General features: G+C 40.5%; 2 non-coding genes across 2 annotated transcripts; one reads left to right on the top strand and one right to left on the bottom strand.

The window, feature by feature from the left end:
- Positions 1 to 1,947: 1,947 nt before the first annotated feature.
- On the top strand, positions 1,948 to 2,054 carry LOC141615999 (small nucleolar RNA R71). The gene has a single exon (XR_012530380.1). It is a non-coding gene; the product is annotated as a small nucleolar RNA R71 (small nucleolar RNA).
- A 54,320-nt stretch (positions 2,055 to 56,374) lies between these two features.
- Positions 56,375 to 56,481, bottom strand: LOC141616324 (small nucleolar RNA R71). The gene has a single exon (XR_012530680.1). It is a non-coding gene; the product is annotated as a small nucleolar RNA R71 (small nucleolar RNA).
- Between the last annotated feature and the right edge of the window lie 15,608 nt (positions 56,482 to 72,089).

Raw genomic sequence — 72,089 nt, 5'->3', positions numbered from 1 at the left:
TTCTTTTCAGAAACCGTATTACAAGTGACTGGCCACATGGGGTCTTTCTTCTTAGCTGTCTGGGCAAAGACAATGGAATGCTTCCCGACTTTGAAGGTCAGAGTCCCTGAACCAACATCCATAACTGCACCAGCAGTGTGTAGAAATGGTCTACCCAATATGATAGGAATGTGGGCATCCTCGGGCATATCTAGTACAACGAAGTCAACAGGGAAAAAGAACTTTCCTATTTGCACGGGAATGTCCTCTAAGACTCCTATATCTTTGGACCGCGAACGATCGACCATCCATCTTTGTCATGTTTGTAACTGCAAACCTAGTCAATTTCAACTTCCTAGCAAGACTCAAAGGCATTACACTAATACTGGCTCCTAGGTCACATAAGGTCTTCTCAATAGAAAAGGTGCCAATACTACATGGGACTGAAAAGCTACCTGGGTCTTCTAGCTTATGAGGTGCAGTATGGGTCAAATAAGAAGATGACTCCTCAGTTAGTGCGACAGATTGCACAGTTTCAAGTGACTTCTTTTTAGACAAAAGTTGCTTCATAAATTTCATGTAAGCAGGCACTTGATTAACTAAATCAAGAAAAGGAACTTGCACATTTAAGCTACGAATAACATTTTCAAATTTTTTAAACGATACCTGTTCCTTCGTCGGCACCAATCTCTCCGGATAAGGGGCTGTAAGAAGTAACTTAGCCCTCTCCTCTAGGTCTCTCATGCCGGCATCGGTGGATTTAGGCTGAAAATCAACTACCTTCTTCTTGTTGAAGCTCGAACCCTCTTCAGACCATCTCAAGAATGAGCCATTAATCGTCATCGGGTCATACTTTGGAACCGGAACTGACCCATCAACGTTTGGGTCTTGCCTCAATATTTTCGGAGTAGTCGTACCCCGAAACAAGTGGTCCCTCAAGTTATTTGGCATTGGAGGACGAAAAGATTCACCATCAGCAGCGTAGTCAGTCGATCGACCATGTATGTCAGTCGATCGACTGACTTCTACAGAATGAAGGTCGTGTCACTTCATGGATCGGTCGATCGACTGGGTATGTCAGTCGATCGATTGACATACCTGTTGATCGTCTTTTTCTTGCTATTATTCGTTACTGCCTTCTTCTTACTTGGTTCCGCCTCATCTTTTTCAGTGACATCCTCGACCATAGAGGGCCCCTCAAGGGTGGACCCACTCCTGAAAGTAATAGCATTAAGGGTCTCCTTTTGATCCGTCTGCGACGGTAAATGTCCCGGAGCTCGAGTTTCACTCTTGCTAGCTAATTGAGCGATTTGGCTCTCCAACATTTTCATCCCGGCCTCTCTAGCTTGAGACTCTTTCAGCAACAAATTTTTCAATTCGGCAAAATCGAAGCCTTGGGACTGCTGCTGCTGTTGAGGAACATACGGAGGCTTTTGATATGGCTGCTGCTGCTTATGAGGGGGCACATAATTCTGCTGCTACTGCTGCTGTGGAGGTGAAGTCGGATTTAGGACATTTTGGCTACTTCACCTCAAATTCGGATGGACATTCGGCTCAAAATAAGTGTTTGTCTGCCTATAATGTTGAAAGGCAGCACAAGACTCATAGGGAATGCTGCAGTTGTCTGAAACATGTCCTTCTCCTCCACATCTCTTGCAGATGAAAGGACCGTCTGAAACAGCATTCACATGATAGATCCCTCCTTTTGAAGCTCCTCCCAATTCGTACTTATCAAATCTCGCCGTAAGAGCCTCTAATGCAGCTACAGAAGAGGATTCAGCACTTCTCCTTTGATTTCCCCTGGAATTTCCATACTCAGCTTTATGGGTGGCCAAATCATCAATAATTTTCCACCCCTTAGTTTCTCCAACATTCTCCTGGAATCTACCATTAGCTGCCGCATCCTAGATAGCCCTCTGATCGTCATAAAGCCCATTATAAAATTGATTGCATAGGCTCCATTTCTCAAACCCATGGTGCGGAATATTTTGCACCAGCTTCTTGAAACGGACCCATGCCTCATGAAAATTCTCATCAGGACCCTGTTTAAAGCTCGTGATCTGAGCTCTAATGGCATTTGTCTTCGAGGCAGAGAAATATTTCTTGTAGAATGCTAGGGCCAGCGACTTCCAATCAGTGATCCCGGTAGCAGCTCGATCCAGGTCTCGGTACCACTCCCTTGCAGCATCACGAAGAGAGAATATGAACATAGTCTCCTTCACCTGTCTGGTCACACCGTTGGTGGGGGTATGGAATAGCGATGAGTCAATGAATGTCTCCATATGTTTAGCCGCATCTTCATATGCGCTCCCGAATGGTTTCTCTCAACCAAGTTGATATAGGACGGTTTCGGCTCGAATTTTCTGTCCGTCCTTGGTAATGCGAATCCCTTATAGAGATTCTCACCGTCGGCTCGAGTGATTTGGCTATACTTGCTTCTTCAGCCATGTCTGGAGATGTGATGGTCTCAGCTGAGGAAGTAGAAATAGGTGATGAAGGTGGATCCTCCTCAAATAGCTCGTTCTCGTAGTAACTAGACAGAGTACTCAGCTCTTCCTCTGTCGGCAATACTCTAGATGATCGTCTCAATTCACGCAAAGTCTTCTCAATCTCAGGATTGGACGGTAGTAATTCACCACCCTGTGACCTGCGCATAAGAAGAAACTACAAATAGAATATGAGAATAGTTTAAGGAACAAATGTCCCTTAAACTAAGAGAAAGACTAAAAATAGAAACAACTAAAAATTTTAAACAATTGCCTCCGCGGCAACGGCGCCAAAATTTGATACCCGTCGTAAGGTGTCAAAAATAATATTTATAATTCCAACTACAACTATAGATAGCGGTAGCAAGGTCGAACCACAGAGAGGCGAATGCAATTATTAGTTGTCTGATTTTAGTCTTTAAGTAACAGATGAATGGGGGTTTGTTTTAAGTTGGTCTATAACTAATGGGAATAAAATTAAAAGTAAACTAAAGAAATGTATGAAATCAAATATAAAAAGGGTGCTAAGATGGTCGGTTCACTATAGTTTCGGCAGCAGTATACAGGTAGGTTTAAAACAAACACGTGAGACGGGAAAATAAGAAGTCCTCTCGGTCCATTCTTAACAGGTAGCATCTTTCGATCTCGCTACAGGTCCCTAATATCACTAATGCTAACTTTCGTCCTGAAAAGTGATTTAAAAGGCTAAATTAACTCATCTTTCGATCTCATTAATCTAGTCGTCTTAATTAGGTAGGCTATCTCCCTTCCCTATCTTTTGATCTTTATTGGGTCGGTCAATTCCTAAACATTCAACTAGTCGCGTGCACTCGATTCGTCAAATATGGAAATTAAATTAATTAAAACGAAGCATATCTCACGTGGCCAGTCGATCGACCAGGGAACCCAGTCGATCGACCATGGCGCGTTCTAGGTCTTCCCATTCTAATGCCGCCTACTTCTACAGATTCCCTACATCCTAGAACAAGGTACTTAGCTACTCATTCTCATGATAAAAACATCAATAAGATTAACAAATAAAGCTAACGAATTCGTGCTTAAATTAACTGAACAAAAGACTAGCATAAAATGATAATTTGGCTTCCGGGAAACTATTCTAGCAATTCTATACTATGAACGAAATAAAGGCAATAAAACTGATTAATGGAGCAGCGGAAATACCGTATGAAAACAGGAGAGAAGAATTGCAGAACAAAGATCCAGAAACCGAAGGCAAAAGTAAATTGTATTGAAAACGAAACAATCTTGAGAACCCTAATTACCGATGATAAAAGACTTGATAAAACTGTATAAAAACTTGATAATGTCAGATTACGTTATATAGGAATATAACGTAACACTTATTCCTAAACCTAATATACAATCGGCTTCGGAATTCTCATTCTATTTCTATAATTTGCGCGTCAGCTCGTGTGATGGTCGATCGAACATTTAAGGCAGTCGATCGACTGGTCTGCACTGAACAGTAGCTTCTGTAAGTCGTGCTCTGGTCGATCGACCAGGGGCAGCAGTCGATCGACCACCATAGCTGGTAATCCGCTTCTAATTCTTCATAAAATTGTCTTTCAGGCCTCGAAATGCGCACCAAGTTCGTTTCTTGAGTAAATACTTCACGTCAAATGCAATGCAAGGTACCCGGGGACGGATTCGGCTCGGTTTCTACTCATTTCCGCATAAATCTGTAATATTACATAAAAATACGAAAGTAGACGAAATGGGGCAAATAGTAGCATAAACTACAAAATTGAGCTCTGAAATGCGTGTAAAATAGGGTGTAAAACATCATATTTAGGACACGCATCAATGGGTGCTTTCAATTTGGGGTCAATCTTGAGTCTGAAACTGGTGAAGGTTGTAAAACCATTCTTGGATGCTTGTCTCGAATATTGGGACCCTAATTTCCACGTGTTTGCCTTCCCTGGAGGCGATATCTGCCCTTTTCCTGAGGAAATTGCTTGAATTGGAGGATGGGACCCATAAAATATGCTTGCTATACCCTCTAGCTCTCAAGGGTACAAAAAGAAGTTTAGAGATTTGCTTGGATTGACGAAAGCTCAGGTTGATCGTCTTGTAACCTCAAAAGGAGTCCGTATGGTCGATTTTATTGATCGATTTATAAACAGAGAAGACCCTTCCATCTCTTATGTGGCGAGGCGTAGGGCATTCGGGTTTTGCCTATTGCATGGTTATGTCCTCCAAGGGCATGTTGATAAGGAAATGAGAGGGGATCCTCGTTACTTGAGCTTGATTGAGCAAATGGAACTGCGCAGGAGCCCAACTTGTCTGTGCCTATGAGAGATCATTTTGGGGCTGGATAACAGAAAAGCCAACCGCGAGCTTCCTTATTTGGGAAGTCCCATTATTGTGCAGGTAAGAACCTTCATGTACAATACCAACCGTTTTTTTTGTTGGATATTAATTCCTGTCTTTGGTAGGTTTGGCTCATGGAGCGTCTGCGGTTGATCGAGCCCCCAGCTAATGTACCCAGATACCATGCCCGGTCGATTGCAATGAAGACCAGGCTCTATATGGTTGACTTCACTCGGGTTTGCAACTATTGGGAGAACAAGCTGAAGAATGTAGGTGGTCCCCTGATCAGATGGGTTATGCCATGGTGGCATCTCAAGTCAGTTGCTGGAGTGTCATCTTTAGATCCTACTCGATCGGTACGCATTCCTGGCTTGGAATTCATGGTATGCATCTTCCTAGAGAGACTGATGAGGCAGGTGGGCCTTAAACAGAGAATTCCTAAGCTTGATACTGTTCCTCAGACTGCAGTGGCACATACTGCCGAGAGTCGTAGAGAGTGGGCCCTCAAATGGGCTCAGAGAAACATGTGGTTCTTACATCCTTCTGTTAGTTCATTGTGGGTATCATATACCTATTTGCAGTGGAGGAAGGCCACTACTCCCGAGGAGCGCGAGAAATTGAGGAAGCGTGAGCCTGTTGACTACAAGATTCGTGAGGTAGCGAAGGAGAACCAGAAACATTTGACTGATGGGGAGGAAGAAGCCGGATTCCGAGTTGTTCATCCGTCGAAGAAACCGAAGACTTCTACTGCCGCAGAGATGGTGATTGATCGGAATGGTAAGGCTAGACCGCGCGAGAGACCTTTGGTGATTAGGTCCGAGATAGCACAGGAGCGCCCGGCTCGTGGTCGAGATGAAAAGTATGATAAAAATGACAAAGGCAAGGGAAAGATGGAAGAGTAGCCTAAGTCGTAGTATTATTTATTATTATTATTATTATTATTATTATTATTTGTAATAAGTGGTGGGGTTTTTAGAATCCTAGCCTTTTTATTATTAGCATTTTTATTTATGTGGCGTAATATTATTAAATGAATAAAAGATTAATTAGTTATGAAACTATTGTGATTTCCTTTTTTTATTCTTGTCGAATTTCAAATGCAAATGCAAATGTCTTTCTATTTACATTTTAAATAATGGGTTGTATCTGTTTAGGTCTTTTTTACCTAAGTCGATTAATTAGGGTCAATGCAGTCTATATTCGTTGGTCGATTGTATGATGATTTGTATGTCAATAAGTGAACGGAAAATAAGGTACGTAATGTAAACTGACATGTAAGATTTTGGTGACGCGGAAAACCCAATGTGGGAACAACCGCGGGAGGGACAGTACCCTGCCAAGTATTGCACTATATGAATTGGAGGATGATTACAATTGCGATGCGTAGCTAATCCTGCTGGCCCTAGGCGCCAGGCCTGCAAGATCCAGAATGAGCGTATATTATTTGCTGAGATATGATCTTGATTGTTGTTGTATGAATACGGACGTGTTGAATGAGTTGTCTTGGATCATCTCTTTGATTTACTTCCTTGGCTATTTATAAGGTAAGAACCCTAGACATGTCCTACCTCGAATATGGAAAGGGAATATTATTTCCATAAAGACTTCTTTCCAAACCCGAACTCTTTTACCAATTCTCCCCAATCTCCCTAAATTTTCCCTAACTTCTCCCTGACTTCTCCCTAACACTCCTTTCCTTAACGCGGGCACCTTCCACGGTGGGCTCTTGATCCTTATCAAGCCCATCTCCCTTTTCCAGACCGCGGGCTCCCTTCCTCCTTACCTCTTCTTTCATAATCTTTACCTTATCCGATGGGCCTTCTTTATTGTACTATTTTTAGCCCAAACAGTTTGCCCCAAATTTCTTGCGAAGTACGCTTTCAAGTATCGAGCAAGGAATTTACGTAACGAAATGCCAAACCCTACGCCGTCTTTTCTCTTCTTCCCATGCATCCCATCATTTCCAGCCGCCCTACTCCCCTTTCTCCGCACCCAACTCCCTCTTTCCTCTTTATAAATCCAACGTCCCTCTTCACTCTCATTAACCACTTCAAATTATTTCAAAAAACTCATCTCTCTTAAACCCTCAATCTTCCTTCCCCTTTATTCTGAAGGAAAAGTAGATCTATATACTTACATATTCATATATGTCTTAATTTAATTTGTCATAAAATTAATGATTGATCTTATGCATGCAAACATTAAAACAAAATAAGGAAGAAACATTATTCTTACATTGTATTTTCGGTGTATGGGCACAAGAGAGATCACCTTTCTCTCTTGTTCTTGTGCTTTCCTTTAATGGAAGAACTAAGATCCAAGTGTAGGATCTCTCCCAAAGCTTAATACCCAAGGCTTACTCTTAATTAAAATTAATATTATAAGAACTAGTACAATATTAATCTTGTAGAAAATGACCCAAAATATTATATATAACACTTAATATTTCGGTTTTGGGAGAGAAGAAGAAGAGAGCTTTTTTGTCTCTCTAGAATTCTTATTTTTGGATGAGTAAAAGAATGAATTACACTAACTACATTTTAGTGTATTATTAGGTAAATAAGATGAAAAACCATAATGGTTTTTCATCTCAAAAACCGGGTGGAAGGGGGGAGGGGGGGGGGGGGGGGGGGATTTTGGGGAGTCAATGCATGCTTGTGTTGTTCTTTACAATAAGCACTAGGTTGCAAGGCTAGTCTAATAGGCAATCATCATGCCCTCCACTAATATAATCAACATATAATTAGCTTAATCCTCCTCTTATTTTTCGGCACACACAATAAAATGGAACCCATTTTATTTTGTCAATTTTGTCAATATGTCACATGTCATATGTAACATAAATTTGTTATGTATTTTTAACATATTAAAAATCAACATATTAATAAAAATACGTCATATGCAAAAATCAACTTAGTAATTCATAATTACTTGTACCAAAATAATTTACCAATTTATAAATCGTATTTATAATAATTCATTCAAATTTAATTGTTTCTTTAAACATTAATTTCATCTGAGTAATGATATAATTCAATTACTCAGACCGTATCTTATTTAATCAAATTTCAATGAGATACGTAAATTTTACATCCAAAATCGTCCGTCAATTTTCAAGTAATTTAATTAACTCGTAACATTATACGATTAATTAAATGATCAATTAAGAGTGTTTCCCTATAGGTATGACCTAGGGGATCAACTGATCACCACCGTCGCATGACAGTAATGTCAAACTCTAGTCAGCCAATCATTACCGAAATATGTTGATCAGTTGACAGTAAAATATTACTTCCCAATTGTATTCTTTATAATGTTATTTAAACATGTGACCATTATGATCAACAGTCGTGATCGCATTATTGTCAGAGGACACATATTCCAACAATCTCCCACTTGTCCTCGACAAGTGTGCGTCACCAATTCTCTTGTCCTATTACTATCTCCCACTCAATGCAAGGTGTCTTTCAGGTCGTACTTGCAAGTGATCATATCGACAAAGGGTTTTCTCGATCCGAGAATAACTGATTGACCGGATTTATCCACCATGGATACATTCCGAGCGTGGCCACGCATTTCCAGTTCATTACTCCTCGAGTGGCCCTGAGACATTGTTATAACCCTGACTAGGGGTGGACAATTCCTATCGCTCTCATTCCCTTCGACTAGCCACAGCCATCATAACCAAAAATATGCCCATTTGACCCCATTTACGAAGGTCGTAGTAACACAAATCAAAGTTAATCTGAAACTGTGCCATCTTAGGTGAATAGTCTTTAGTCAAAAGAATCGACTCATTCGAATACTATAGTAGCTCTCGCCACGACCAGGCTATATAAATTTCCGAACTCTATAAGCGGTCATTAGGCCCGACAAAATGTTCCTAACATCACCGCCTATGTGATCGACTAGTCATCTCACATGACTCTATGGCACTTGAACTTGCCATCAATCGCATCACACTCTAGTCACTTCGAGACGTCACCTCATACAAGTAACTATGGGCAAATACAATGTTAATCCGTGTTCACTTTAACGGGGTTCAATTGTCTCCACAACCCGTTTGGATATAACAAAGTACAAGGTGAGTTAATAATAACTCAAACGACAAATGTCGACATCACACTCGGGTAGTCAATACCATGTCTTCATATGATAATTTCCTAACTCCCTCTCAATTCCATATGTTTCGAAATTGACTTCTCAATCGGAACTTTTCAAGAATTGAAATATAAATTGCATTGCCAAGTTATTAAGATAGAACCATATATGTTCCCATCATATCCCTTCGAAATACCTATTTTGAAGTGGTCTCATCTTATCCTTATGGAAAGAGATTTTAATCTCTAACTCACACATATCATAATAATGTGTAGCAATGTCATCATTTAAATATAAATAATATTTAGAACACGTCCTTCGAAATACCCTTTCGGAAGGAGGTTTAACCATTTCATTTTCATAATGAGGTTAAGAATTGACATTTGCTTGGTTAATGCTTAACTTAGCTATTGAGGATATCGGTATATCAATCCTTGCAACTCGATCATAACTAGTATGTTACTATGATTCATTTAGGCTCTTAAGTAAATCTCAAGGTTGAAACTATTGGTCAAAATTTATCATATATAACTTAGTCAAAAACTTGTTAAGACTTTTCATTAGTCAATTTTCTTCCAAAACTTTCTTTTGGTCTCCTCGTGTAGTTATCTTAAGAATATACTCTTATGATTACTTTACTTGGTCTCTTTAGTCATATAGAACTTACTTGAGACCATAGATCTCATCTATTCGGTATACTATGTAAATAGATATACCTTCATTCAAATCATTCTTTCTTGCGTAGATCTTCATATACACAAGTACACAATTTTTATCTTGTCTCGTGTGTTGTGTCCTCATTTTTCTCCCACTCTATCTTTAGAATAAATGCACTATAGATTCAAAGATAGCATATGAGACACAAATAATGATTTGAAGTATAAGGAGAACTATCTCATAGATTGACTAATAGTTATAGATTTCGTAAGTATACTAGGTGATTGACATCCTTTTAAGAGAGTTCATAGACTCAAAATCACTTTATAAATGATCATACACAAGCCTTAAGCATGTGGACATATAATGAAACCCGTCATTATATTTGTCTATTAGATCACTTTAAGTTAATAATCATATGTTTCTTATGAGCAAGCAATTAAATACGAATTTTTAGAACAAAGGATAAAATGATAAAACGGGTGACTTGGGTTGCAAACCAAGTCACCATTATCCAAAATACAACCCATTATCCAAAATACCTTTCCATGTCAAACACGGAAACTTAAGGTTCTAAAATCCAAAGCATAATTTAAAACAAGACAATAAAAAGCGAAGCTCTATGAAAGCTATTCCTAGCTCCTTGATGGTATCTTAAGCTTGCTTTTCTTTTCCTTTGTCTTTGCTTGGTGGAGGCCCTATTTACAATAAAAAGGGAGATACATTATCACAACTTTGCATCATAATACCATAGTTGAATTAGAAACATAAAAGAAAGGATAGTCATTTACCTACTGGAGTAATCTTTCCAGCCTTAATATCACCAAGGTATTTGGAACAATTTCTTTTCCAATGTCCCATACCATTACAATAATGGCATTTATCAAGAGGACCCTTCTTGATTTTTTAAGTGCTAGCTTCACAAGTCTTAGCTTTGGTGAATGTGGGAGCTTGCTTCTTGCCCTTCCTCCCATTCTTCTTGAACTTCCCCTTACTCTTAGTGCTTATGTTAAGCACATCCTTTGGTGGGTTCACATTTAACCCCATGTCCCTCTCGGCTTGCACAAGTAACTTGTGCAATTATTCAAGAGACACATCCTTGTCTTGCATGTTAAAATTCACCAGGAATTGAACATACGCTTTGACTTTGGACAAGGAGTGTAGAATCCTATCTACAATGAGTTCTTTGGGGATTTCAACCTTTTGAATTTTCAAGGTCTCGACAAGCTCCATGAGTTTGAGCACATGAGGGCTAACCTTTTGGCCCTCTTTGAAGTCGAGATCAAAGAATGCCGCGGCCGCCTCATATTGGACGATCCGCGGAGTTTGTGAAAACATTGTCACAAGTTTGGAGTAAATCTCATTAGCATTGCCCATTTTAAAGGCTCTCCTTTGGAGGTCCGCCTCCATCGCAAATATAAAGACATTTTTCATTGCGGCGGACTCCTTTTGGTAAGCCTCATATGCTTCCCTAGTGGCGGCGGTCGACCTAGTAGTAGGTTCGGGTGGAGAGGCCTCGGTAAGGTAACGAAGCTTGTCGTCACCTTGGGCAGCCAATTTGAGTTGGGCATCCCAATCGGAGAAATTTGACCCATTCTTTTCAAGTTTACATCGATCCATGAAGGATCGGAGCCATGAAGTATTAGCGAGAGGCGTGGCGTTTGGTGTTGGTGTTGCCATTTGTTATGAGAAAAAAGAAGTGGTCTACAAAACAAAATATAAGGAGTAAAACAAATGTCGTTTTAATAATAATACTCGTAAAATGTATGATTTAAACAAGTTTTATGCATTTTTCTACTGACCTCTACCCAACTAGATAAATGATTCCAAGACCCAAATTCATATCGACTTAGGCACGGTGGGGCCGATTCATCCTTTATCAATATAACTTGGTGGATTAACGTTTAATCGATTCTACTTTTAGAACTCTTGGTCGATAATATTACATTAACAATTATCTTTAGCCCAAAACACATCCGACAAGGGCACGGTGGGGCCGATACATCCCTTATCAAAATCTTTTGTTGAGTTCAATCCAAATTTTCGAATAAATGTGTCCATGATCCAAACCCACATTAACTTGGGCACGGTGTGGCCGATACATCCCTTATCAACATGAATTCGGTGGATAGACATTTATCACCCACTTCCCCTACGTAACAAGGTTTGTACCCCGGTGGGGCCGAGCGCACTCCCTCGCGAAATAGGTTTTCATGGTTTCTACTATTTGGTAAGGCTATGTCTCAATTAATTGTTTTAGCGAGAGGTCATGTCAATTTATTATCTATCACGTTTTAAGTGAACTAAAGCGGTGAACTACGATAATTTTAATTGACACGGTCGATAAACTCGATAAAAGAAGATGCATGTTTTAGTTATGGCGATTTAGCGATGCATGTGACATTAAATAAAATGCAATCATAAAATAAATCCTAGTATGGCCTTCCTAAAATAGAAAAACTATTTAACTATTACATATTCGGAAACCAACTCCATTGGTCCCTTGAACTTCGGTTGTGACACGCATCTCGAGGTAACACCGTCTTTATGTATCGCCATTCTTGAAGAAATCCGTCTTTGGGAACTCCGAGATAAAATAAAATTACATAACAAATTACATAATTTCCTATTATACATTTGTAACTAAAATAAAAATAAATCTATTAAATTACAAAACGGTGATACGAGATCACAATAAATTACAACCGAATCGATATTTCCATACATTTCGGGAAATACCAATTAAAACTAAGGCCATACTAAGTAAAATTACATAATTTCAAAAATTACATAAATTAAAATTATGACAATCATAAAGAAAATGCAGCATTACAATATGTATGAACATGCTCAATTTTATGCTAAATCGCCTTTAATTAGCCAATATCGTATATTACCCGGTTTTTACGGATTTGCGTGATTTCAACATTTTATAATCACAAAAATTACATAAATTCATATTTATGCATAAGTTAATTACCCTAACCTCTTAGGACTCAAAATTTAGTCTTCACTAATTATTTGACCATAATTAACTCATATTTATAAAATTGTTCATTAATGGACTTAAAATTATAAAAATAAGCTATAAACTTCAAATAAATCACAAAATTTCAAATAAATTCAAAATTTGAAATTTAAACTCATGAACATTCTGGAAAAATACCATGACACTCATAATGTTCAAAAACTTAGGTTAAAAATTTCGAAATTTTTACGGAAAAACAATGTTGCGGTTTATCGGTTTTTTTAACAAAATAATCATAAAAACATGAGAAAAATTATATTCATTAAATTTTCAATTTTAAATCTGAAAAAGATAATAAAATGCAACATATGATGTTTTTCTTTAGTCATAGAGTATGTTTTATCAATATTTCACTAATAAAGTCACTATTCATGCTTTACATCATACTAAATTTCTATGACTAGATTCGAAATTTATCTCATATTAACCTATTTTTCACCTAAATCCGAATTTAATAATAAAAAATCCATTTTTCGAGCATAACAAGTCCAAAAATTATAAAACTTTACAGGTTATCTCAAAATAATATATGTGACAACATATCCAAAAATCACTGGAAAATTCGAAGTATAGCTAATTTTAGACCGAAAATGACATTTTTACTCATAAAATAATATTTAAATGCCATTATTGTATAATATGAACAATAAAAAATCCGTAAATTTAACCAAAATATCCTAAAACATTTTAGGACCAGAAATTTTAACATGCATGAATTAATTTCGTGATATATCATAATAACACAAATTTTACAAGTTTTATATGTTAATCTTTATAACTCGGAAAAACTTTTAACCGATTTGCATGCAAACAACCATGGCTCTAGATACCGATTGAAGGAAAAGTAGATCTATATACTTACATATTCATATATGTCTTAATTTAATTTGTCATAAAATTAATGATTGATCTTATGCATGCAAACATTAAAACAAAATAAGGAAGAAACATTATTCTTACATTGTATTTTTGGTTTATGGGCACAAGAGAGATCACCTTTCTCTCTTGTTCTTGTGCTTTCCTTTAATGGAAGAACTAAGATCCAAGTGTAGGATCTCTCCCAAAGCTTAATACCCAAGGCTTACTCTTAATTAAAATTAATATTATAAGAACTAGTACAATATTAATCTTGTAGAAAATGACCCAAAATATTATATATAACACTTAATATTTCGGTTTTGGGAGAGAAGAAGAAGAGAGCTTTTTTGTCTCTCTAGAATTCTTATTTTTGGATGAGTAAAAGAATGAATTACACTAACTACATTTTAGTGTATTATTAGGTAAATAAGATGAAAAACCATAATGGTTTTTCATCTCAAAAACCGGGCGGAAGGGGGGGGGGGGGATTTTGGGGAGCCAATGCATGCTTGTGTTGTTCTTTACAATAAGCACTAGGTTGCAAGGCTAGTCTAATAGGCAATCATCATGCCCTCCACTAATATAATCAACATATAATTAGCTTAATCCTCCTCTTATTTTTCGGCACACACAATAAAATGGAACCCATTTTATTTTGTCAATTTTGTCAATATGTCACATGTCATATGTAACATAAATTTGTTATGTATTTTTAACATATTAAAAATCAACGTATTAATAAAAATACGTCATATGCAAAAATCAACTTAGTAATTCATAATTACTTGTACGAAAATAATTTACCAATTTATAAATCGTATTTATAATAATTCATTCAAATTTAATTGTTTATTTAAACATTAATTTCATCTGAGTAATGATATAATTCAATTACTCAGACCGTATCTTATTTAATCAAATTTCAATGAGATACGTAAATTTTACTTCCAAAATCGTCCGTCAATTTTCAAGTAATTTAATTAACTCGTAACATTATACGATTAATTAAATGATCAATTAAGAGTGTTGCCCTACAGGTATGACCTAGGGGATCAACTGATCACCACCGTCGCACGACAGTAATGTCAAACTCTAGTCAGCCAATCATTACCGATATATGTTGATCAGTTGACAGTAAAATATTACTTCCCAATTGTATTCTTTATAATGAGATTTAAACATGTGACCATTATGATCAACAGTCGTGATCGCATTATTGTCGGAGGACACATATTCCAACATATTCTCCACCGGCTTCACTGTTTTCCCTCCCCGTCTCCATCACCAGGTAATCCATCTTCTTCTCTCCTTTTAATCTTCATTTTTTCTCTCCATCATGGGTAAAACTCGGCAGTCTTCGTCAACCCCTACACACTCCGACCGTAATCTTGACCCTACTTTCCCTTCTCGGGGACTTTTCAAACACCCACATGATTGTGACTCCGTCCTAACTCCGGCCGACATTCCGACGATCAAGAACCTGCTTGGTCTTGGTGATGGGGTGGATATTGCCATCCCTGAACCGGGACAGAAAGCTGACGCCCTCCGTCCAGGGTGGGTTTGCTTCTACTTATATCCGTTTAGATATGGCCTCCGTTTCCCTTTCCCGAAACTCGCTCAAGATTTTATCTTCACCAACAATTTCGCCATGGCACAAATCTCTGCCGCCATTTGGAGAGTTCTTCTCTACTCTCGGCCGGTCGAGTCGAAATCTTGGCAAATCTGTCACTCTGGGCGATCTGGCCCATATGTACAACATCAGGTCCCTGGGCAAGGGTCAATTCTCCTTCCGGGGCCGTGGAGAGGCTCCCTTCAAACATGTGTCAAAATCTCACGATGAGAAATTGTTCGAGGACTTCTTCTATGTGAGGAAGGACTCCATCTAGCCTCCTGCCGATTATATTTTCGAGAAATGGGTTCTGACTTCGAGTAAGTAGCTTTCCTGTTACCTGATTTGTTTTATCTCGCTGCTTACTAGCTTACTTCATCGCCTTCGTGCAGGCCCCTGCGACCTCACCCGTATCGGCGCCAAGATCCTCGCTGCGGCAAGTCATTCGAGTATTTCGAGTCCGAGAGAAAATTCCCGGACACCTTCCTGGTTTCTCACCGCTTCTTCCTCCAATCCTCCTCAATCAGCCCACGTATGTCTTCTCGGTAAGGTTTACGTAACCACTTTCGTTTGCATCTTTGTTTACGACGTTTTAAGCATTCTATCGCCTGAGGCTATGCGTGCTTGCAGGTTCAAAGGTTGATCAATTGGAACTCATCCTCCAAAGTGCTAAAAGAAAGAGACCTTCTGCCAGCCCTGATGTGGCCTCTGCCTCCAAGAGGAGTGCTCCTGCTGCCTCTTTTCAGACTCCTCCTGCAGTTTCTAGTTCTGCTGTGCGTGTGCCCCTGGAGGTTAACCCGTTATCTCGCCATCCGCCTACTCCTCATGCCAGTCCCCGGGCTTCATCCAGCGGAGGCATTATCGCTCACTTCCCAGAGGGCTTTGGGAACGTGGACAAGGTGCCCTACTGGCCGGAGATTGATCAGCTGCTCTTTCCTCCTGTTGAGGAAATGTTTTCGGAGTTCACCCTAGAGGAGATGGCCGAGAACGACGTGCACAACGCCTTCATGGTAAATATTCTTTGTCTTCTACCTGCCTGTCTGTCCATCTGCTTCTTGCTTAAATTCTGCCTCTCAACTCTCTTGCTGACTTCGGATTACTTATGCCCCAGACTCTTCAGTCTGCACTCTACAACAGGAAGATGATCAACATAGTGCAGACCACCAGCCGTGCTACCGCGCCAAGAACCAGGAGCTGAAGGAGATCAGCAGATCATCCGCACAAGCGGGTTGATCCGAAGGAGCGTGTGGTGGAGTGAAGACCGAGCTTGCTTGTCACTAAGAAGAAGTTGAAGGAGGGGGCCGATCGGTGGCTCGAACCCGGGCGGTGTGCGGCACTTTTCGACTCTCTGAAGCGATCGAGGAGAAGATCGGTGGTGATCTCCCGGCCACCAACGTTGTTGCCTATGCCACCTGCGGAGAAAGATCGGCGGGATGCATGCGCCTTTGAGGAGGCTCCCACCCAAAGAGCCATATAGAGGAAGAGGAGAAGCAAATGGAGATGCTCTACCCCACCCAACCCGATTTGAGCGTGCTTTGATGCCTGAAGTTGGTGAGGTGAATTCTCTGCGTTGGCCGAGCAGCAGCGGGGGGGTGGTGTCTTTGGAATGTCCCGGGATGTGCGACGGAGCTCGGGGAGCTATGGCGGCCGAGGATGCTCAGTGAGCGATGCACGAAATGAGAGGTCGAAGGCGGAGGAGATGCCGAGTGGAGATCATTAATGTGACCGATAATTAAATTTTTATGTTTTGATAAACTTTTTGGCAGTCTGGCCCAGAGGTGGCAGACTTTGTAAGTTTTAAACTTGTTCTTGTGTTTGCTCCGCCAGGGTGGCGGTTAAACTTGGGGCCGTATTTTGGCCATATTTTGAAATGCCCCTTGTCATAGTTTGGCAAGGTTTTAGCTTACATATCGTGTGTTTGTTATTTATCTTCCCTGTTTTTAGGAAGTTTATGCCGTGTCAGTCTGTTTGACTGATTTAGGCGAGTCCTGTCACCCTGAAAAGGATAACGCTATGACTCAGCTAGCTGCCGTGTCAGCCTGATGGCTGATTTAGGCGTATGCCGCAATGTAAGGAGGAGTGGTCGTGTCAACCTTGGAGGCTGATTTAGACCAGCCTGGTAAGCCTGAAAAGACTGACTCAGACCAAGTTAGCTGCCGTGTCAGCCGGATGGCTGATTTAGGCGTATGCTGCAGTTTTTGGACTACTTAACCTTGTTCATGACGCAAGGTGTGTTCATCTCGTTTAATGCCAACAGGGACGTCATTGAGGCAAGTTTATCGTCATTCTAGGACCAGATGGAGACGCTGCAGGATTCTGGTAGCGCAGATATCCCTACGTTCCATGTTCGTTTTTGCATGCATGCTGGGGCCCTGATTAAGTGCGATTAGTGCGAGCTACGTCCGGGGTGGTATCGGGGGTAGGCTGGATAAGCGTATTCACCGTCGGCCCGGCTCCCTTTCGTATGTTCCACAGTCCGCCTGGTGAGGGTGCTCCTTGTGGAGAAAATAGGTTAGGCATGTTTGAGTGCCATGTGCCTTGTCACCCCGCGTTGGCAGTTGACAGTCCTGCTAGACATCCTTTTTAAGTACCATAGATACCAGAATTCAAAGTGATGTACTTAGAGAAGCCTGAAAATAGGAAAATCTATCAGAATGGTGTGAAGTACCTGTCGCCATCTCATGGGGTACCAGAGCAATTGTGGTCCCAGGACGCTACCAGACCACACCATCCAATAGTAGTTTAAAGTTTTAAAAACAACTAAAGACACCAGAAATAAGAGTGAAACTGGCAGTATGCCTACTACCGAATTTTTTATTTTATCTTTAAAAATGATTTGGCTTCTCATAGTACATTATTCTGAAAACTAGAGTCTACTTATTATTAAAAGTAATATCTCTTCAGGTGAAGTATGTTCCATGGGCGTTGTATGATTTGACCGTCCATAGTCATCAGTCTGTATGCACCATGGCCAACAACTCCTTCTACCTAGTATGGTCCTTCCCATTTGTAGGCGAATTTGCCTGCTTTTCGATTCTTGGTGTTCTGGAACACCTCTCGGAGAACCAGGTCTCCTACCTCCAGGAGCCCGATTTTTACGTTCTTGTTATAACTCCTGGCCACTGACTGTTTGTAGGCAGTGACACGCCTGTCGTGTACCTGTCAAAAATAACCAACTGGCTCTAACTAATATAGCTAGGGAAGTCGGGTCGAATCCACAGAGAGGTAGGAAATTGTCTGCTAAATCTAAGTTCGTCAAGGTAACCAAATGGGGGGGGGGGTTTAAATGTGATATTCTAAACTAATAAGAATAAGGAAGAGAAAATAAGAGGAAGGAATTAATCAGATAAAGAGAAACAACTAAGATAGACGGTTCACCATAATCATTCAGTCAAGTAATCTAGGTCTCAGGTCAATGCAAATACAGTCTAAGGGGTAACGAACGTCACCTTTCGGTCCTTAATTCGCCCTAGAGCGTAAATAGCTTAGCATTCGCCCTCACTACAATACCCTATTGCTCGCTACTAGTCTCGCCTTTTCCAACCTTTCGGTCCAGGTAAAGGGTCACTAAGATATAAATATCTAATCGCGTCGACTCAATCAGACAGATACAATTAACTGCAGTAATTAAACAACAGAGATTATACCCGCATTAACCCAATAAATCGATTACTATTCCCTCATGATTATGGATCCCCTATAGTCTTAGCAGGGGGGAATTAGCTACTCATTACCATCGAATTAATAATAATGACAAATAGATAATTGGAAGTAAACATTATAACTAATAAAGATCGAATTAAAGCAATTATTACGATAACAATAAAGAGAGAAGAATTCAAGCAGTAAATATGATTAAGGATAAAAGAAGAATAATAATACCAATCGCAAATCCGAATCCGAGTAGCAAAGTATAGAAGAAAGACAAAAATCCAAGTAACAGTGGCAAAAACTAGAGTAAAATGAATCGAACGAAGAGAAGGGAGGGAAGAAGAGAGTTACGTTGTTCACTCCCCAGTCTTATACGAAAAACACATTCTAACCTAATCCATGGACTAATTACAAAAGCCCATAAGATAATTAGGCGGAAAAAAGTCTTTAGAAGGCCAAACCACTCGATCGAGTAGAATTAAACTACTCGATCGAGCAAACTAGCACCAACCCTCTCGATCGAGTGGAAATAAACCACTCGATCGAGCACTTCTTGCTTGTCTCCTCTTGTGTATACTAGAAAGTGGTCGATCGAGCATCCTTAGGCATATAAAGCATTCGATCGAGCATAAAATCTACTCGATCGAGCTGTTTAAGCACGTTAGACCTTGAAACACTTCCCGAATCCAGCTCACGCGTCTTCCAAGTGTTAGATTTCCAAACTCCGGCTCCTCATTCTCCATAAATGCATGCAAATGGGACGGATTAAGGCTCGGTTTAGCTCCTTTTCGGTCAATTCCTGCAAATTACATAAAACGAACCAAATTAGAATATTCGGGGGTATTTGTAACTAGATGCTACATAAAAAGTACAGAAATGCGTGTGAAAATGAGGTAAAAACCTTATATAAAAGACACGCATCAAATCTCCCCAAACCAAATCTTTGCTTGTCCCCAAGCAAATATGAATGCAACTAAGAAAAAAACAATGGAACGGGACCAACGCATCAGCTACAAATCACCCACTAGAACCAATTTAATGCAACAGCTGACAAAGTGGCAAATGAGAAGTGCAAACGAGTTAAATCAATGTTTCAAACTTACTGAACCGTCGACCTTGCAAGACTCAAAAGATATCGGACTCTCACGGGTCGCTCGTCACTCAAAATTAGGCACAGGGTGAGTATATATGTGAAAGATAGGAAGAAGTAAAGACACTCACTTAACTCGATGCATAAGAACATGCATGCAGTTAACATGAATAGAGTCTCTACAACCGTACATATGCATTCCAACCATACTAATGACCAAGACACATGCCGAGGACTTACATTTGGGTAAGTGAGGTAATGGGTAAGAAGGGGCTAAGATGAATTTGGATATGTGGAGTTAATAGCCAGGCTAGCAACAACGGATCCAAACATAAACTGCATCCCAACTTCGTACTCAATATAATAAGATGAAACGGTGCAAATTCCATGCACTAAACTCACAAAACACCAAAAACTCGTCAACTCCCCATAAGATATAAGTGAAACATGGGAGTGAAAGTCATTATACAATTCTCATTTTTTTTCACACAAGATTTTTCTTTCTTTTCTTATCTCGTTTTTTCGCTCTCTCTTTTTTTTTTCTTTTTCGTTTCATTTTTTTTTCATCATTTTTTTCATTTTTTCAACAATTCTTTTTCTTTCATTCCATTCAATTCTTCCACCATCCTCTGAAATCAGATAGAATAACCAAATTGCAATAAAACATTCTAACAACTACTCGTCTCTAGCTCAGCTAGGGTAGGGAGTATTATAGAAAGTAGTTAAAAGGACAAAAAGGCAATTTGGCTATGTGGAGCTCATGGGTAGAATGAAATAAAGGGAACTGCCTCTCCTAACATGCGTCACCATCCACAGACCGAATGCATACAGGTATTAAGAAGTCTAGACTCATGCTTATGCAAATTGATGTTACATGCCTTAAAGAGAGTACTACTCACATCCTAAATGAAACCGGTCATGAATGTCACCAGTTTATAAGGCTCTAACCTCAGAATGTAATGTAGCTTGCCGACATAATGAATCAAGTATATTCGTTCAGATAAGAGAGAAACAAAAACTCGTAGATTATGCACCTAATCATGCCAACAAAATGTCAAGAATATGCCAGGCTTAAGTAAAGATTCAATGTAGCGTCAAAGTTCAAACGTTCCGACTCAAATTAAACGTGAATTTTTTTGAATTTTTGAAGTTTTTCTAAATTTTTTGAATTTTGGAATTAATTAAAGCAACAATGCATGCGAAAATAATTAAACGTGCAAGCGAAAATGCAAGAAAACATGCAGACACAGATATGGATGCATACCTCCCCAAACCAAACCGTACAATGCCCTCATTGTACCAAAAATAGGGAAAGGAATGCAAACTGAAGGGATAAGGATAAGTGGAGTCGGAAAACTTACAAAACGTCGTATAGAGGGACCTCCCCAAACCAACCATGAACATGGGAGGTCAAAGAAAGTCAAGTAGCAGCTCCATAGACGTAAAACAGCCGCTGGAAGACATAACTACTCGATCGAGCAACTTAGAACAGCTCGATCGAGTGAACTGGCAAAAGGAAGGACTCGATCGAAGCGAAAAACCAGATCGATCGAAGCGGATGCGATTTCAACTTTGGTCGATCGAGGACAATTATCACTCGATCGAGTGAAGACTACCCCAGAAAGTGCTCGATCGAGCAGAAAACCACTCGATCGAGTACTTGGACCTGCAAAACACGCATTTAAAGCAAGGAAACACATAGAGAGTTCGTGAAACAGCGTCTAAGGTTCAACATAAAGCTAAAAAAAAAAAAAATAGTTCAACAAAGGTACAATAAAACAGTCCGGGCTGCCTCCCGGAGAGCGCTGGTTTATGAGGTCCCGCACGACCTTCCTTCTGGCATCAATTAACTGGCGCGTCAAGTGTGTCGAAATACAAGACTTCAACGCGATTGTCTGTGTCATTCGCCTCGTGGTAATGCTTCACATATTGGCCATTCACCTTGAACCTATGACCTTCGGAATCTTCGAGCTCCACGGATCCAAATTTGGTAACAGCTGTCACCGTATAAGGACCACTCCACCTGGACTTCAGCTTGCCAGGAAATAATCTCAATCGGGCATTAAATAGCAGCACCTTTTACCCAACATGAAACTCCCGAGGTAGAATTCTCTTGTCATGCCATCTCTTCGTCTTTTCTTTGTAAATGCGCGAGCTATCATAGGCATTAAGCCTAAACTCTTCCAACTCATCTAGCTGCAAAAGACGATTCTGACCACACAACTTAGGATCATAGTTAAGCTCATGAATTGCCCACCAAGCCTTACATTCCAATTCAACAAGTAAGTGACACGATTTCCCATAAACTAGCCTATAAGGGGATGCACCGATTGGTGTCTTAAAGGCAGTTCTGTAAGCCCTTAATGTGTCATCTAACTTAAGACTCCACTCTTTCCGTGATTTAGAAACTACCTTAGACAAGATCTCCTTCAGCTCACGATTAGAGACCTCAACCTGACCACTAGTTTGGGGATAATACCCCAAACCACGCCGGTGTTGGACACCAACTTTAGACAGAATAGAAGTGAGTTTCTTTTCTTTAAAATGCATTCCCCCATCACTAATGACGACCCTAGGGACACCAAATCGGGGGAATATGATCTTTTTAAACATCTTTATCACGGTCTTAGCATCACAATGGGGTGAGGCAATTGCCTCAACCCATTTTGATACATAGTCTACAGCCACTAAGATATACCTGTTACCCTTACTGGATGGGAATGGTCCTTGGAAATCAATGCCCCAGACATCGAAAACCTCAACCTCTAAGATGCCGTTTTGTGGCATCTCATGTCTCTTTGAAATGTTCCCTGATCTTTGGCAAGCATCAGAGGCTGAAACAAAAGACTTGGCGTCAGCAAACAAAGAAGGCCAGTAAAAACCAGACTGAAGTACCTTAGCCACGGTGCGCGATGGACCGTGGTGACCACCATATGAAGAGGAGTGACAGCCTTCCAGGACTACTTTGGTGTCCCACTGCGGAATACACCATCTGTAGAGACCGTCTGCACATTCCTTAAACAAGTAAGGGTCATCCCAAATCTTTGCTAGCGTTGTACGAAAACGCTTCCTCTGGCGATGAGAAAGGTCGGGCGGCACTTGCCACGACAACGAAGTTAGCTATATCTGCATACCAAGGTTCTTGGTTAACAATAGACGATATAACAGCAATTAAAGTATCGTCCGGAAAAGAATCATCAATAGGTAGAGAATCTTCCCCTTCTTGTCGCATCGATCGCGACAAGTGATCGCCTCAACGTTCTCAGCTCCTTTCTTATCCTTGATCTGCAAATCAAACTCCTGAAGGAGGAGTATCCATCTCAGTAGCCGTGGTTTAGCCTCCTTCTTAGCAAGGAGATGCTTCAAAGCTGCATGGTCAGTAAAAACAGTGACTTCTGACCCAACTAAATAAGTATGAAACTTCTCTAAGGCATAAACTACAGCTAGCAGCTCTTTCTCAGTGGTAGTGTACTTCACTTGAGCCTCATCCAGAGTTCGGCTTGCATAGTAGATAGCATTCAAAGCTTTGTCTTTCCTTTGGCCCAGCACTGCTCCTAGTGCATAGTCACTCGCATCACACATAATCTCAAATGGCAAGTCCCAGTCGGGAGGCTGTATGATCGGCGCATAGACTAAAGCCTGCTTTAACCTGTTAAAAGCAGAAAGACAGCCATCAGTAAACACAAAAGGGGCATCCTTAAGGAGCAACTGTGTAAGTGGTTTAGCAATCTTTGAGAAGTCCTTGATGAACCGGCAGTAAAAGCCAGCGTGACCAAGGAAACTCCTCACCCTCTTAACATTGACAGGAGGTGGTAATTGCTGAATCACTTCCACCTTTGCTTTATCAACTTCTATCCCCCTATCAGAAACTAAGTGCCATAAGACAACTCCCTCGTTGACCATAAAGTGGCACTTCTCCCAGTTCAGCACAAGGTTAAACTCAATACAGCGCTGCAACACTTTCTCAAGGTTAGACAGACAGTTAGAAAAATCACTTCCATATACACTGAAATCGTCCATAAAAACTTCCATGATAGACTCAATATACTCTGAAAATATCCCCATCATGCACCTTTGAAAGGTGGTAGGGGCATTACACAAACCAAAAGGCATCCTGCGATAAGCAAAAATGCCCCGAGGACAAGTAAAAGTAGTCTTAGCCTGATCGTCTGGGTGGATAGGGATCTGAAAGAACCCTGAATACCCGTCTAAATAGCAGAAAAATTTATGAGAAGCTAATCTTTCTACCATTTGATCAATAAAAGGAAGGGGAAAGTGATCTTTCTTGGTGGCGGCATTGAGCTGTCTGTAATCTATGCACATCCGCCAACCAGTCACTACTCGAGTAGGTATTAATTCGTTCTTTTTATTCTTAACAACAGTTGTCCCTCCTTTCTTCGGGACCACCTGTACTGGACTTACCCATTTGGAATTACCAACATAATAAATGATACCTGCATCTAGCAGCTTCATTACCTCAGCCATCACAACATCCTGCATCTTCTGGTTCAGCCGGCGCTGACCCTGTCTGCAAGGTTTGTGATCTTCCTCCAGCTCTATCCTGCATACAAACATCGGGACTAATCCCCTTGATATCGTCCAATGAATAGCCCATTGCTTTCCTGTTTTTCTTAAGTACAGCTAACAAAGAAGTCAGCTGATCATCATTATGCTTAGCACTAACAATGACTGGATATTGCTCTGTATCATCTAAGAAAACATATTTAAGATGAGAAGGGAGAGGCTTACGTTCCGGTACCTTTACCTCAATGGAGCAAAGAGTGCTAATCATTTGTTCCACTTGCTCTCCCTCATGCTCATCCAAATCATCAACAAGCAAATCCAACGCAGCGTCATCGTCGTCTGGGCTATCTGCACACTCATCAAAAAGCATAAGGGCTTCTAGTGGGTCCTTCATAAAAGAACCCGACCAGAAGTCATAAATAGACTCATCAATAATATCAACCGAATAACAGGTATCCTCTATCATTGGCCGAGCCAAAGTGCTAGACAGACTGAAAGTGATCGCGTCATCCCCTACTGCAAGAGTCAAACGCCCTTGTTTGACATCAATAACGGCCCCAACTGTACAAAGGAATGGTCTTCCTAAAATAATTTGGGTCCGGGTGTCCTCAGCTATATCTAAAACAATGAAATCTACTGGGATAAAGAGCTTGCCTATTTTCAGAGGCACGTCCTCTAAGACACCTAAGGGCTTCCTAACAGATCTATCAGCCATCTGTAGGGTAATGTTAGTCACTTTAAAATGACTCATGTTCAGTTTCTTGCAAACAGGAAGGGGCATGACGCTAACACTGGCTCCTAAATCGCAAAGGGCCTTATCAATAACCATGTTGCCTATAACACAAGTAATAGAAAAGCTGCCCGGGTCTTTCATTTTAGGTGGACCCTTATTTAAAAGCAAATTACTAGACTCTTCCAAAAATGAAATCGTCTCAAACTCGCTTAAATTTCTCTTACGCGTCACAATATCTTTCATAAACTTAGCGTAAGTAGGTACCTGAGTAACAAGTTCGGAAAAAGGGACCATTACCTGGAGGTTCTTCACAACGTCCACAAACTTACCGTACTGTCGCTCGATCTTTGCGTCCTTCAGACGACCTGTTAAGGGCACTCTGGTAGCAATGAGTGGACCCGCAACTTTTTCTTTACCTTTATCAATGCGTGACGTCTCCACAGTAGGGGAAGATGACACGGTAGCGGAATCAGATAGTAAAATAGGGTCTCCGCCACTTCTGGTACTCGATCGAGTACTTTTATCACTCGATCGACCATTCTCTTCTTCTGTTTCACTCGATCGACCAGTTTTATCACTCGATCGAGTGATTTCTTCAGCATACTTACTCGATCGAGTAAGAATATCCCTCGATCGACCAACATCAAATTCTGCACTACTCGATCGACCAGTATTTTCACTCGATCGAGTGATGGGATGAATTAATTCACTCGATCGAGTAGATAAATCACTCGATCGAGTGTCTTCAGCACACGCAGCAAGCATTTCGGCTAAAAACTCATCCAAATCATCCTCCGGGGTATCTTCAGCTGTTAAAACCCCGTCTTCTGGTACTTTTGGCTCTTCATAAGTAAAGCCAACTCGTAAATTCGTTGCACTAACTGAATTGCATGTCGGTAGAAGCTCGGCTTGGTCTTTCGCGAGTGTTAATTGTGCGACTTATTCCATCAATTTCGTTATGACTGTGTCTTTCCTATAGCACTTCTCATCACACTGTTGTGACATGCTCATCACAAAGGATTTTAATTCAGCAATTTCTTCATTTGCAGTAGGAGAAACCGGCTGCGGCACTGGCGTAGAAGGGGCAGATACATTCTTTATTTCCTCATACAGCTGAGAAAAAGGAACTCCTTGCTTGTATTTCCGATAAGCAAGGACACGCTCTACACTTGCCATGCATCCAATAGAGTCATGCCCTTCCTCGCCGCATCTACCACATGGCTCTATATGCTCAATAATCGTAGGCATCCTGGCAAAAAGACTTTCAAAGCAACGACTAACCTGCAAAACTAATCACAACTTTGCAGAAATGAGATCAGCCTCAAGGAATAAATTCCTTGAGACGAGAGAAAAACTTAATTAAAGCAACAAAAATGCGCCACCTTCACTACAACAAATTGTCACTTGCGCCACGAACTATGCCACGAGAAATTATAATTCGTGGCTAAAATCTGCTTAGCCACGGGAAAAATTTATTCATTATTTTGGAAAAAAATTTATGCCACGGGATGAGTTTTCCCGTGGCAAAAAGTCACTTGCGCCACGAAATAGGCTACACCCGTGGCAAATAATCATTTTAGCCACGAACGATGTCACACCCGTGACGAAATTTTACATAGCCACGAATTGTTCCGTGGCAAAAAAAAATTTAGCCACGAACTAACAAACTCCCGTGGCGAGTATCTTTTCCGACTTAAATTAAGATATTTTCATGTTAAGGCAAAACCTAAAATCTAAAAGAAATTTAATCAAATATAAATAATATGAAAATGCATTTAAATATACAATTTTGCAAACACTTTGATTAATTTAATTAATATTTTTTTTATTTTTTTATTTACTTTAATAAGATTTTAAAATTTTATAAACTTATATGCAAGCAAAGAAAAGTTTATCGTCTAATTTTTTTTATTCTTTTAGAAATCACAATTACGTTTTGCAGGTTTTTCAAAACATTTCTAATTTAAGAAATTTATTTTAATATATAATTATGTTTATTAGAGCCGTGAGTTTCTTTTAATTTTTTAATTAAAGCATTATAATCTTGAATAACAATCTTAAATAAATGTATCACATTTAAAGACATAGCATATAAAATTAAATAAATAAGTTATTCATCATCTATCTTTGATAAATCTAAAATTAACATATTGTCCAATTGGTTCATTCAAAATTTGATTTACAACTTAATTTGTAAGATATTAATAGAAAAATTTGAATTTGATATAAAATTTAACTTGGTGAGAAAAAAGTTTGGGAAATTTTTTTTTAGGAGTGAAAAAAAAAACGACAATTAGATTACAAAATTGATTAAATAAAATAACTGCGCTGAGAAATAAAAGAAAAAAATGATCTTCCACAAATAAATTAAGAAAAAAAATGATCTTCCACAATAACAATATATGGACCCTTTTTCATAATCAATATCAACATAATCAATTATAAGTAATCACTACCAAAATATTAACTTTTTTCCACGATCGGTACTAAGTCGCCTGAAAATCTAATCTCAACCTACTTGAAAAAGTCCAAAAAGCCATCATCCAAGTACAATTCGCCACTCGCCCACTTCCAAAATCCCTCTCTTAGATGAAAGCACCTTTAAAGTAGGAAACAAAATTAGAGTAAGAAGGCGACTTGCTACCTATCGTAGCAAAAAGTTAATATTTTGGTAGTGATTACTAATTTTGATTATGTTGCTATTGATTATGAAAAAGATGACTAAAGTTGGTAGTTTTATCAATTTATCCAAAATTTAATATGGAGAAAATTTTTTCTTGGGATATTCTAAGGTTTACCCTCGTGGTTTTTGGTTTTCTACCTTGTACCCCTCCTTTTTTTTATATTCTATGGTGTATCCTTAATATCTATACATTAGTCTATATCATGACCATATTTATTGTCTTTGCTAACTTAGTTTCTTAAATGATCTATTAAATCGTCTATTTATCATTCCAATTACTCAATAACCTACTCATTTACTTATTAGTTCATCGAATTACTCATTAGCCCACGAAATAGTATACGAAACTAACTAAAAGTTCAAAAAATCTCCATTATGATGTCATGACTCATAACATATGTTTTTAATAGTAGCTGATGCTTATTAAAAGTGATTTATAATGTTTCTCATATAGAATGGTGATACAACATTAATAAGTCAGAATAAAGGTCAACGTATCGTCGTTTGATAGTGATAAAGTTAATGGACAGTTAAACGAGGTTATGATGGAGAAAAACTAAAAAGTTTAGGGGTACAATGTAGAATTGGAAAAAATGAGGGGTACAACATAGAAAACCGAAAAACTCAGAGGTACACCGTAGAATATCCCTTTTTTCTTTGAAAATGAGTACATCACAGGGAAAGTTTAGAAATTATAATAATTTAAAGTCACATGTGCAAATAATATGAAAAATTTGAGATAAAAACGATAACAAAAAGAATTTAGCTTAAGAAAATAAGAGATTCTGTTGTATGATAGTGTTTTTCGTGTTTTTTGAGTAAAAAGTGACTACTGTTTAGTTAACAGTGACCAATTGGGGGGGGGGGGGGGAGACCTTTCATTATAAAAAGTGGTCATTATTTTACCAAAAAATGCTTAATTTTTCATATCGTAGGTACGGCGGTCAGACAATAGCATTTGCGTAAAAAAATATACGAAAAAAATGAGTACAAGCGAAATGAAAATAAGAATGTTGATAAACTAAAGAAATAAAAAAATGTTAGGAAAACACGATTAAATTTCCTTTTTGGAGAAAATGGTTTTGCTAACTTGGGCAAACAAATGACGTCAAAATCATTAGTTGGGAGGGTAACATCGAAAATTTGATTGTTTTGGCCAAAATAATATTTTTCTCGCAAAAATTCATAAATCATGTAACATTTTTGTAATTAAATAGTACTAAAGGTAAATTTTGAAAGAAAAAAAATAAACTTAAAAGGATTCAAAGTATTAATTATATCAACAAAGTTAACTTTCAGTTTCGGTAGCATATCAAAAGAACTCTACAGTTAAGCGTGCTCAGGTGAGAGTAGTGTTGGGATGGGTGACCTCCTGGGAAGCCTCTTTGATGCGCGTGAATGCATGACCGGTAAAACCAAAGAACGTTCAAATGAATCGAGTTAACTAGCGAAACCAGTACCGAAATTGTCACGATTTCATATATGATAAAATATCGATCGTGAAAAGAAAATTATTTAACATTTTATTTAATTAATTTTCATATATATTTTTTGCCACGAGAATTATTTTTTGGCCACGGGAAATTTTTTGGCCACGGGAGTTATTAGCCACGAGAGAATCCGTGGCCAAAAATTTAATAATAGCCACGTTCTTGTTTTTCCTGTGGCTATGTCTTTGCCACGGCCACTTGCGTCACGGAAGGTATTCCCGTGGCCAAATGATTTAGCCACGGGAATTTAACACTTGCGCCACGAATTTAGCCGTGGCCCAAGTGCCCATTTGTAGTAGTGCTTCCCGGCAACGGCGCCAAAATTTGACACGTCTGTCGCGTACCTGTCAAAAATAACCAACTGGCTCTAACTAATATAGCTAGGGAAGTCGGGTCGAATCCACAAAGAGGTAGGAAATTGTCTGCTAAATCTAAGTTCGTCAAGGTAACCAAATGGGGGGGGGGTTTAAATGTGATATTCTAAACTAATAAGAATAAGGAAGAGAAAATAAGAGGAAGGAATTAATCAGATAAAGAGAAACAGCTAAGACAGACGGTTCACCATAATCATTCAGTCAAGTAATCTAGGTCTCAGGTCAATGCAAATACAGTCTAAGGGGTAACGAACGTCACCTTTCGGTCCTTAATTCGCCCTAGAGCGTAAATAGCTTAGCTTTCGCCCTCACTACAATACCCTATTGCTCGCTACTAGTCTCGCCTTTTCCAACCTTTCGGTCCAGGTCAAGGGTCACTAAGATATAAATATCTAATCGCGTCGACTCAATCAGACAGATACAATTAATCGACAATTAAACAACGAGATTATACCCGCATTAACCCACTAAATCGATTACTATTCCCTCATGATTATGGATCCCCTATAGTCTTAGCAGGGGGGAATTAGCTACTCATTACCATCGAATTAATAATAATGACAAATAGATAATTGGAAGTAAACATTATAACTAATAAAGATCGAATTAAAGCAATTATTACGATAACAATAAAGAGAGAAGAATTCAAGCAGTAAATATGATTAAGGATAAAAGAAGAATAATAATACCAATCGCAAATCCGAATCCGAGTAGCAAAGTATAGAAGAAAGACAAAAATCCAAGTAACAGTAGCAAAAACTAGAGTAAAATGAATCGAACGAAGAGAAGGGAGGGAAGAAGAGAGTTACGTTGTTCACTCCCCAGTCTTATACGAAAAACACATTCTAACCTAATCCATGGACTAATTACAAAAGCCCATAAGATAATTAGGCGGAAAAAAGTCTTTAGAAGGCCAAACCACTCGATCGAGTAGAATTAAACTACTCGATCGAGCAAACTAGCACCAACCCTCTCGATCGAGTGGAAATAAACCACTCGATCGAGCACTTCTTGCTTGTCTCCTCTTGTGTATACTCGAAAGTGGTCGATCGAGCATCCTTAGGCATATAAAGCATTCGATCGAGCATAAAATCTACTCGATCGAGCTGTTTAAGCACGTTAGACCTTGAAACACTTCCCGAATCCAGCTCACGCGTCTTCCAAGTGTTAGATTTCCAAACTCCGGCTCCTCATTCTCCATAAATGCATGCAAATGGGACAGATTAAGGCTCGGTTTAGCTCCTTTTTGGTCAATTCCTGCAAATTACATAAAACGAACCAAAGTAGAATATTCGGGGGTATTTGTAGCTAGATGCTACATAAAAAGTACAGAAATGCGTGTGAAAATGAGGTAAAAACCTTATATAAAAGACACGTATCAGGCAGCCAGACGGATTTTTGCGCTTGCTCGCAGCTCGTCAATTGTGTCCAGGCTTCTGGTTATATCTGCACTGTTCAGTTCCCTCGTCATATTTTCATACCTGTGAGTGGGAACTAGAACTTCTGATGGAATGACCGCTTCTGCGCCAAACACCAGGCTGAAGGGTGTTTGACCTGTTGCTATCTTTGGCTTCGTTCTGTCTGACCACAACACTAGTGGCAATTCATCTGCCCACTTTCCTCCTAACTCCTGTAACCTCCTTCTCAGATTGTCCATAATGATTTTGTTGCTGGTTCAGCTTGTCCATTGGACTTTGGAGTCCTGGGTGCTGACTTTTTTAAGGTGATTTTCCAACTGGCACAGTATCCCTCGGTATCGTTGGAGATGAATTGTGAGCCATTGTCACATATGATTTCTGATGGGATGCCAAATCTGCAAACGATGTTTCGTTTTATGAATGAAATGACTTGTTTGTCTTTTACCTCCATGAATGCTTCTGCCTCTATCCACTTGGAGAAGTAATCTGTCATTGCTAGCATCCAAGTTCTGTTTCCTGTGGCCTGTGGTAGGGGGCCTACTATGTCCATGCCCCATGCCATGAATGGCCAAGGAGAGATGATAGGGTACAGAGGCTCTGTTGGCTGGTGGATCATGGGCGCTTAGCGCTGGCAGGCATCATATTTTCGTGCGTACTCTGTTGCATCTGCCTTCATTGTAGACCAATAGTATCCCTTTTTGAGGGCTTTATTTGCCAGACTTCTGCCCCCTGCATGGTTTCCACATTCGCCACTGTGGAGAGCATGTAACACAGTCTGTGCTTTTTCCTTGTCCAGGCACCGTAGGTAGGGGCCTGCTAGCGATTTTCTGAATAATATATCATCAATAAGTATGAATCTGGAGGCCTTTATTCTAAAAGCTCTCACTTCCTTCTTATCATCTGTTAGCTTGTTATGGCGCACCGATCTAGGTAAGGTGTGCGCCGATCGTCTGGCTTTGATCGGCTACCCGTCGCGTCCGCCGTTTGACCGAGAGCTCTCGCCTTCCTCTCAGAATCGCTTGGATTTCCTTTTCGCTTTGCGGATCCTCCGATTCACCCCTATCTATTTCGTCGCATTCGGATAGAAGGTTCCAGCATATGTGCTATTGGGATGCTGGATAGCTCTGTTGGCTTGAAGGTTGCCCCCAGGGTTGCTAGGGCGTCTGCTTCCACGTTCTGATATCTGGGGATCTATTTAAGCTTGCAAGTTTCGAATTTTTGTTTTAACTCCTTTGCTACTTTTAGGTATGCTATCATCTTCGAATCTCTGGCTATAAACTCATCATTCACGTGGTTGACTATTAATAGAGAGTCGCTGAATATGAGCAGGTGTCTGACCCCTAACTCCAGAGCTAGCTTGATTCCCAATATCAAGGCCTCGTATTCTGTTTCATTGTTGGTTGCCTTGAATTCACATCTTACAGCTTGTGCTATCGGATCTCCCCGTGGTGATCGCAATTAATCCTACACCCGCCCCCCTTTGGTTGGAGGCTCCGTTGATATGCATCTGCCAGACTTCTGTCTGCTTGCTTCCTTCTAAAGTGAGGATCTCGGTATCTTCCAGATTCTGGATGGCTGGACTGAAGTCTGACATGAAGTCGGCCAGTGCCTGTGATTTGATTGCTGTTCTAGGGTCGTATTGGATGTCGTATCCACTGAGGTGTATAGACCATTTAGACATTCTTCCTGACAGTTCAGGCTTCCTCATGATAGCTTTTAGCGGGTAGTTTGTCACAACATGTATGATGTGTGACTCAAAATAGGGACGCAGTTTGCGAGATGCTACTACCAATGCTAGTACTAACTTTTCAAGAGATGTGTACCTGGTCTCCGCCGGCAGCAGAGACTTGCTTTTGTAGTACACTGGCTTTTGCTCCTTTTCTTGCTCTCTGACCAGGTCAGCACTCACTGCTACTTCTGTGACAGCTAGGTATAGGAATAATGGTTCACCTGGCTTTGGTTTTGACAAAGATGGCGGGTCTTTGAGATAGTGCTTCGGTCTCTGAAGGCTTGCTCGTGTTCAGCGGTCCATTCGAACTTCTGGCTTTTCCTTAGTACGTCGTAAAATAGCCTGCATTTGTCTGAAGATCTTGAAATGAACCTGTTCAGAGCTGCTACCTTTCCAGCTAGTCTTTGAACATCCTTAGGTTTCTCGGGTGATTCCAGCTGTAGGACAGCTTTGATCTGTTCGGTGCTGGCTTCTATTCCTCTTTGAGTTACAATATAGCCCAAGAACTTGCCAGAAGATACCCCGAAGGTGCATTTAGATGGGTTTAGTTTCATCTTGTATTCCCTGAGGGTGCTGAATGTTTCTGCCAGATGCCGCATATGATCTTTGGCTTTTTCTGATTTCACCACCATGTCATCAATGTACACCTCCATGGTTCTTCCTATTTGCTCTTTGAACATGCGGTTCACCAGCCTTTGATATGTGGAGCCTGCGTTCTTTAGGCCGAACGGCATGACGTTGTAGCAATATATTCCTCTCTCGGACATAAATGCTGTCTTCTCTTGGTCTGCAGGATCCATCTTGATCTGATTGTATCCACTCCATACGTCAAGAAATGTTAACATCTCGTGTCCAGCTGTTGCATCTACCATTGCATCAATATGAGGCAGCGGGAATGGATCTTTAGGACATGCTTTGTTGAGATCAGTGAAGTCCACACATACTCTCCACTTCCCATTCTTTTTAGGCACCACCACTACATTAGACAACCATTCTGGGTATTTCACTTCTCTTATCTTCTTTGCCGCCAGCAGGCTGTCTACTTCCTGGTTGATTACCTTATTTCTCTCTGCTGCAAACTTTCTCCTTCTCTGCTGAATGGGTTTACACTTTGGGTCCACGCTAAGCTTGTGTGTTATGATGGATGGATCTATGCCTATCATATCATCGTGTGACCATGCAAAGCAATCCATATTATCTTGTAAGAACTTGACTAGCTGCTGTCGTAAGCTTCCTGTACATCCTGCTCCAATGAGCACGGTTCTTTCTGGGTGCAGCTTATCCAGGTTAATCGGATCCAGCTCTTCTGCTGGGGGTTCGATGTATTCGTCCTGGATAGGCTGCTTCTGTAATTGCTATGCAGGAGGGCTGGCAGTGCACTTGAGTGCCTTCTTGTAGTAGCCTCTAGCTGCTTCCTGATCTCCTCTTATTGTTTCTACTCCCCATGAGGTGGGGAACTTTATGCACTGGTGATATGTTTAAGGGACTGCTTTCATCTGGTGCAGCCATGGTCTTTTTAGGATGACGTTGTAAGTAGAGGGGCCATCTATAACCAGGTACCTGACTTGCTTGTTGACTCCTCCCACATAGGTGGGGATGATTATCTCCCCTAGCGAGCTGGTTGTTTCTCCGCTGAAGCCTACTAGCGGAATAGTCTTCTTCTGCAAATCTTTCTCGCTGAATCCCATGTTCTCTATGGTTTTCAGCATGATTAAGTTGACCGAGCTTCCTGTATCTACCAAGACCTTTCTTACTGTGCAATTGGCCATTGACAAGGTGATAATAAGTGCGTCGTGGTGTTCTCGTTCATCGTATGTATCTCCTTCATCAAAGCTTAAGTCTGAGCCGCCTGTTATCACGTTTATAATTTTAGTGCATGTGGGTGGGTCTGCCGGCTTGGCGGAACCTACCTTATCCTGCTGCTTGCTCCCACGTGGTAATAGGTGGCTCAGCTTTCCTTTTTCGTACAGGCGCTTGATCTCTCTTCTTAATGTATAGCAATCCTCAGTATTGTGCCCAATATCACGGTGAAATTCGCACTTCTTCTTGCTATCCTTTCTCCAAGCTTGCTCTCCTACTGGTGGGTTAGGCCACCTGACTCCATCTCCCATCTCTCTAAGCGCCTTCAAGATTCCTCCGACACCTGTAGTGAACCCATACTCTGCCAGGGTGGGGAGTAGCTGGTTTTCCTCGACTCTGTTGACTCCCCTCCCATATGGTCTGTATCTCTCGTCCTTCTTGTTGGTGGTTTACTTTCTTCCTGATTTCTCCACGGCTGAAGTACTAGAAATACTTGGTGTGCTTTGTAAGCTGGCTCTGGCTAGGATATCTTCCTCCCGGTCCGATCGCGGCACCCTTCTCCCCGCATCGCTTGAAACTATGGCAGGGATGCATAGTCAGCTGCTTGTATAGGTCTGAGTCGTGATGGAGGCCTCTTCTGAAGGCTTCTACTGCTGTTGAGATATCACATTCTCGTACTACTACCTTCTCATTGTTAAATCTGGTATTGTATTCTCCAATGCTCTCTCCTGCCCCACGATTAAATACGGTCTCTGCCGTGCTTCGTGGCTTTCTGCTTTGCTTGCAAACTGTTGAGTTAATGCGTTTACCAATTCAAGAAAACGTAGATATTGACTGTTGGGCGAGGCTTACAAACCATCGAAGTCTTGGGTCTGTTAGGGTGGACCCGAATCCTTTGCACATGCGAGCTTCCTTAACTTGTCCTATGGCCGTTACCATCATCATTTTCTGTTTATCTTTGGTGATATGATCAAAGGGGTCTGCTGTGCCGTCGAAGAGAGGCATATTTGGGTTTGTGAATCCCTTTGGCATGGCTGTGATGGATATGGCGTCCACGAATAGTGAGTCGGCATAACTGTCTAGAGCTGCTTTCTCGAGTGGGGGTGGTATCCCTGGAACCCTGCTCAGCATCTCCTTTAGTTCCAAGTACTGCTGATTAGTTATATTGGCTGAATCTGGGGTCCGCCTGTCAGCTGTCTGCATAATTCCTCCTGATCCGGGCTCTTGAGGATTCTGATAAGTTCCGGCTGCCAGGGGGGTTGTGGCAACGATTGTCCCCTACTGCCAGTTCACTTGCTGGTTTGACTCGGATCCTGCTACGGTGTCGATCGATTCTTTGCGGATCGCTGACGGGGAGGCCACTGTTTGTATCCTACGCACCGGTGATCGCGCCTATCTCGGTGTGAGGTATCCTAACCCTCGTGGGGTTATCCTTCCATCTGATGGTGTCGTAGCCAAATCCAATATTGTAATTATTTCAGCTGGTATCTGCCTGCTGCCTGCTGCTCCTTGTGTCAGATCTACCAAAGGAAATCTTCCTTCACCTGTCCTGTTTGCGGGAGTGTTGGATTGCTGCTTCAGGAGATCAATTTGTGCCCAGAGCTCTCTGTCTCTCCTTCTTACCTCAGCATCTGCTCTCCTTTGATCTTCTCTCATGTTTTCCATAGCTTTCTGAAGATTTTCCACGCCGGTGGGGCATAATCTGCGTGGGACTGGGCGGCGGAGTGACGCCTGAGCTTGATGTTCCTTTGTCTGATCTGGTCTGGGCTGAGACAACAGGGGTCCTGGGAGGTAGAGAGGCTTTTGTTGTCGGTATGATTCTTGGGGTGTGTCCGGGAGCCTGCGTGGCCACTGTCGATGTTGGACTTTGGGTAAACGATGGTGGTGGCGATGGCTGCCTGCTCCCTGACATGGCTTCAGATACTTGATTTTCCATTGTATATCTAGAATATCATCGATTGACGACCACAATACCCCACGGTGGGCGCCAAACTGTTTATGTATTTTTTACCTAAGTCGATTAATTAGGGTCAATGCAGTCTATATTCGTTGGTCGATTGTATGATGATTTGTATGTCAATAAGTGAACGGAAAATAAGGTACGTAATGTAAATTGACACGTAAGATTTTGATGACGCGGAAAACCCAATGTGGGAACAACCGCGGGAGGGACGGTACCCTGCCAAGTATTGCACTATATGAATTGGAGGATGATTACAATTTCGATGCGTAGCTAATCCTGCTGGCCCTAGGCGTCAGGCCTGCAAGATCCAGAATGAGCTTATATTATTTGCTGAGATATGATCTTGATTGTTGTTGTATGAATACGGACGTGTTGAATGAGTTGTCTTGGATCATCTCTTTGATTTGCTTCCTTGGCTATTTATAGGGTAAGAACCCTAGACATGTCCTACCTCGAATATGGAAAGGGAATATTATTTCCATAAAGACTTCTTTCCAAACCCGAACTCTTTTACCAATTCTCCCCAATCTCCCTAAATTCTCCCTAACTTCTCCCTGACTTCTCCCTAACACTCCGTTCCTTAACGCGGGCACCTTCCACGGTGGGCTCTTGATCCTTCTCAAGCCCATCTCCCTTTTCCAGACCGCGGGCTCCCTTCCTCCTTACCTCTTCTTTCATAATCTTTACCTTATCCGATGGGCCTTCTTTATTGTACTATTTTTAGCCCAAACAGTATCCTGTGAAGGATTGACTACGTATTCATTTAAAAATGAAATCAAACCCTTGCGCGTAGTTCAAGTAAATGTAAAAGAATAATTGTTCTAAGCAAGAGCTCGTAGTGAACTAGAAATTGAGCATGAGCCTTGCTTACTCTTAAAACACAATTCGATTAATTTGATGATATGAGGATGACGAATTGTCAAAATGCAAGAGCAAGGTGACATGAGCTTTATTTCAGCGGGCCAGGGGCCGTTTTTATTTCGTGTCGCATGAGCGACACGTGGGTGTTACGCGTGGCGCGTTTTTGTCCTATTCTAGGCATAATATCATTTTAGTTGGTCGAGGTTAGTAGGGTTAGAAAATTCGTTCCCATCTAGGTCTGTGATTCTAACCGCACCCCCTGGGAGTATGGACTTGACCAAGAACAGTCCGGCCTTGTTGGGTTTGAACTTTCCTCGTGGATCGACAGGTAGAAGAGCTCTAACTGATTTGAGGACTAAATCTCCTTCTTTGATGTTTCTAGGCTTAACCCTTTTGTTGAAGGCTCGCTTGATACATGCTTGATATGTTTGTACATTATGTAATGCGCGCAATCTTCGTTCATCCAAGAGGATGAGTTCTTCATATCTATCTCTTTTCCAATCGGCTTCTGGAATTTGACTTTCGAGTAGAATGCGTAAGGATGAGATTTCTAGCTCAACTGGTTGCGCAACGTCCATGCCGTAAGTCAAATAGAAAGGAGTAGCCCTAGTGTGCGTCCTAATGGATGTGCGATATCCCCATAAGGCGAATGGTATCTTACTTGGCCAATCTCGATAATTATCGATCATTTTCTTGAGGATTGTGACAACATTCTTGTTGGCTGCCTCCACTGTGCCATTAGTTTGTGGTCTGTATGGCGAGGAATGGTGGTATTTGATTTTCTACTTGGCTAGCAATTGTTCAGTCTCAGCCTGGAAATGTGACCCATTGTCATTGATGATCTCGTGTGGGAAACTATATCGACAAATGATATTGGTTTGTATGAACTTTGCCACGTTTTTGGCTGTGAGACTGGTGTAAGATGCTGCTTCTACCCATTTGGTGAAATAGTCGATAGCCACCAAAATGAAACAGTGACCTCCTGTTCCGGCTGGAGTGATCTTCCCGATGATGTGGATTCCCCAAGCAGAAAATGGCCAAGGAGATGTCATGCTGTAGAGTAGTGAAGGAGGAACGTGTTGCATATTCCCGAAGATTTGGCAATTGTGACAATGTCTGACATTTTTGATGCAATCGGATTCCATTGTGGTCCAATAATATCCCAGGCGCGTGATTTTCTTTGCCATCATTGGTCCACTCATGTGAGGGCCACATTCTCCATCATGGACTTCTTCCATCACTTTCTGTGCCTGTGAATGATCAAGGCAATGCAAGACTACACCAAGAGGTGTTCTTTTATACAATTCTCCTTGCATAAGGACGTATTGAGAGGCGAGTAGGCGTATAGCACGTTGTCATCTCTTATCCATATCCGGCAAATAGGTGCCATTGAGCTTGAAGTTTAGAATGGCTTGAAACCAAGGTTCCCCTGGGTTTTCTTCTTCATCTGTGATTTGGTGCACATAGGCTGGTTCTGACCGTCGTTCGATGCATAAAGGCATTTCTACCATATTGTCTGGCATGTTAATCAGAGATGCAAGTTTTGCAAGAGCGTCTGCAAACTGATTTTCTTCTCGAGGTAGATGTAGGTAAGTCACTTGATCGAAGAGTTGGGCAACTTGATCTATCCTGGCCTGATAGGGTGCTAGACTTTCACTTCGAATTTTCCAAGATCCCGTAATTTGGTTTATGATTAAGGATGAATCTCCGTGAACTCGAAGATTCTTGATGCCTAAACCTACTGCCGCTTGTAGTCCAATGAGGCAAGCTTCGTATTCTGCTGCGTTATTTGTCACCTCGAAGTCGAGTTTGACAGATAGTGGTGTATTCTCACTTTCAGGAGAAATGAGCAATACTCCTATTCCAAATCCCCTTAGATTCGATGCTCCATCAAAATAAAGGTCCTAAGAGTCTACATTGGTTTGGAGTATATCCTCATCTGGAAATGACCATGTGTCTACTACTTGGGTGTCGTTGACGGGATTATCTGCGAAGAACTCGGCGACGGCGCGCCCTTTTATAATCTTCAGAGGTACGTATTTGAGGTCGAACTCTGAGAGCATTAAGGTCCATCTTGCCAAGCATCCGTTGAGAACGGGTTTTTCGAAGAGGTATTTGACAGGATCCATTTCGGAGTATACCTTGACGGAGTAGCTAAGCATGTAATGGCGTAGCTTCTTTGTTGCCCACACAAGAGCGAGGCATGTCTTTTCGAGTGGTGTGTATTTGCATTCATACTCCAAGAACTTCTTACTAAGGTAGTAGATAGCTCTCTCTTCTTTTCCGATGGTTTGTGCAAGCATAGCCCCCATGGCTGTTTCGGTCACTGTGAGATATAAACCAAGAGGTTGATCTCGTTGAGGAGGCATGAGCACTGGTGGTTTGGCCAGTATCTTCTTGATTTTGTCGAACGCCTTTTGACAGTCGTCATCCCATATGGTGTGATCTGTTTTCTTTAGCTTTTTGAAGATGGGTTCACAGATCATGGTAAGTTTCGATATGAATCGACTTATATATTGCACCTTGCCTAAAAATCCCCTAACTTCCTTTTCTGTCTGAGGTTGTGGCATTTCGATTAGAGCTTTGATTTTGGAAGGGTCGATTTCTATTCCTCGTTGACTGACGACATATCCAAGAAGCTTGCCTGACGTTACCCCAAATGCGCATTTCTAAGGATTGAGCCTCATGTTGTACTTTCGTAGTCTTAGGAAGAATTTGCGAATGTTATCAATGTGCCCCTCTCTATCCTTGGACTTGACAATCATATCGTCTACGTACACCTCTACTTCTTAACGCATCATGTCATGTAGGAGCGTGGTTGCAGTGCGTTGATACCTAGCTCCAGCGTTGATTAATCCGAACGGCATAACAGTGTAGCAATAGGTCCCCCATTGAGTAACAAAGGCGGTCTTATGCATGTCCTCTATGGACATCTTGATCTGATTATATCCTACATACCCGTCCATGAAGGATAACAACGCGTGATCTGCCGTATTATGCACCAATATGTCGATATGTGGTAGAGGAAAGTCGTCCTTGGGACTTGCTTTGTTCAAGTCTCTGAAATCAACACAAACTCGGATTCTCCCATCTTTTTTGGGTATGGGTACTATGTTGGCTACCCAGTCTGAATACTCGGAAACTTTGATGAACCCGGCTTTGAATTGTTTATCGACTTCTTCTTTGATCTTAAGAGCCCATTCTGTCCTCATTCGACGAAGCTTCTGTTTTACAGATTTGAAACCTGGTTTGATTGGAATTCTGTGTTCTGCAATATCCCTGTCGATCCATGGCATGTCTTTGTAGGACCAAGCAAAAACATCTTTGAACTCGTGCAGGAGGTATATGAAGCCAGCCCTTTCGGCCGGGCTTAAGGTTGTCCCTATCCTAAGTTGTTGGGGTTCTAGTTTGGTTCCTACATTGATGGGTTTAGTGTTCTCTATAACTGGTGCCCCTTCCCCCTCTTGTAATATTTCTTTAGCTATGTAGGGAGGTAGTTCGATGGAATGTGGGTCTGGGTCATCCTCATTATCATCGTAAATAGAATTACATTCAGAATAACACAAAGAGTAAGCAGAATCTGATTTATTCATATTAAATTTTGAAAAGAGTTGAAAATAAGAAGCCATCTGTTCAGTAGTCAGTGGCGGTAAAGGGACAACTGTTGGGGCATTTCCCAAACTACTGTTACTACTCGATACTATGCTAGGAGAAACAAGGGGATTGGGAGTGACGACAGGAGGAGACTCTATAGGGACTTCTCTAGACTCCGACTCTGATTCCGACTCTGACTCCGACTCTGACTCGAATTCGTGGTCTTCTGGTTTTCCTTTGAACATCTCTCCTACTCCAGTGGTGAGCTTGAAGTGTCTTCCTTGGTTGTTTGTCCATTTGATCGATTTTCTCCATCCTTTTTGTTGATTTGAATTGGTTTCGGTGATTAACGCGGCAGGGTTGAAATAGTCGTTCTGAAGTATCATGGTAATGATCTCGTCCTGTGCAGCTCTAACAAATCGATCTTCTCCAAACAGAAGGCTAATGGCCAGTTCGTCTAAGCAAGGTGCTTGACGAGTCTTGACGGTAGGAACCGTTTCTGAAGGAATGAAGTAGCAATCGTGAAAGATCTCGATTCCAGCTAGTTGCGTTCCTTTGTAGTGCCAAGGTTCGGGGAACCCATAAAAGTATTCTTGACTCCCTTCTCTAACGAAGCATCCATTTAGGGTAGGGAGGTAGGGTCGCATTTGGATTCCTATGTTCTTACGGTTTTGGAACTGTGTGAGCATCTCTAGAGCTTCTTCTTTCGTGGGTTTGTATCCCAATCCTAATGGTATCCTTTGAAAGTTTCCTTCTTTGTAAGGTGCAAAGGTATTTCTTCGGACAGGATTCAATGGTATTCCTGGGAAGTATCCCTGAGACTTGAGTATGTGGTTGACCACTAGATTGGAATATGGATTGAAGTACAAGGGTGCCAGTTCACTTTCTATAAGGTTTATGCTATGGAAGCCCCCAAGCTCGTATACTGGATCCGTAACTACTTGGTTGCTTGACATCTTTTCTATCACTGCCTTAATAGGTGACGAAGTGATCGTCACTACTTTGCCATCTAGTGGAATCATGATTTTCTGGTGGAGGGTGGATGTTACCGCTTTGGAAGCGTGAATCCAAGGCCTTCCCAGAAGTATGTTGAATGATGCCTCGATATCCACTATTTGAAAGTTAACCTTTCGCTCAATCGGCCCTGTGGCTATGGTGAGATTGACTAGTCCTACCACTTTTCATCGTGTACCATCGTATGCGCGAACACCTTGGTTAGTAGGGGTCCAATCCGACTCTTTCATGCCCAACTTATATGCTGTTTTTAATGGTATGACGTTGACCGAAGAGCCATCATCTACCAAAGTCATTGGCACATTCTTCTTTAAACAAATGACAGTAATGTATAGAGCCAGGTTGTGACTAGTGCCGAAAGGTGGCAAATCCTCATCCGAGAAAGTAACTGGGTTACTTAGCTTAGTTGAATCTTGGAAGACCAAGTTGACTACGTCATCAGGTGTCGCGTTGTGTGCCACGTTTAATTTAGCCAAGGCTTGCAGCAAAGCTTGGCGATGAGGGAATGAGCTTGCAACTAGTTGCCAGACTGAAAGATCAACCTTTGTCTTTTGTAATTGCTTTAGCAAGTGGTCAGTAGACGTATCTTCGCCATCATTTGGTGTGACGACGTTGTTGTTAGTAACTGGACCATTAGCTATGGGACCATTCTGAGAGACATTTTGATACGGACGTCCTGAACGAGTAAGGTTGTCTATATCTTGGTCTTCCCCATTTTTGACTATGTCCTCACTAATCTTGACTAGGTAGTGCTTAGTGAGGTATTCGTCTTCATCATCATCGGCCTATATGCCGTTGATAGTAGCAAGCTCCCTCAACCTGATGATTTCGGCTTCTAAGTGGATTATTTGATCGATTAGGTTATCAACCACAGTTATCACTTCTTGCATTGTAGAATTTCGGGAAAGATTTAGTGGCGTACTCTCCTTCAGTATAGTGTTTGGATTGCGGAGGGATGCCACTACATTTTCTAGTTCTGAGACTTGTCTATTCACACGCCTTGCCCATGCAATGAAGTCGGTGATGGTAGGAGAAATGGTGGAGTAACTCCCTTCATCTTTTAATGCATGGATCTCATCTTCGACTGGAGAAATGAGGCGTGAACAATCTAAGGTAGATTCTTCATTTGTAATCATCAGAATTCCAAGAGGATTCTGAGTATTGTTAGGCTTACCTCCAAGAGGTATGGGTAGGCGACCGTCTTCGATCATATCTTGAAGGACATGCTTTAGCTTGTAACATTTTTATGTATCGTGTCCCTTACCTCTATGATATTCGCAGTATGAATTTTCGTCCCAGAACTTGGACTTCTTTTCTGGATCAGGTGTAGGCCCTATGGGTTGGAGCTTACCTTGTTTCATCAACCTCTTTAAAGCATTGGAGTACGTGTCACCAATGTTTGTGAATTTCCTTTGGGGGTTATTCTTCTTTGATGATTCAAGAAGGTTAACTTCATCAGTCTTGCTAGTAGAGCCATAAGAACGACTCGTTGAGCCTTGATATCCACGACCCACCGTTTTGGACAAGTGTCCTTTACGGATGTCATCTTCAATTCTTGTCCCTAGCACAGTTAAATCCTTGAAGGTCTTAATGTTTTGGTACCTCAAGTGATTTGCATAAATGGGCCTTAAATTATCCACGAACTTTTCCACAAGGGTAGCTTCATCCGGACGCTCGACGAGTTGTGTACTAGTCTTCCTCCACCTACTTAGGAAGTCGGTGAAGCCTTCTTTCTCATTTTGTGTAAGAACCTCTAAAGTGCGCATATTGACTTGGATTTCAGCATTATCCGCATATTGTTTAGCGAACTCGATTCCGGCGTCATCCCAGGTGGCAATCTTCTTGTGCTCTAGGGAATAGAACCATTGCTTAGGAATGGTGTCGAGAGATGAAGGAAAGATCCTTAAGAACATCTCGGGTTTGATGCCTTTGATAGACATGTAGTCTTTGAAAGCACGAATGTGGTTCAAAGGGTTTTCATGTCCCTTGAATTTCGGGATATCAGTCATGTTGAAGTTGGTTGGTAATTTGGCACTCACGGCCTCATACTTGCGATTGTTTTCTCTATAGATATCGTCTCCTTTGAGGTACATTAGTTGCTCCTCCAAGTATTGGAGTCGCTTCTCAGCTTCAGTAAGACCTACTGGAACGTTGACTTCTGCTTGTCCAACATAGGGTGGAAGGTTGTCATTCACAACTTCATTAGGAATTTCATCCTCTGCAGGAGGTAGCCTAGTTTCTACCGCAATAATCCGGTTTTCAATAGCATTAAGGCGTTCATAAGCTTGTTCTTGGCTTGTTTGAAGACGAGCGAGCGCAGCTAGGATTTGATCATTACCATTTTGGGGTTGTCCATTGACACTTGCGTGACTAGTTCCAGACATCTTGGAAACTGGATAGAGGATCGACGACAAATCAAAACACAATCGACCACTCTAGCACACTTACTCAAAGAAAAGACTCGCATTGTGAAGTGGGAGTGCGCCACTTGTGTGAAGTGAGTTTTGAAAATGACAAAGTTTTGAAATGTTTGTCCTAATCAACTGTAGTGTAGTTTTAGGAGTGTTGACTCGAAGTGAGGTTTTGAAATGGGCTTTAGAGGCCCGACTTTTGACTCGATATTTGGACAGAGTTTTGACTCGTTTTGCGCTAGTTTGGGCCATTTATCGAAAATATTTACATTTTGAAAGAGGTTTTTGATTTTACAAAATTCGTCGTGGTTTTGTTTAGAAAATGGTGATCACATATGATACAAGCATTCAAACAGGCATTATAACGGTATGCTGAGGGCATTTAAAGGGTTTTGGTTTTAAAAGGGTGGGTTGCCATACCGAGCAATCAAACCCGGGTCTGTGGAGAGGTCCGCGCCAAACAAGAGTAAGGCCGGTTCCTAGTCCATTCCCTCGAGTAGTGAAGGCCCTTGATACAAACAGGAGTAAGCATCGTGGTATGGTTGACGTCAATCGCTATCCATCCTTAGGCCCAGATAAGAATTTGGACCGTCCAGACGGGACGATTCGTCGAATGGGTTGGGCCTAGGAAGGCCGAATAAAACGATCAAGGAAGATCGAGTAATGAAAACCGACAATTGTCTCATATAAACTATTCCCTAACCTTGTTCAAGTTTCACCCTTGGCAACACGTAAGTGTATTACTCCCCAGCGGAGTCGCCAAACTGTGGACACGGGGGGCCCACGGGGTCGCTTGGTAAAACAAGCGTTTGCATTTGTGGAGTCACCACCAATTTATTGTGGAAAATTGGAAACCGTTCGAGTACTTCGCGTCATGTCAAGACACAAAGTAATGACATAGACACTAAGAAATCGTTACCCTTAGCATTCTATGTCTAGAATGAATCTCGTGGATGCCAATGAACACGGATGTTCACAGAGATCTGGAGTAAGGGATGAGGGTACGTATTAGGAAGCTCTTTTGATCGAACACCTAATCCCGCCCGCCTCGATAGCGGTCTCTAATAATGATTAGGGAAGTCATTTGTACTCGATATGTTGTCGATTATATGCATGCAATGTAACAAACAATAAATTAAACCTAGCATGTGAGAATTAACTAAGTCGTTGAACACGTAATTAGCAAACAATAGGTCGAAGTAGAGATTTACATTGATTACATGTGAAAGCAAACAAACGTTAATAAAGATATAATAAATGAAATACAGTAATTAAAATTACAATAATTAAAATGGTTTGATGATGATTTACGTCGAAAATACATTTAAAACTGATAATTTAAGAAAAGAAAAGGAAAATAAATAAGGGTAGAAAACGAACGGACAAATAATGATATTACGAATAATAGTTGATTAATACGTAAGACTAATAAGCTTGGTCAAAGCAGAAATGGGAGTTCAGGGACAGAAATCACCGAATAACAGCAGCAGAGCTCCGTCCCTTGAAGAGGCGCATGGTCACTCACGTGCATTCTGAAATGAGTTCTGGCTGTGAAGCCGGAACTGCATATCGTTAATGTTCATTGGCGAATTTAGTGATCGATTATTGGTATTCGACTCAAGTAGAAGTGATTTAACAGGTTATTTACATGTAAATTGGTCATAAAAGCGATAAAGAACAAACTTAAATGAATTAGAACTAATTATAGACTAATTATGAGTGAATTAAAGATTAATAAGAGATTAATTACAACTAATTTAAGTCAAATTACTAAGACGAAAATGAATGCAAGACGCGATAAACTGATGAAAATATACAAAAGTCGAATCCCATAGATTTGATATGAATGAATCGAATCTCCAAAATCCGGGTTTGATTTTAATGACGAAAACCCGCAAATATTGATTATAAGGGATTTAAGTCGGAAATTTGAAGATGATAAATATGAATTATAATTATAATTATTATATACGAATGAATAATGAAGAAAACAGTGGTGCGAAGAGAAAGATCTCTTTTTTATGACTTCGGCTCGGTCGCGAGGAAAGGTAAGAAAGAAGAAAAAAAACCGAATTAACAGAAAAGCGAGGAAGAAGAAGAAAAGCAGGAACTGCGGCAGCCTTAGGAAGAGACGCAGTAGATGCTGCGACTCTTCGAAGAGGCGCAGTGGTTGCTGCATTTCTTCTTGACGTCTGTCTTCTATTAATCCATGAAAAATAGGTTTGAAAAAGAGGGTTTTATAAATCGGTTTTAAACATGTTTTCGACGTAAATCTTACAATAATTTGTACAATAATAAAATACAATAATAAAACATGGGATTTACACCCTCAGACTTACATGTTTGACGAAACAAGATTGACTAAGTTAACGATTAGTGATTGCTCGACTCGAATGTATGATGAAAGTGCCCTCGTAAGAGGAATTAAATTAAATTGATTAAGTTGATTGAGTGGAGTTGGTCAAATTGGTCGGTCATGCAAAACGAGGCTGGTACTCAGAAGGATCCGAGCTTACGTGGTCGAAAGTTCAAGAACGTAGACGCCAATAAGCAAAGAGCACGGTCTTAGAATTCAAAGGGAGAAGAGAAGGGCGGACACTCGCGTGAGAAATATGAGGAACGAAGGTCCCTATTGTAACACCCTCATATACCGAGGAGCCTTAACTAGACCTTCCTTAACATATAAGGGCGTTACCATCTTGGTTGCCCGAGGTAAGTAATCATCAAAAGTGGATAAAAGAACAATTATAGTTATATTACAAGTGTTACAACCAACTAACAAAATAAAGATACAACTCGTCAGCTACACACTATCTCTACCAGAACTCGTGTCGACTCATCCCCGCCAGGACTCCAGCTATCAACCACATCAACACCTTCTAAGACTGACTGCTCACCATAAGGGATCACGGCAGACACATAAACAAACAAGACAACCACACAAGGTCAGTAACTGAGACAAGACTCAACATAAACCAAAAACAATTGTCAACACAATACAACACAACCAATCACACACAATCACACACAATCACACCCACTCCAATCAATCTCCGTCACCGACCGTCCACTGGACCAACCCTGCCAGTGGGGGACCGCAACCGTTCCCACCTAAGCCCCGCTCATCATACCGAGCGATAACCCTGTCCCATTAATGTGCACATCCCCTCCCGTGGCGGGTTCCATGGAGGGCGAAACTAGGGCGTGAAGCCACTCCCGCAAGTGACTCCACTCAGCCGAGGACGCACCTCAAGAACCAGAGACAAACAATTATAGACAGCTGCAACACAACAACAACCAACAAACTGTATACACCAACCGATTACCGAATATACTCTGCCACACAAACACAACAACAATACTACAACCACGACACAACAACCGACACACTAGACCATCCACAGAAACTGAGTAGGCGAACCTACCTTTAAGCGACTGCAACGATTCCATGCCAATACAAGCAAAACCCAGCAATCAAGCAACACCTATACACACAATACAAACATCTATCACTACCAAGCTAACCCTAATTGCAAAGACAAGGATACGGATGATGATGACGACATACCTACATGAGGAAACCTGGCCAAGGACCGCTACCCGACTCAAGCTATGCACTCCTAAGGCACAAGGACCTTCAAAGACTCCCATGGAAGGTATATGGTGAAGGGAAGGGAAGGAGGCGACCTAAAGATCTAAAGAAATGAGGCGGAAATGATTTGCGGTTTTAACAAAACACGATTATAAACCCTCGCTGAAAAGACGCTACTCGATCGAGTAACCCACTTACTCGATCGAGTGGCCCCTACTCGATCGAGTATCCAAGCTACTCGATCAAGTAGCCTCTACTCTATCGAGTACCACCCATAATTCAAAACACAGGATAACATTGGCACGCACTTCTAAGGACTATTACCGCTCCCAAGGTCGGTCAAAGCTGGTCAACGGGTCCCTAAAAGGGCGGGTATTACAGTCTTCCCCCCTTAAAAAGAACTTCGTCCCCGAAGTTCAACTCACCTATCCCAAAGCACAAGATACGGAAACAAAACAACATCACTACTCTCTCGACATAGGTCACTACTCCCTGGAAATACTATCCTCCATGTCATCATCATCAACTGTCTAACACACTGTATAGATCAACTCCTGTAACCTACCCCTTGGAGTACCAACCTCACAACATGGACCAACACAACCAACGACTACACTACTGCTCACAACTCTTAGCCACGCACTGCGAGATTACACGTTCACTAATAACAACTATCAACACGAAGCATGTCACCTTAACACCACTATGTTACTCAACGATACGATTCTATTCCAACACATGACATCATAACTATCTCTTTATGACCGTCTTTTAAAGCACACTATCAACTTTTACTTCAACATACAATTACTCACGAACAAGTGCAAACAATTATAGTTTCGTACAAGAAACATAACCGAAATAATAGAAAACATTATAAACAAACACCAAAATGATTGTAATATCGGCCTTTTATTTCGCGACATTACTCTTCCCCTCTAAAAAGGAACTTCGTCCCCGAAGTTCACAACCAAATACTACGCATATTGCTTTAAACTTACCTTTTTACATGTACCCAACACCTATGATTCGTTATTGACATTACTCATTACTCATACATCCATTAATTCACAAAACCATAAGTTACCTTATTCGAACAATTAGCCACAGTTACGAATGCATGTATATATCAATTGTATATGTATATAGAAAATACATTACTCCGGTGAAATATAATTAGTAGACATTACGGATGTAAAATGAATGCAATAAGAACCAACTACTACTTGCGCTATTCGTTACGAATACGTATCCAAAACCCAAACACGACTTCCAACATATGAAATTTACGGTTCAAATGTGTTACTAATCATAAACAACCATATTAAACATCAAAACATGTAATGATATAACCATTAAAACAATATTAATTAACGAAAAGTTCCTGTAACAGTGCTACTCGATCGAGTATATAGGGTACTCGATCGAGTGCCCTCTAATTGATCGAGTGTCTTGGCTACTCGATCGAGTAGCCTGAGATCAGAATACTCCATCCTTGTCATACCTGCAGCTACTCAACCGAGTGTGGGGCACTCTATCGAGTGGCAACAGGTCAAAACCTTAGAAATCTTCCTGTTATAACACAATATATATATATATAAAATGTCACATAAGCGCGAGTCGTGATGACAACCCGGCCCTCGAAATCCTGCAAACAAGTTCAAACTAAGCAAATTCGGCCTTATGGCCATCCATACAAACCAAACGTAAAAAGTTCTAACTAAAAACGACTACTACCATCCAACTCAACCAAGCCATAAACAAAGAGAAAGAAAAGGAGTATCACTCCTCCTGCTGCTGCTCATCCATCATCTCATCTCCACCACCACCCGAGTGAACTGCCCCTGATTACCCAAGACCCGCATCGACCACCGCTCCAGCTCCTGGACTCTCATACCATGGGGTCAAACCACCAAAAGCAAAGGACTGAGGTGTCCCCCATGCTGTCTGGTCCACCCCGTAAGAGTGGAAAACCCCACTGTAGTCCCCAACTCCGCTCCACCACACTGGATGTGGTCCATCGGTCCCAATGCCCTGAGCATACGCCATCTCATGCATGTTCCTGAGTGTCAAGGTAGAGGACACTCTCTCTGCTAAGTAGCTCGAACGTGTCTCCGGGGTATCGAGGTAGGGGTAACAAGGAAATGGGTACTGTGGTGGTGCTGCTGGCTGTGGCCGTGTCTCAGCCGTCCTCTCCCTCACACGACGTGGCCCCCTCTCAAGCCTGGTCTATCCTCCGCTACTCTCACGTTCTCCCCCTTCCTCGGCTCGGGCATCACCTGAAGAATCGTGTCGTCGATGAGGTATGTCTGTACCTGTCGAGGTACATCATCATCCTCCTCCTCATCGGAGTCCACAGCTACCACCACTGGGTCTAACGGCTCTGTCGGTGGGAGGTGCTCAGGAGCTGGTATCCTCATCCAGCTCATACCCCACACCCTCCAAGCTAGGCTACCATCCTCTAAGGTTATCAACCATTTCAGGTCGAGGTAGTAGTCTCTGTCCATGGTAGGCACCGGTGTGGTTAGGGGAACGTACTCAGAAGAAGCCTCAAAAGAGGCTAGCTTTTCAGCTAACTGGGTGGCAAAAGCACCACAACTCAAGTACCGAGTGGTAGAAGTAGCCATCAAAGCAAGGCTAGCACAGACCATGGCAGGAGCATTGAAGACCACCCTCTCAGTCCGCTCCGGGTTGAGATAAGACATCAAAAGCAACAACTCGTGATTGTTCAGCTTACTCATATCCGACCTCTCATAAAGGAGGTTTGATATAGAACGAAGAAAGACCCTCAGAGTGACATGTTGAACATCGTTAATCAACATGTTGCTGGCGGTGGGAGCTGACTTCCCAGAAAGACATGGCATAAGGCGGCAAACCCCGTACTCAGCTGGAATCTCGCTGATGGAATCCTTGGGAGGCTTAGCCAAACCAAGGTGAGAAGCAAAGAGGTCCATGGTCAACACAAAACTCGTGTTCATAAGACGGAACTCAACAGACTGTTCAGTTGGCTCGTATTTAAAAGATCTCATGAACTCCAAAGTCAGAAAAAGATAAGAATTCTTCCTTAAACGATACAGCCCCGTGAACCCCAAGGTCTCAAAAATATGACGGACATCCGTCTCAATTCCCAGGTCATCAAGAAGTGTGGTGTCCAGACAACGGGTGGGTCTCATCTTGCGTTTCTGTAACGCTACAAACCTCTCCCTCTGTTTAAAGTCCATAAAGACTACCGAAGGATACTTGGGTACAGACGGTACCACCGGTCCGCTACCCTCCCCAATTTCGGGCTGAGAAGCCCTCCCCCTCTTACTTTGACGGGTCCCCAGGTTTAGTCTCGGCATCTGTTTCAGCATACAACTTAAACGTACTTACATAGGCACTCAAAACATGTAGTCTTTGCAAATTGAACATTGAATAATCCTCTAGACTATGTACACACTTTCACCAACAAATTCCCAATTTTGATATATAAATTCAGTTTATAGCATTTCAGACGATCTCTTTAGCTGTGAAAATTTTAGCATGGATAAACATGATTTACTCGACTACTACAACCATCAAGACATGACTCAAATACTACTCCATATATACTTGAAAACATATGAAATATTCATGTATGCTCATAGAAGGGCAACTAAGTACACACCATCACCAACATTCAACATTATGAGCAAATTTCTCAATTAAATAGTCAGACGGTCTCTACAGCTGTAACAATTTGACATATTTAGCAAGAATTAACATTACTACTACTACTATATCAAAGGTTTAATTCTTACACATTCATTCCTATTCAACACAAAATCTCAATTATAGAAAACGAATTTCAATTTGTTGCACTTTTAAGACGGAGTTTTAAGGCAAATTTTAAGGTGAAAATCACAAAATGCAACTTCCAACATGATATATGCAACATATACTACTCAATTTCATCATCCAACATGTAGAAAACAACCAAAAATCAATTTGATTTCACAAACCCTAGAAAAATTCGTCCCCAAATTTGCAATTTCTTTTCTATTTTTAGCACAATAACATCAACAATCATGAAAGGGAAGCATGTGAATCATATTACAACAATTACAAGCAATTTTTCGTCCGTATGAATCGAAATTTCAGATTATTCTACCATTCCAATAGATTCTAAGTGATGAAAACATGAAATTAAGAAAGAAATTCATACCTTTATCGAATAGGAAGTGAAGGAACGAATTAAAACAAAGAAACTGCCCAAATTAATCACCACAAACACAAGTTATAAGAATTCTTGAGAGGTTTAAGAGATTAGGGTTTCGAAATAGGAAGAAAGAATGAGAAGAATGAGAAAGAATAAGGGTTTTATGAAACCCGTGAAAGCCCTTGTACTGTAGCCTACTCGATCGAGTGCCTGGGGTACTCGATCGAGTGCCCTCTACTCGATCGAGTAGGTGCTATTTTATCGAGTATCCGCAGAAAATTCCTACATCTCGACGCCATAGCTTCCTAACTAGATCGAGTGAGGTCTACTCGGTCTAGTAAGTACTCGCACTCGGTCAAGTAAGGTTGAGTACATGGTCAAAATTACAAAATTAACTGAAGGTTCCTGCAAAACAATATCACGTGTCGATTCCAAACCAAGTTCGGAAGTCGTCACTGGTTATCGTATTCACTCATATATTACCATTACTATTCAAACATATCATACGGTCTCACCAGATAAGATTCATATCACATTACGCTACAACAAACTTCACACAACATGGTTTACCTGCTACCGAGTCATCCATATATGCAATTATGTCATTGTATCATGTCTAAACTCGTCTTACCACATTGCTAGCAAACTTATACTTACGTTAATCAAAACACATAATTAACGATAAATTTTCCACATGTCATCCAAGTGTATTATCAACACGTTCAAGCTTTAACATAAACAAATTATTCTACACAAATTAATCACCACACAGGGAAACTTTTAACCATTAAACATTGCATATACCCACTAATATTTTGATGTTTCTCATACTATAACTCAACACTTCTTTAGCTATCATCGTTTGGCTATTGTAAGACTTATAAACTCGTATAGGATCATCATCACTAACAACCTGAAGCAAACACCAACATTACCACATTTCATACTACAGCATACGCTTCTACACTTTTCACGCACTTCTATCATATAAAACCTTCCACGTTCCTCATTATCACCACATACACACACTGACACCACCGAAACTTCACCATTCATGACCCTGACGCAACTACTATGCCTACATTAACTTTAACAAAGACCCAACCATAGATAGTTCTCACCTAATCACCATACACGTTAGGCACATATTTACGGACTCCATATTCCCATACCCAGTGACTGGCTTAAGCACAATGGGGCCAAGATTTCAAAATGAGGGCGCCTATTCACCCAAAATCTAGCATCAGCTGGGGCTCCCATTACACATACACCAGGTTCATTTTATAAGACTTACTACGTTCATTAGGTTCATTTGTTACAGGTTCCAAAATCGTCGCTCTGATACCACTTTGTAACACCCCCATATACCGAGCAGCCTTAACTAGACCTTCCTTAGCATATATGGGCGTTACCATCTCGGTTGCCCGAGGTAAGTAATCATCAAAAGTCGATAAAAGAACAATTATAGTTATATTACAAGTGTTACAACCAACTAACAAAATAAAGATACAACTCGTCAGCTACACACTATCTCTACCAGAACTCGTGCCGACTCATCCTCGCCAGGACTCCAGCTATCAACCATATCAACACCTGCTAAGACTGACTGCTCACCATAAGGGATCACGGCAGACACATAAACAAACATGACAACCACACAAGGTCAGTAACTGAGACAAGACTCAACATAAACCAACAACAATTGTCAACATAATACAACACAACCAATCACACACAATCACACCCACTCCAATCAATCTCCGTCACCGACCGTCCACTGGACCAGCTGATGTGACCATAATTAGCGCATATTTATCCCCCGAATTAGCCTTGTTCCCATGCTTTTTAGTGCATATTTGGGTCATTTATTGTCTTTAGTTCTTTGTTTTGCATATTCTTTGAGGTTTTGTGTCCTTGGTTGGAAAGGAGTGCAAACCTTGCATTTTCATGGCAAAATGAGACTAAATTGGTTGAATTCAATGACCAAGCATCAAGGAGAGACAAGATTAGAAGGCCTTTGTACATATTATAGTAGTTGGGCAATGATCAGGAAAGATCCTTGCATCCCCAAGGAAATCCTGAAGAAAAGGGAAGAAAAGAAGAAGAAAGCAAGATGAGCAGCAATCCGTGCGGATTGTGCTGAAGACGCCCGTCCCCAGCACCACAATCCGTGCGTCTTCTCCCAAAGACGCCCGGGCAGCAGCTACCAGAAGAAGTGCGTCTTCTCCCAAAGACGCCCGGGCAGAGACTCACAAATCCGGTCGTCCCGTGCCTAAGACGCACGGATTCCAGTCCAGCACAAATCCGTTTCTTCAAGCTTCAAAGAAAGATGCCCTTCCTTCGAAAAATACCGACGTTTCCTTGCTCAAATCTAAAAAGTGTAATTACTAGTTTAACCCTTAGTTAACCCTAATGCATCCACCTAATTTCCACTATAAATACCCCATTAGTCTAATTAGAAGAGCATGTTCTTCTTATCAATTCTTAGTGTAGTTAATATCAATCAAATCTCTCTTTAGTTTTGTAATCAACAATTAATCAAGTTCTAATACAAGTTTTATTTCCTTAATCTCCCTTTTTGTTCATCCTTTATTTTGGGTAATTGAAGATTATTTGGGTTATTATTGGGAGATTGACAACCTCTCAATCAAGCATCAAGTACTTCTTTTATTCTTGTTTTATTATTGGAATCATTAGTAGGTATAATTCTCTTAATCGCTTTTTAATTATTGTTAATTACTTTCATTTATTCATCATGTTTTACTTTGTTGGTATGATTGACAACCTTGCTAGCATGATCAACATGATAATGAGAGAGTAGTCACCTAGCTAGGGTTAATGGGTAATTAGGGGAAACCAACATGGGGAATGATTCATGCTTAAATTAATATGCTTTCATGGTTTATTTGCTTGCTTGTTTTGATCTCAACTCATGCACATGTTATGTTTGATGAAATGCGAGCCTATGAATCCTTGCATTTTTTACCCATCACCTATCTTTTCAATGAGACTTGTAATACATAAACCAACTCGAGTCTCATTAGACCATGCATGTTGTTGAGTAGGAAAGACGAAGTCGACTTGTAGGTGTTGTACAATCTAATCGATTCGGCTCCGGGACCCAAACTTTCCTAGGATTGTAAGATATAACCCAACTCAATCCATCACAACAATAATTGCTTGCTTATAATTTGAGAACATGTTTGTATGATCAATTCCCATGATTCCCCTATGACCCCATGACACCCTAGTGCTTTTTATCAATTGTTTACAACCCTTTTAATTCATCTTACTTGTTTCCTTTCATTGCTATTTAGTTTAGTGACCTTCTACATCAACCCAAATTGTGACACCCCTAAGACACCACTAGTTGCAATAGAAATCTCATTTCAATTCCCGTCCCTTGGGATCCGACCTTTACTTGCCTCTTTACTAATTGTAGAGTTGTTTGTGAAGTTATAAATTGTGTTTGATTGGATGTGTGACGACCAACCCTTGTCCTATCAAAATGGCGCCGTTGCCGGGGACGGTGTTAACTTGATTTAGATTTTCTTATATTGTTTTTAGTTGTGTCTTTCTTTGCCTTGGGGAAGTAAAACTCCTCAAGGTTTGTTCTAATTATTTTCGAGTTGTTTGATATTTTGCATGTCTAGAATGTCACAAGGTGATTTGTTACCTTTTGATCGTGAAATTGAAAGAACTTTGACAACCAATAGAAGACTTGCTAGGAGAAGTTTGAGAGGTATTAGTGAGGTTGTAGATATTCAACCAACTATTGAGTTCATCAACCCTTTTGCAAGAGAAGGTGAGGAGAACCCAACACAAAATACAATACAAAATCAACCCACAATGCCTAAGTTTTCATCACATTCCGTACCCACCGAGGAGAACCTACCCAATGGTACTCCCACACCACAACATCTAACCGGAAATTTCATTGCTAAATCCGCATTTATCCAATTAGTCGAAAGGAGCCAATTTGGGGGGATGCCTAGTGAGGACCCTCATTCTCATATGGAAACCTTTTGCGACTATTGTGATGCGATTTCTCAAATCGGTGTAACTCAAGACCAAATTCGATGGGTCTTATTTCCATTTTCTCTAATTGGCACCGCGAAACAATGGTTGAAAGGCCTTGATAAGGCTACTCTCGGAATTGATTCTTGGAAGAAGTTGGCTCTAGCTTTCTACAAAAAGTTCTATCCACCGGAAAAGACTAACATGCTAAGAGCTCAAATTACGGGTTTTAAGCAAAGGGATGAAGAATCTTTGTATGAAGCTTGGGAGCGGTTCAAGGGAATTTGTCGCTCATGTCCTCACCATGGACTTAGTGAGTGGTTCTTGGTACAACAGTTTTGGAACGGTTTATATGAAGATTGAAGGAACATTCTCAACATGGGATCAAATGGAATGTTCACCGAAGTTGAGGACAATCAAACTTGGAACAAGATTGAGGAAATGGCGGTCCATAACTCACAATATAGTAGACCTCGCAAGGCTACTAGAGGAGGAAAGCATGAAGTGGACTCCATTACTCAATTGGGTGCTCAACTTAGTGCTCACATTGACACAATTAATTTGAAGTTTGAAAAAGCTATGGCTAGACTTGTGATATGGGAAGATGTTCCCGTAAGAATTGGGAAATTCTTCATCCCGGTGGACTTTGTCATTGTTGACATGGAAGAAGACTCCAACATTCCAATCATCCGAGGAAGACCTTTCTTACACACCGCGGGTGTGGTGATTGATGTGAAACATGGAGAGCTCACTTTAGAAGTAGGAGATGAGAGCATAACCTTTAATCTTGACAAGACTATGAGAGCTCCCCGTTTGCATGAACCATGTTTCATGATTGATCATTATAGCCGGAAGGATGATAGGAAGAAGTCGGAACTCCAATGGAAGAAGAAAATTGAAGATGCTCCATTCAAAGAGCAAGTGAATTATAACAAAGAGTGCTTGCAAAGCTCATCAAAGTCAAGCAAAGAAGAAGAGGATGGCCTCATTGGCCAAGACAAGAAATTGGGAGAGTTGTCTCCATCAAATCAAGAGATCTTTAGTGATCAAGTGGATGAAGTTTGTGGTCTTTGGGACGACGAGTTTGAAGGGATTTTTAATCCCTACATTGGCAATGCTATCGATCAAGACCGACAACAAGGGCAAAGGTCTATTGAAGAACTTTATCACGATAATGAACAAGCTTTTGATTATTTCTTCAAGGTGTTGAGCAACATCAACAACATCTTGAACATGCCCCCATGACAATCTCTCTAAGGAAGAGAGTTTGGTGGAGTCCTCCCTAAACCACCATTTGTAAATATTTCTAACTCCCTAACTCGCATTTCAATTATTGTATTGCATTTTTGTTATTTTTGGATTTTTATACTTTGATCAAGATCATTGTTATGTTTGAGAGAAGTGAGGGAGGGACTAATGATTTCAATTAATGTGTAGTGCTTTAGCTTAGTGTGGGGATAGCAATTGCCTAGGCTATTCATGCCTTAGTAGTGCCCTCACAATGGAGAACACGAGATTTTGAAGAATGGAAAAATGACAAGGGATAAGCAAAGTACACGGATGGAACTGAATCCGGGTAAAAGGGGCAGAATCCGAGCGGGTTCAGGAGAATCCGCCCGTCTTCAGGCAATCCGGACATATTGGGTAGAAGACGCCCGTCCATCATGAGCTGGATTTTTGAAATTTCTGACTGTCAGCAAATCCGGGCGTCCTGCAAGGGAATCCGCCCGTCTTCAGAAAGATGCCCGTCCTGAAAGGAAAGACGCCCGTCTTTTTGGCTGAGAAAACAAGAAAAATCCCTGTAAAGGAATCCGCCCGTCATCACTGAAAGACGCCCGTCCCGCGTTTGCAAATCTGAGCGTCTTTGTTCAAATCCGCCCGTCTTTAGGCGAGAATTCTGAAACCCAGAACAGGCAGAATCCGGGCATCCCAAAGGAAAGCCGCCCGTCTCCCCCCTGCATTTCAAATTTTTCGGGTTTATTATAAACCCCCTCCCACATTCATTTCTTCATTCATTCACCCAAAACACTACTCATAAACCCCATAACTCCAAAACCCTCATCCTCTCCATCACAAAAACAAGATTCCTCAACAACATTCACCAAAATCAAATCAAAACATCCTTTTAACAACAAATTAATCACTCCTCTTTCAACAAAAATCAAAACCAAGCACAAAATCTTCAACCTTTGAGTCGATTTTTGAATCCATAAAGGCAAAGCCTTTCATCTTTAAATCGATTTGGGTACACTTGGAAATTGAAGATTTTCTCTCTTTTCTTGGTTTATTCATCAATGGCAAGGACTAAGGGAGCAACAAAAGCAACAAAGGCAAAGGCACCAAAGGCAAAGGCACTCTCATCAAGACAAAAGAGTCTTCAAGCAAAGAAAGCATTGGCTATGGTGGTAGCTAGCCCAAACTTGGAAGTGCAACAACAACAAACTCCCATGGAAGCAACAACATTTACTACTCCGGAAATTGCTCAACTTTCGAATTATCTGGAGGTAATTTTCATTTCCAAATTTCATAGGGACACTTTTGCCAAGTTTGCTAGTAAATCATTTCTATCCACCAAGTTTATTTGTGAAGATGCCTTAGATAAGTTGGGTGTCCTTGAGCAAACTAGAGCCTTCTTTAAAGCCATGGGGTTGGAGAAATTGTTTACAACAAAAGAATTGACATACCCCTCCCTTACCTTAGAATTTTTGAGTTCTTTGAAAGTTAACAAGGTTGAGACTATGGAAACCATCGAGTTTCGCCTAGCTAATGTTAGTAGGCACATCTCCTTTGAGGAAATGGGTAAAGCTTTGGGTCTTAGTGATTCACCGAGTTATTTCAAGAATGTTGGCAAATATGACCCCGACCCTCTTTGGGAGGCGATTTCCGGAAGGAAATTTGAGAGCTTTCATGCTAGTCGCGCTCTTTTAGTCCACCATCCGGGCATTAGAGTATGGCACAAGGTCATAGGAAACACCATCATTGCAAGAAAAGACACCAAGCTTTTCACCAAACTCGATTTTGTTCTTCTTGAGTCGGCTTTGAACATTGGAAGGGAACACACCAAGCCTTTCAACTCTCTAAGGCTTTTGGTGGATAGATGGCTAAACATTGATTGTGGGAAGCAAGACACTACCGTTATTGTGAATGGCGGTCTAGTCACTATTCTAGCTAAATACTTTGATCCTAACTTCAACAAGGATAACAAGTATGAGGCGAAGAAGGGTGGTCATCTCATTGATATTGATACTATGATAAACAATTACAAATAGGTCTCTCATAACCCTCTTGACACCAAGTATGGATGGCTCACAAATGAGGCTAGATCTTTTACTTTGCCTTCGAAGATTTGTCGTTTAAGTGTCCATCGGACAATTATCTCCTTCCCCTTTAAAAAGAGGCCGAGTATATTATCCGAAAACAAAAGGGTGAAATTGAAATGCCCTCCTCTTCCATTGTCACACCACTCTATCCTTTCAAGTACGAAGAGTTCAAACCCGAAGGAGTCAAAGCAAGCAAGGATTATGTGACTCTTCTTATGCAAGAGATGCACAAGCAAGCCTTCAAGGACCGGGAAGATGCTTACTTAGCTCAATATCCACCCCTCCTACACTTAGCTAGGCAAGGACTACTTGATCCTTCATGTTCTTTGCCTAGTTGGGCGGATAGAGAAATCTTCTTTCCGAGTGCATCTAGGGGTGAGCTTCCGGGTGACAATAAGGTTGTTGATGATGAAGATGTTGATGATAACATTGATGAAGAAGCAAGTGAAGAGGGAAGTGGTGATGAGACCAGTTCTAGTGAGGAAGATGATGATAGTGATGATATGATGGAAGATTAGCAAGCTTGGAGGCTCCTACCCTCTTGAGGTTTGTTCTACTTCTTTCTTTGTTTTAATTATTTTTCTTAATCATTGTTGGAGTAGTCCTAGCACCATAGAGGACTCACACCTTGGCCCCATTGAGGTGTTCTCATTTTATTGTTCCCACTTTTGAAAATCCAAAATGACAAGTTTTGTTTCATGCATTGCATAGTGTGTGCATGAACTACACCCAACCTTAGGACATTAGCAATAATGTCTAACTCGGTTTGGGGAAGTCAATGCATACACAACGGGAGGTAATCCAAATTATCCTCTACGTCATAAACAAAAACCATGCATCATGTAGTGTAGATTAGTGTAGCTTGCATTTAGTGTAAAAATCATGCATCATATTTTCCTAATTTCCCATCATTTTGCCATTGAGGACAATGCCCATATTAGTGTGGGGATGGGGAATTCTAACTTAACTTCTTATTTAAAAATCCAAAGAAATTGAAAAATTTCGAAAAACCATAAAAATTTGAAATATTGAAAAAGCCAAAAACAAGTCTATTTCCTTTGTAGTGTAGTCTTGTATATATTCTTGTATATATTGTGTTTGTTCTATCCTTGTTCACATTGATCGACTACGCCACATCCGAGACATGAGGATATTGAAGACCGCATGGTATGATCTTTCCAATCTCCTTTTTCCTCTTTATGTTAATGACTATGTGGCTTTATTTTGATTGATGCGGTATAACAATGTGAACTTAGGACTTGCATTTAGTTTATATGTCATATTAGTTGGTAGAATCACTTGCATTAGGATGTATATAATAGTTGCATCATGGCATATAGTTGCATTTAGATGAAAAGTTTTGAAAAATGCCTAATTGGGAACTTTGACAAGAGCAACTAAGCCATTACAAATACTTGTTCAACTTAAGACTTCGCCTACTAGAATGGTTGTAAAACACCCTAGATTGTGTCATACTAGTGTCTTTTGACCCATGACCCAAAGCCTAGTCAAGGGTTTGCATGTGAGTCACCTATTCCAACCCCGTGATGCGATGTGGACTTGGTTAACTTGTCTAGGTGACCTTGATTGACCTTGTGGTACGGCAACCCAAATATACTTTCTATCAATAAGTTTGAAGTGCTCATTTCAAAGATTTTGTTATGTGGAAACGTTTTATTGCTAAGGAAACCTCAAATGTTATGAGATGTTGAAATGTTGAGAATTTTAGTTGTTTTGATGGAGGCGTACCACTTCGATGTGCTTTGGAGAGGGATCCATTAAATTGGGCCCCCACACGGTTCTGAATTCGACCGCCCAGAGACAGAGTGACTATCACCCCGAAAAGCTATTGTCTAGAGGTTAACCGGTTGCCTAATAAGCGATTGGCGAAAGTGATGTGACCATAATTGGCGCATATTTAGCCCCCGAATTACCCTTGTTTCCATGCTTTTTAGTGCTTATTTGGGTCATTTCTTATCTTTAGTTCTTTGTTTTGCATATTCTTTGAGATTTTGATCCCTTGGTAGGAAAGGAGTAAGAATCTTGCATTTTCGTGGCAAAACAAGACTAAATTGATCAAATTCAATGACCAAGCATCAAGGAGAGACAAGATTAGAAGGCCTTTGTACATATCGTAGTAGAAGAGCAATGTTGAGAAAGGATCCTTGAGTCCCCACGGAAATCCCCAAGGAATTTATGAAGAAAAGGGAAGAAAAAGAAGAAGTATCACGCTGACTGACAATCCGAGCGGATTGTCAGCAATCCGCCCGTCCCGCCTATCCACAATCCGAGCGTCCCAGCTGGAATCCGCTCGGATTCCCCCTCAACAATCCGCCCGGATTCCCCAGAATCCGCTCGGATTCCATCGCCCAAATCCGGCCGTCCCGACCCTAATCCGCCCGGATTCCTTCACAGCGCGGGTTGTCTTCTTCAAGCTACGAAAAGAGAAGCCCTTCTCTCCAAAAATATCGGCTTCTCCTTGCTCTACTTAAAAAGTGTAATTACTAGTTTAGCCCTTAGTTAACCCTAATGCATCCTCCCTAATTTTCACTATAAATACCCCATTAGTCTAATTAGAGGAGCATGTTCTTCTTATCAATAATTAGTGTAGTTAATATCAATCAAATCTCTCTTCAATATTGTAATCAAGTATTAATCAAGTTTTAATCCAAGTTTTAATTCTTTAATCTCTCTTTTGTTCATCCTTTATTTTGGGTAATTGAAGATTATTTGGGTTATTATTGGGAGATTGACAACCTCTCAATCTAGCATTCAAGTACTTCTATTATTCTTGCTTTATTATTGGAATCATTAGTAGGTATAATCTCTTAATCCCTTTTTAATTATTGTTAATTACTTTCATTTATTCATCATGTTTCATATTGTTGGTATGATTGACAACCTTGCTAGCATGATCAACATGATAATGAGTGAGTAGTCTCTTAGCTAGGGTTAATGGGTGATTAGGGGAAACCAACATGGGGAATGATTCATGCTTAAATTAATATGCTTTCATATCTTATTTGCTTGCTTGTTTTGATCTCAACTCATGCACATGTTATATTTGATGAAATGCTAAGCCTATGAATCCTTGCATTTACTATCATCTCCTATCTTTTCAATGAGACTTGTAAGACATAACCCAACTCGAGTCTCATTAGACCATGCATGTTGTTGAGTAGGGAAGATTAAGTCGAGTTGTAGGTGTTGTACAATCTAATCGATTCGGCTCCGGGACCCAAACTTTCCTAGGATTGTTAGATATAACCCAACTCAATCCATCACAACAATAATTGCTTGCTTATAATTTGAGAACATGTTTGTATGATCATATCCCATGATTCCCCTATGATCCCATGACACCCTAGTGCCTTTAATCAATTGTTTACACCCCTTTTTATTCATCTTGCTTGTTTATTTTCATTGTTATTCTAGTTTAGTAACCTTCTACATCAACCCAATTTGTGACACCCCTTAGACACCACTAGTTACAATAGAAATCTCATTTCAACTCCCGTCTCTTGGGATCCGACCTTTACTTGCCTCTTTACTAATTGTAGAGTTGCTTGTTAAGCTATAAATTGTGTTTTGATTCGACCGTGACCAACGACCACATCTATTTATTTGTGAATGCAAAACGGACCGATCAAAAATGGCGCCGTTGCCGGGGACGGTGTTTGTTTGATTTAGATTTCCTTTTTGTTATTAGTTGTGTCTTTCTTCGCCTTGAGGAAGTAAAAATCCTCAAGGTTTGTTCTAATCATTTTTCGAGTTGTTTGATATTTTGCGAGATGGATTTCATTGACTGTTTTGTAGAGGACCACTTGAGTATCCCCTACTTCAAGGATCCCATGCAAGCATTAGAAGCCTTAGAAGCAAGTGAGGCTAAGAGCATGTATTGGGAGTTGGAGGTGGATCTCTTCGAGGCCGCTCTAGCTAACAAGGAACTTACTCATGCACAATCCGAGTTGGTGCATAATATTCTAGTAGAATCATGTCAACCCGTAGAGGATGAGCAATCCATCCTAGAGGATATTTTGCAAACTCAAGAGCAAGAGGAACCCATCATGGGATTTGAATATGATGAGGTTGATGAAAGTGAAGTTGAGTATGCTATGAGAATGGAATGTTTAATGGAGATGGAGCAAATTCTCAATGAAACTCCAAAGGAAGAAAGTAAGGTACAAACTCCTACTTTGAAACCCCTTCCCCCAAATTTGAAATATGCTTACCTTGATGAATCAAAGACCAAACCCGTGATTGTTAATGATAGACTTGATGATGACCAATTGGGAAAATTGCTTGATGTGTTGAAACAACATGAGAGGGCTATAGGTTATAGTCTAGATGACCTTAAGGGGATAAGTCCCGACTTTTGCATGCATATAATTCATCTAGAGGACGACCATAGACCTACCATTCAACCCCAAAGAAGATTGAACCCCTACATGCAAGAAGTTGTCAAAGGAGAAGTCATGAAATTACTTGATGCGGGAATCATATATCCCATATCGGATTCTTTGTGGGTTAGCCCCGTTCAAGTGGTACCTAAGAAAGGAGGTACCACGGTAGTGACAAATGAAAAGAATGAATTAATACCCACAATAATGATCACCGGTTGGCGTATGTGCATTGACTACCGGAAATTAAACTCCGCAACAAGAAAAGATCACTTCCCCTTACCATTCATTGACCAAATGCTTGAGAGGCTAGCCTCTAACAAATTCTTTTGTTACCTTGACGGGTATTCGGGATTCTTCCAAATCCCTATACACCCGGATGACCAACATAAGACCACCTTCACGTGCCCTTATGGCACTTTTGCATATAGGAGGATGCCTTTTGGATTATGTAATGCCCCCGCTACTTTCCAAAGATGCATGATGAGTGTCTTCTCCGATTACCTAGAGACCATAATGGAAGTCTTTATGGATGATTTTAGTGTTTATGGAAAGGACATTGACTCATGCTTGCATAATCTTTCTCTTGTATTGCAAAAATGTGAAGATGTTAGTCTTGTTCTAAATTGGGAAAAGTGTCATTTCATGGTCAATGAAGGAATTGTTTTGGGTCACTTGATTTCGGAAAAGGGCATCGAGGTCGATAAAGCTAAAGTTGAGGTGATAGAGAAACTCCCACCTCCCGTGAATGTTAGAGGGGTGAGTAGTTTCCTCGGTCACGCGGGTTTTTATCGTCGTTTCATAAAAGATTTTTCGAAAATAGCGAAACCCCTCACTCAACTTTTGCTTAAAGATGCCCAATTCCAATTTACTGACGAGTGTGTTGAAGCTTTCAATAGAATCAAAGAAGCATTAATCTCGGCACCAATCATTCAACCCCCGAATTGGGAGTTACCCTTCGAGATTATGTGTGATGCTAGCAACTACGCCGTTGGAGCGGTTCTTGGCCAACGGGTAGGGAGAGCTCTTCATGCCATCTATTACATAAGCAAAACCCTCGACCCTTCTCAAGTGAATTATGATACAACCGAAAAGGAGCTTCTTGCCATTGTATATGCTTTGGACAAATTCCGTTCTTACTTGCTTGGGTCCAAGGTGATTGTATTTTCGGATCACCGTGCTCTTCGACATCTCTTGATAAAGAAGGAGGCAAAACCAAGATTGTTGAGATGGATTTTGCTTCTTCAAGAATTTGATTTGGAAATAAGAGACAAGAAAGGAGCCGAGAATGTAGTGGCGGATCACTTGTCAAGAATCCGGTTTCATGATGAAAATGGAGAAACCCCGATCAATGACTCATTTCCCGACGATATTTTGATGGCTATTCAAACACAACTTGAAAGGCACATCACCCCATGGTTTGCCGATTATGCCAATTATATTGTTGGAAAAGTGCTCCCTCCAAACTTGAACCACAACCAAAGGAAGAGATTCCTATTCGAAGTGAAGAGGTACTTTTGGGATGACCCAAACCTCTACAAGGAGTGTAGTGATGGGCTCTACCGGAGATGCATCCCTCAATGGGAAATCCAAGGAATCTTGGAAGGATGCCATTCATCACCCTACGGTGGGCACCATGGAGCAAGAAGAACCGTTGCAAAAATCCTCCAATCGGGCTTCTATTGGCCTACAATGTTTCAAGATACAAGAGAGTTCATCATTCATTGCGATGCTTGTCAAAGAACGGGGAATATATCTTGGAGGAACGAAATGCCACAAAGAGGCATCCTAGAGGTAGAAATCTTCGATGTTTGGGGAATTGACTACCAAGGGCCCTTTGTGACATCCAATGGGAACAAGTACATCCTTGTGGCCGTTGATTATGTCTCAAAGTGGGTGGAGGCAATTGCCACCCCAAATGATGATGCGAAAACGGTCACCAAGCTTTTCAAGAAGATCATTTTCCCAAGATTTGGAGTTCCTAGAGCAATCATTAGTGATGGAGGAACACATTTCCATGAGAAAAAGCTTGCATCCCTTTTGAGCAAATATGGTGTTCAACATCGAACCGACTTGGGGTATCATCCTCAAACAAGCGGTCAAGTAGAAATTTCAAATAGAGAGATCAAGCAAATCCTTGAAAAAGTTGTGAACAAGACTCGGAAAGATTGGAGCACAAAGCTTGATGATGCTCTTTGGGCTTATAGGACTGAAGGAAATGTAGATTTATATACATACTAACATACTCTTATATGTTAAAATTAATTTGTCATAAAATTAAATACGTATTTTATGCATGCAAACAATAATAAAATAGAGGAGAAATCATGTCCTTACTTTGATGATTTCGGTTTAATGGGCACAAGAGAGATCACCTTTCTCTCTTGTTCTTGAGCTTTTCCTTATGGAAGAACAAAGATCCAAGTTTAGGATCTCTCCCTAAGCTTTATACCCAAGGCTTTCTCTTAAATTAATTAATATTACAAATACTAGTATAATATTAATCAAGTAGAAAATTGAACCAAAATATTTTTAACACTTTGAATATTTCGGTTTTTAGAGAGAAAGAGAGGAGGATTTTTATTCTCACTAAAATTGTATTTTGGATGATGTATGGAATGAATGAATAATACACTACACTTAGTATATTATTAGGTAAAATTATAGGAAAAACAATGATGGTTTTTCTTCCCCAAAACCGTGTAAGAGGAGAGCTTTAGGGGAGCCAATGCATGGAAAAATTGTTTTTCACAATGAACAATAGGCTTGCATGGCTAGTGACTAGTGCAATCATCATGCCTTCCACTAATTACAATCAACATATAATTAGCTCAACAACCCTCTAATTTTCGGCCCACTTAATAATATGGATTCCATATTATTTTTGTCAATTGTCAATATGTCACATGTCATATGTGATATAAATTTGTTATGTATTTTTAACATATTAAAAATCAACGTATTAATACGTCACATACAAAAATCGACTTAGTAATTTTATAATTACTTGTGCCAAAATATTTTACCATTTATAAATTACAACTGATTGTATTTATAACAATTCATTCAATTTAATTGTTACATTAAACAATTATTTCATCCGAGTAATGATACAATTCAATTACTCAGACCGTATCTTATTTAATCACATTTCAATATGATACGTAAATTTTACTTCCAAAATCGTCCGTCAATTTTCAAGTAATTTAATTAACTCGCAACATTATACGATTAATTAAATAATCAATTAAGAGTGTTGCCCTATAGGTATGACCTAGGGGGTCAACTGATCACCACCGTCACACGACGAAAGAATGTCAAACCCTAGTCAGCCAATCATTACCGATATATGTTGACCAGTTGACAGTAACAAAATTACTTCCCAATTGTATTCTATATAATGAGATTTAAACATGTGATCATCATGATCAACAGTCGTGATCGCATTATTGTCGGAGGACACATATTCCAACAATCTCCCACTTGTCCTCGACAAGTGTGCGTTCACCAATTCTCTTGTCCTATTACTATCTCCCACTCAATGCAAGGTGTCTTTCGGTCGTACTTGCAAGTGATCATATCGAGAGTGGTTTCCTCGATCTGGAGAATAACTGATTGACCGGACTTATCTATCATAGATACTTTCCGAGCGTGGCCACGCATTTCCAGTTCATTACTCCTCGAGTGGCCCTGAGATATTGTTATAACCCTGACTAGGGGTGGACAATTCCTATCGCACTCATTCCCTTCGACTAGCCACACCATCATAACCCAAAATATGCCCATTTGACCCCATTTACGAAGGTCGTAGTAACACAAATCAAAGTTAATCTGAAACTGTGCCATCTTAGGCGAATAGTCTTTAGTCAAAAGAATCGACTCATTCGAATACTATAGTAGCTCTCGCCACGACCAGGCTATATAAATTTGCCAGAACTCTATAAGCGGTCATTAGGCCCGACAAAATGTTCCTAACAGTCTGCCTATGTGATCGACTAGTCATCTCACATGACTCTATGGCACTTGAACTTGCCATCAATCGCATCACACTCTAGTCACTTCGAGACGTCACCTCATATAAGTAACTATGGGCAAAAACAATGTTAATCCATGTTCACTTTAACGGGGTTCAATTGTCTCTACAACCCGTTTGGATATAACAATGTACAAGGTGAGTTAATAATAACTCAAACGACAAATGTCGACATCACACTCGGGTAGTCAATATCATATTACAACCTTGTGATGTATATCGTCAGTGTAAACACTTATTGATTGCAATAGAAGTTTAACATCCCATGTGTCCATGTGTTCAAACTTCTTACACTTGCAATTTCCTTTACATTCATGTTCTCTCTCATAACATGAATCTTACCAAGTACACATCAAGGTTCCCGACCTTGGTTTCGGTTCTTTAACTTGAAAGAACTTTCTTATCGATTATCTCATAACGAACGAATTTGTGATGAATGATATAACTTGTACTGATCAAGTACTCCATCCACACACAATGCACTAGGTATATGTTTTGTAGAATCTTGTAACAATTGACAAGATTATTTAGCTTAGCACTTCTCACAAGTCCTAGCTTAACTAGGAAAGATTATTTTTGAATAACCTCTTATTCAACCAAGCATCTTTCCAAAACTTCTCATTTCTCTTTCTGGGCTTGAAAGATTTGGGATTCTCATAAATCCTCATATGTGCTCGGATTTTGTACAATATGTGCAACCTCTTGACACACAATAGAACATTCCGTCAATCACTGAAATCGCTCATCGGATTCTACTCGAGAATTCATGACGTTTCTATTATGGCTTACAAATCAATCATCATGCTCTTATGCATATGATTCATAATTGGACATGTATATGATTATTCTAATGGCGGAAACATTAGTTACTAATAATCATGAGATCAACTGTTCATAGGTTCAATGAACGACCATGACTGCTAATGGTAATTCCATTTTCATCTATATGAATAACCTATGCGAATGTTGATACGATGTGTATCTCTTAATACTAATCCAACATCCCTTGATGCAATTGGATTCATCATTGTCCATTTTCATCCAGAATTGAAAACTCAAATGCTTCTTTATGAAAGAAGGTATTAGCTCGTCATTCTTTAATGAGTGATGAGTTGTAAACATTCAAAGGATGATAGCTCCCACTAAATTCCATGTCTTCACATGAGAATTTCTTAACTCCCACTCACTTCTACACATTTCGAAATTGACTTCTCAATCGAAATTTATCCAAGTATTGAAATATAAATCGCATTGCCAAGTTATTAGGATAAAACCATATATGTTCCCATCATATCCTTTCAAAATACCTATTTTGAAGTGGTCTCATCTTAACCTTACAGAAAGAGATTTTAAATCTCCAACACACTCATGTCATAATGATGTGTAGCAATGTCATTATTCAAGTATAAACAATATCTAGAATACGTCCTTCGCAAATACCCTTTTGGAAGGAGGTTTAACCATTTCATAGTGAGGTTAAGCAATGACATTTGCGTGGTTAAAACTTTGGCCATTGAGGATATCGATATATCAATCTTTGCAACTCGATCATAACTAGTATGTTACTGTGATTCATTTAGGCTCTTAAGTAAATCTCAAGGTTGAAACTATTGGTCAAATTATTTCATAAACTTAGTCAAAAACTTGTCGAGACTTTACATTAGTCATTTTCTTCCAAAACTTTCTTTTGGTCTCCTCGTGTAGTTATCTTGAGAAAATTCTCTTATGATTACTACACTTGGTTTCTTTAGTCATATAGAACTAACTTGAGACCATAGATCTCATCTATTCGGTATACTATGTAAATAGATATACCTTTATTCAAATCATTCTCTCTTGCGTAGATCTTCATATACACAAGTACACAAACTTATCTTGCCTTGTGTGTTGTGTCCTCATTTTTCTCCCACTCTATCTTTAGAATAAATACACTATAGATTCAAAGATAGCATATGAGACACAATTTAATGATGTTGAAGTATAAGGAGAACTATCTCATAGATAGACTAATAGTTATTGTTTTCATATGTGTACTTGGTGATTGACATACCTTTAGGAGAGTTCATAGACTCAAAATCACCTTGTAAGTGATCATACACACGCCTTAAGCATGTGGACATATAATGAAACCCGTCATTATATTTGTCTATTAGATCACTTAAGTGAATAATCTTATGTTTCAAAACGCAAGCATTTAAAGATGAATTTTAGAACATTAAAAGGATAAATGATAAAACGGGTGACTTGGGTTGCAAACCAAGTCACCATCATCCAAAATACAACTCATTATCCAAAAAACTTTCCCATGTCGAACACGGAAATTTAAAGTTCTAAAATCCAAAACATTACTTAAAATAAGACAATGAAAAACAAAGCTCCATAAAAGCTATCCTTAGCTTCTCCATGGTTTCTCATGCTTGTTTTTCTTTTCCCTTGTCTTTGCTTGGTGAAGGCCCTATTTACAATAAAAAGGGAGATACATTATCACAACTTTGCATCATAATACCATAGTTGAATTAGAAACATAAAAGAAGGTTAGTCATTTACCTACTAGAGTGATCTTTCCAGCTTTGATATCACAAAGGTATTTGGAACAATTTCTTTTCCAATGTCCCATGCCATTACAATAATGGCATTTATCAAGAGGACCCTTCTTGACTTTGGATGTGCTAGCTTCACAAGCCTTAGCTTTGGTGAATGTGGGAGCTTGCTTTTTACCCTTCCTTCCACTCTTCTTGAATTTCCCCTTACTCTTAGTGCTTATATTAAGCACATCCTTGGGAGGGTTCACATTTAACCCCATGTCCCTCTCGGCTTGCACAAGTAACTTGTGCAACTCCTCAAGAGACACATCCTTGTCTTGCATGTTGAAATTCACCCGGAATTGCACATATGCCTTGACTTTGGACAAGGAGTGTAGAATCCTATCTACGATGAGTTCTTTGGGGATTTCAACCTTTTGAATTTTCAAGGTCTCGACAAGCTCCATGAGTTTGAGCACATGAGGGCTAACCTTTTGGCCCTCTTTGAAGTCGAGATCAAAGAATGCCGCGGCCGCCTCATATTGGACGATCCGCGGAGTTTGTGAAAACATGGTCACAAGTTTGGAGTTAATCTCATTAGCATTGCCCATTTTAAAGGCTCTCCTTTGGAGGTCCGCCTCCATCGCAAATATTAAGACATTTTTCATTGCGGCGGACTCCTTTTGGTAAGCCTCATATGCTTCCCTAGTGGCCGCGGTGGACCTAGTGGAGGGTTCGGGTGGAGAGACCTCGGTAAGGTAACGAAGCTTGTCGTCACCTTCGGCGGCTAATTTGAGTTGGGCATCCCAATCGGAGAAATTTGACCCATTCTTTTCAAGTTTACATCGATCCATAAAGGATCGGAGCCATGATGAAGTAGCAAGTGATGTAGCATTAGAAGTTGGTGTTGATGTTGCCATTTGTTATGAAAAAGAAGTGGTCTACAAAACAAAATATAAGGAGTAAAACAATTGTCGTTTTAATAATACTTGTAAAATGTATGATTTAAACAAGTTTTATGCATTTTTCTAGTGACCTCTACCCAACTAGATAAATGATTCCAAGACCCAAATTCATATCAACTTAGGCACGGGGTAGCCGATGCAACCTTCATTAATATAACTCGGTGGATTAACCTTTTAATCGATTCTACTTTTAGAACTCTTGGTCGATAAAATTACTCTAATATTTATCTATAGCCCAAAACACATCAACAAGGGCACGGGGTAGCCGATGCAACCCTTATTAATAACTTTTGTTGAGTTCAATCCAAATTTCGAATAAATGTGTCCATTATCCAAACCCACATCAACTTGGGCACGGGGTAGCCGATACATCCCTTATCAACATGAATTCGGTGGATTAACATTCATCACCCACTTCCCCTACGTAACAAGGTTTGTACCCCGGGGTAGCCGAGTGCACTCCCTCGCGAAATAGGTTTTCATGGTTTCAACTATTTGTTAAGGCTATGTCTCAATTGTTTGTTTTAGCGAGAGGTCATGTCAATTTATTATCTATCACGTTTTAGGTGAACTAAAGCGGTGAACTACGATAATTCTAATTGACACGGTCGATTAACTCGATAAGATAAAATGCATGTTTTAGTTATGGCGATTTAGCGATGCATGTGACATAAAATAA

This window comes from Silene latifolia, chromosome 11 (genome assembly GCF_048544455.1).
Source record: "Silene latifolia isolate original U9 population chromosome 11, ASM4854445v1, whole genome shotgun sequence".
Lineage (NCBI taxonomy): Eukaryota > Viridiplantae > Streptophyta > Magnoliopsida > Caryophyllales > Caryophyllaceae > Silene > Silene latifolia.
The sequence above is the reverse complement of the archived record's forward strand: the minus strand, read 5'-3'. Positions and strand labels throughout refer to the sequence as shown.